Raw genomic sequence first — 62708 nt, 5'->3', positions numbered from 1 at the left:
TTAAAATGCCCAGGTCTTGGCATAACGCCTGGCTTGGAGTACAGGAGAGAAATGAAAGGAGAAAGGAGAGAAGAGAAAGGAAGAGGGTAGAGAGTGGGAAGGATGGGAATGGGGAGGGAAGAAATAAGAAAACAGCCTCACCATCCCAACATTTCCATAAACCAAGGACAGGCCCTGGCAGTGCCCAGGGAACCCGGGTAGGCAGAGAGAGAACAGCTGATCAGCAATTCCTACTCAATTCAGGCAGCAGCTCACACGTCTGAGTAAAAGCCTCTCCCAACCATGGGGCTTCCTGGGAGAGGGTTCTGAACCCTTCCTGCTGCTCTGTCATGGAAGCACCTTGAGAACTACTTTGTCATCCCCCTGGCCAGCTGCCTCCATTTTGCCCTATCTCTCTAATCTCAACTTTTGCCCTATCTCTCTCATCTCAATTCTCATCTTGACTTAACTGTTAACCTCCCCTGCCTCAGGGAATGGGCATCCAAAGTGAGCAGACGAGATAGCAAAGGAGACTGCACCAGGCAGGTACACTCTTGTGTGCAAGCGGGTTGCTCATGCTCCAGGGTTTGCCACATACTTTACCCAGTGCCAGACTCAAGGGAGGAAGCAGAGCCTCCACCCAGCAACTCCCTGTCCCCAAAAGCCAAAGGCCTCTGCAGGTGCCCCCCAGGCCATCAACAAAGACCAGAGTGGATGAGTTCCCTGGTATTCCCATTCCAGGTATGTCTGCCCACCAACTTGTTGCTCAATGCTTTCGACCAACCATTTGTTCTTCCCAAACATCAAAACTGGCTTCCTTGCCAGGTGCAGTGGTACACTATTATAATCCCAGGGACTTGGGAGGTCAAGGCAGGAGGCTTCAAAAGTTCAAGGCCAGCCTCAGCAATTTAGTGAGACCTTAAGCAACTTAGTGAGTCCTTGTCCCAGAATAAAATAAAGTCAAGAAAAAAACTGAGAAGCTGGGTGCTGTGGTGCATTCCTGGAATCCAAGTGCTCAGAGGCTGAAACAAGAGAATTGAAAGTTCAAAGCCAGCTTTGGCAACTTAGTGAAACACTGTATCAAAATAAAAAAATTAAAAAGGGCTGGGGATCTGGCTCAGTGGTTAAGTGCCCCTAGGTTCAATTCCTGATTTAAAAAAAAAAAAAAAAGGACTAGAGATGTAGCTCGGTGGTAAAGCAGCCCTAGGCTTAATTCCCAGTGCAAAAACTAAATAAATAAATGAAAATTTGCTTCCTCAAACCTACGAGACCATCAACCTCCCCACAAAATAACCTGGAGTCCAACGTTACACAATAAACCCTAAACACAGAATTGTATGTCAACACTCTATTTTGTTTGGAAAGAGAACTTCCACATGAATGTTTCATTTATTAAAATAATTTCTGTAAACTCTTTCAGAATAATAAAATTCATTTTCCTTGCTTAAGTAGCATTTCAAGGCACCATAAAATGATGGTCTCTCAAGGAACACCCCTCCCTCCATGTGTGAAATTAAAAAAAAAAAAAAGTTCTACACGGTGATTTCAGCTGTGACTCTGATGAATGTGACTGTTCAACTGGACACAAGGGACAGGGCCTGATGCCCCATGATAATTGACAACCTTGGAACAGATCCTACTGTTGATGTCTGGAAAAGACAGAGAGGTGAACTCAACACTTGCAATTAAAAAGTGCCAGTGGAAGTCGAGCACTGTGGTACTCGCCTATTATCCCAGAGACTCAGGAGTCTGAGGCAGGAGGATCCCAAGTTCAAGTCCAACCTGGGCAACTTGGCTGCATCACAATCTTATAATAAAATAAAAAGGGATGAGGGTGTAGCTCAGTGATAAAGAGCAGCTGGGTTAAATCCCCAGTACTAAAAAAAAAAAAAAAAAGCCAGTTGGATGAAGGGAGGGTATGACAGCCTCCAAACCAAAAGTCCCAATAAACATGGCGGCACTAGCATTTCTCTTTCCCTTCCTCATCCTCCTCATTTCTTCTCCTCTTCCTCACTCAGGAGGGTATTTTCCTGGTGTGGGGACATCAGCTTGCTCTGCAAAAGGGCTGCCAACTTTTTGGATGTCTTTTTGAGAAACGTGCTGCCCGGGTGGGCACTGTTCACGTGGAGGTACAGGTCCTCCTGCGTGGGGCCTGTGTAGCCACAATCCTCACAGACGTAGAGTTTGTCCCGACGTTGCTTGTAGGCATATTGCTGCTGTACCCCGTGGATTTTCTTCAGGTGGGACTCCAGGGAGCAGCGCTGGGTGAAGGCTTTGTTGCAGATGTCACATTTGTAGGGGCGGATGCCTGCAAAGAGGAGGGACAGATACATCATTGTCAGGTCACAGCCAATCCAGAGCCTCTCAATTATGAAGCCACTAGAAATCACCAAGACCAAGATTTATGGCAACATGAGAAAAATGGTTAAAGCGAAACACAAAACCATCTGCAAAAGATCATAGCATCCACACAAGCAAACCTGACACAAAAATGGCAACAGAGCAAAACTGACACCTTCCTCCGGGGAGGGATTCTTGTTTTTCCCACATGTATGCCTTAATGTTTTCATTTTACTGTGGGCAAAGTCAACTTTGTTTTTTCTTTTCTTTCTTTGCTTTTTTTGGGGGGTAGGTGGGGTAAGGGCGGGGAGCACTGGAGATTTAACCCAGGGGTGCTTTACCACTGAGCTACAACCCCAGCCTTTTTTATTTTTATTTTGAGACAGGGTCTCACTTCTAGTTCTAAGGGCCTGCTAAGTTACCCAGGCAGACCTCATATTGCAATCCTCCTGTCTCAGCCTCCCAAATTGCCACCATACCCAGCTTTGGTTTTCTTTTATGTAGTTTGGGTTTTCTTGGAAACACACACTGAATCAAAGATTTCAGTTCAACTAGTTTGAGAGGCCATCCTGGGAAGCACCAATTGGGTATTGAAGAAGTGAAACAGGGAAGGGAAGGAGCCAGGACAGGGTGAATTACCAAGCCAGTCTCTGCAGTGGGCAGCCAGGGTCCAATTCTGCTGGGCAATGTAGTAGGCAGTGTAGTGCACACACCCATACTGTTCAAACATTGCAACCACATAAATGAAATTAAGTGATAACCATAGCAGGCCAGGGGTATGGCTCAGTCATGGCACACCTGCCTGGTATGCACAAGACCCTGGGTTTGGTCCTCAGAACGTCCATTAAAAAAAAAATACCCAAATCAGAGTAAGATCCAATTTAGGCTCTAGAGGGAATGATCGTGGCTATAAGAGGGATGGGAAGCATGATAGCCTGGAGAGGTGAATATGGTACTAGGGCTACACGAAGCAGGAAGGAGCTGCCGCCATGGCCCTTGAACCATCTTGGAGCCTAGGAGACAGGAGGGCTGCCACCTGGAGGAATCCCATACAGATTTCTGGGCTTGCCTTGACCCTAGGAACTAGGTGTGGGGGCTAGGAAACTGTATTTTAGTTTTTACATTTAAATAAAAGCAGTTGCCTACCACAGTGGCACATGCTCATATTCCCAACAATTTAGGAGGCTAAGAAAGGAGGAGCCCAAGTTTAAGGTCAGCCTGGGCAACTTAGACCCTGTCTCAAAATAAAAAAATAAAAAGGGATAGGGATGTAGCTCAATGGCAGGGTGCCCCTGGGTTCCATTCCTAGTACCATAAAGGATCAAGAGCGGGTGCAGTGTTGCACACCTGTAATCCCAGCAGCTCAGGAGGCTGAGGCAGGAGAACTGTCAGTTCAAAGGCAGCCTCAGCAACTTAGTGAGGTCCTAAGCAACTCGGCAAGACACTGTCTCTAAATAAAATACAAAAATGGGGGTATGGCTCAGTGGTTAAGCACCTCAAGTTAAATTCTGGGTACAAAAAAACAAAAACAAACAAAAAAACAGCCACTTAGCCACTTCTGTTCATTATTATTATTTTTGTTTAACTACACAGATGACAAGTTCAAAATGGAAAAAAAAAAAAAAAAGGATTTCTCCTCCACTCCATCCCACTACTTCAAAAAAAATCAAATCGTTTCCATATTTCTTCCAGTCTACATCCAGAAGCACAATTTCCTACAACACCCACACAAGAAAAATGTGTTGGAGCAATGTCCTGGTAAGATGTTATTCCAGCTAATCAGGTAAAATGCAGGCCTTTATTATATTCTACACATTCTAGAAAGCTGCCAAAGAAGCTCCCTTTATAATCTTCAGTGCTTAGCACATAATGGGTACTCAGTAAATTAGTTTTTACTTTTATTTTGGTACTGGAGATTGAACTCAGGGGCGTATAACCACTGAGCCACATCCCCAGACCTTTTTTGTATTTTATTTAGAGAGAGGGTCTCGCTGAGTTGCTCACCTCCTTGCTAAGTTGCTGAGGCTGGCTTTGAACTCACGATCCTCCTGCCTCAGCCTCCTGAGCTGCTGGGATTACAGGCATGTGCCACCACACCTGGCTCAGTGAATAGTGTTTAAATGAATAAATGAATGAACCCTACTAACCTTGGAAAAGAGAGGTCACATCTTTGGGACAAAGTTTTTACAAAGTAAGGGCTATTGATGTGTCTCCTAAGGAATACACCTACTTTATCTTTCATTTTTGCATTGTGATGCAAACTTTGTGTATTAATGGGTCTTTGGGGCTGGTATGGCAGGCTGGGAGCTGGCTCCCACCATCCCTGGCTGGTCAAACTGCAAACCTAATTTCAAATCTACAGGTCATCAAAACAAATTTACCTAGAGACCAGTTGCCTTTTTCTGTAGTTATGGGAAATGATCTGCTGCTGTTTTAAAATGTCCAGACTAAAAACAGAAGAAAACACACTGACATCAGGCTTCAACATGGATCAAGAAATTTCTATTTCCCACGGTGTGTGATGATTTGCTAAAAGAGGCTATGATGTATGTGAAGTCCCTGCCCTCTCCAAAGAATGTATAAAAATGCTGCAAACCCTGGGTTTGGGGCCTCTCAGCGTCACCAGTTGCTGTATGTGTGCGCGGAGGACCAAGCTAGTTCGCAATAAACACCTCTTTGCTGCTTACACTGGAAAAAAAAAAGAAACTTCTAGATGCCCAGAAATGGATGTTTCCCATGGTACTCATGGAAGTTCCTACCCCACGGGTGATCTGTCTCTGGGAGAAGGCAGTGGTACCCCCACCTAAGCCCAGTGTGCTTAGGGCCATGTCTCCTTTTCCTCTTCATTCAATACATCTTCTCTGTCTTCTATTTGCAGAGTACCCAGAAAGGCCAAATAGCAAAGGATAGAATTCAAAGTCTGGCACCACATGGACCATGGAGAATGGAGATGACTGTTGCATCTCCACTGGGGGTGGGGGTGGGATTTGAGCCTGGTTTGGAAGTTGGGTGACTCATAGACACAAACATGAGCTCTGGAAGCTCTAGTTAGGGTGTTTCTGACTTGTAAACCTGACGCCCCCCCACTCCCACCCCTAGACAGACAGACACTGGTCAACACCAAAGCTCCCTGGTATCTGTCTCTGGGCCTGGGAACAAGCTCTCCCCACGCCGTGCATTCAGGGGATGAAGGTGGTGGACAGACAGGAGCCCTGGACAAGGGGGACTGAGGCTGAGCCCTGCCCCCATCACTGAATCTTCACCAATCTTAGTGCTGTGGAGCAAAGGCCAATCTTCTCCACTTCTAAAGTGCGGAACTAGGAACTGAAATGCATCATCCATGCCAGATATCATTAACCTACTGACACCTACGTGAGTACCAAAGTCCAAGGCCAATGAAAAGCCAGGCTTCACACATCTGCCACTCATTAACTGGGTCCATGGTGAGACTGCTTAACCCCTCCAAGGCTCAGTTGCCTGGCCTGTAAAGTGGGGATAACACTCACACTCCCATGGATGGCTGCTCTGAGGGTTAACTGCGACATCACACGCAAAGCACCCGGCAAAACTAAGGACTCAACAAGATACAAGGTCAGTGCTCACAATCCCTCTTGACATAATGCAAACACGCCCCATCCACAAGCTGTCCGGTGCCTATATACATATTTCTTTTTACACTGTCAACTTTTCTATCCATGGGCACTTTTGTATGTATCATTTGTTTCACAACAAAAATGTCTGTTTTTAGAATATTTTCAAAATAATTTTTAAATTTTTAAAAATAATTTTAAACATGGTCACTAGATGGCTGGTGGAAAGATTTCTCTTACTTTCTGCCCTTGGGAATGCTGTACCACAGGCCTGTATTACCTACCTCCTCCCAAAATATTCTTTTTCATTATGAAAACAGAGTTTCTCAGGCTGGGGTTGTGGCTCAGTGGTAGAGCACCTGCCTAGCATGCATGAGGCACTGGGTTCGATCTCCAGCACCACACAAAATATTAAAAAAAAAACAACAGGGTTTCTCAGGTCAGGAGTGGTAGTGCATGCCTGTTAATACCAGTGACTCAGGAAGCTAAGGCAGGAGGCTCACCAGTTCGAGGTCAGCCTCAGCAACTTTGCAGGAACCTGTCTCAAAATAAGAAGGGCTAGGGATGCAGCTCAGTGGTAGAGTTGCCCTGGGTTCAATACCCAGCACTACATAAAAAAGTATGTGTGTGTGGGAGTGGCTTCCTTTTCAAGTTTTTTATTCCTAACATCAAATTAAGCTTCACAGCACAGATCCTCAAGAAAATTCTCTGCTACTAGAATTCTCTGCTTGCGTTCCTTGCTACAGCTCATGTGTCCCTTTTTGAACTTGATCCAAACATGAACTTCAACAAGAAGTTTTTATAGGCCTCCTCGTGGGAGCAGACACTGAGGGCAATTTTCTGGGAAGGAAATTTGGTAAAGCCTATTAAAAAAAAAAAAAAAATCATAATATCCTTACCCTTTGGCCCAGCAGTTCCACTTGAGGGAAATTATACTATAGAAAGACTTGCACAAGTAGACAAAGGATATATGAGAATATTCATTCACTCATGGCATTATTGCCAGAAATTAAAAACGAACCTGAACATGGAAACAAGTGTCCACTGGGGAACTAGAAAAGGACTGTGTCTCCATGTTGGAAATTTTGCTATGATTTCATATTAAGAAATGCTCCAAAGAGTGTGGTGGCTCACACTGTAATTCCAGTAACTTAGGAGGCTAAGGCAGGAGGATCAAAGCCAGCCTCAGCAACTTAGTGCACCTGGGTTCAATCTCCAGACCAAAAAAAAAAAAAAAACTTCAACAACTAAGAAAAAGAGTAAGATGTGCTTACTATGCAGATATAAGGGAAGCTCATATCTATCTCTATATATTTTCATACATATATATAACATAAAAAGGCAATATGCATTTAAAAACTTCTGGAAAATAATTAAATGACCACGTGCTTTCATGAGTGCAAATGGGCTTGGGCCAGTAGAAAGAGGTTTACTCTTTTTTTTCCTCTTAATTTTCCTCATATGAATATTTATTTATTTATTTATTTTAGCTAAAAATATAAGTTCAAATAAAAAAAAGTAAAACAGCAGGGAGAGACAGTTTGCTAACTTCCACAAGATAGCCCTCTTGCTGGCTACAGAGTATACTTGATTCTTTTTCCCCTGGTTGCCCTGCTCCAAACTTCTCCCAATCTGCATTTTTCCCAATCCAGTCAATCCTTCCCATCAGCTCCCAACAAAGACACCATTGTTTTCTCTTCTTTAATCAAGATGGGATTTGTTTGCCTTCTCATCCCTTTCAATGTAGCCCCTGATGGAAGATAAGGCAAGAGGGCTCCTGTCCTGTCTCCTGGGGTGGAGCCACACTGCAGCTTTGGCCAAGGCCCCCTTCCCCACCCGCTGACCTCAAATGGGAATTCTTCAGCTTCTCTCTATGGAATTCACAAGCTTCCACCGAAATGGCATGTGCTTTAAATGGCCTCCTTTATTCTAGCTTGAGTTGTGAGTATATTAACCAATGTGAATTTATTATCTCCCTGGGCCCCATCTCCCCACCAAGACTGAGCCAGGAATCCCACTTTCTATTGTGGACGATGACTTTCTTCTCTACAGCTTTATTTATTTATTTGTTTGTTTTGCAGTACTAGGACCTGAACCCAAGGCCTCATGAAAGTGCTAAGTAAGTGCTCTACATCCCCAGCACTTTTTTTTTTTTTTTTTTTTAATATTTGTTTTTTAGTTTTCGGCAGACACAACATCTTTGTTTGTATGTGGTGCTGAGGATCGAACCCGGGCCGCATGCATGCCAGGCGAGCGCGCTACCGCTTGAGCCACATCCCCAGCCCCACTTTTTTTTTTTTTTTTTTTTTTTTTAATATTTTTTAGTTGTAGATGGACACAACACCTTTATTAATTTATCTTTATGTGATGCTGAGGATTGAACCCAGTGCCTCATCCATGCTAGGCGAGTGCTCTACCACTAAGCCACAATCCCAGTTCGCCCGGCACTTCTTATTTTAAGACTGCGACTTGCGAGGTTGCCAAGACTGGCCTTGAACTTTCAATCCTCATGCCCCAACCTCCTCATTGATGGGCATGAACCACCTTGCCTAGCATAAAAAAGCTGATACACTGGGGAAGCTGATACACTGAGGCACTCAGGGTGAGTCTGCACTTCCAACATGTTCCCAGGTTCTACACTTTGAGTAGCAAGAATGTGGACACAAAAGGCAAAGTCCAGCATATGCTAGTGTTCAGTTCTTATTTTTTTCTCTAAAATACAGATCTCCCCTCTACCAAAAGCAAATCAATTACATCAACAGAGAGCCCTTCTTAGGAAGTATCCCAGGTGGTTCAACCTAAAACAAATAAATCCAAAGAATATTCTATTTAAAAAAAATCCATGATGATTTTCACAGGCTGTGAACCGCATACACAATCATTTCTTTGATGTTTATATGCCCTTTCTCTATTTTGACTTGGGGTGGGTCAACAGCCATAGTTTCTGGCCTCAGCAATCCTGTCCACTCCTCTGGAACAGAGCATTTTTTCCCCTATGATGTGTGTTGTAGGTGATGCTGGTTCCCTCTCCAGACCCTCTTTCTGGGCCAGTGCACATCATCAGCTGCGGTGTGTTTGGCAGCTAATTGCTCTTGGCTAATCAATTCTCCAAGGGAACTGACCTCCCAGAAGCTCAGGGAGATTTGACCATCTGCCATATCTGACTGAAAAGGGCACAGAAAGGTTTCCTGTAGTCAGAACAATTCCAGGGTATCACTCACTCCAGAGCACCCCCTGGGATGAGACTAGACTCTGACCACACCTCTTCCCAGCCCCTTTCTCCAACCCAATTCACTTCCCTCAGTCCCTGACAAGTTCCTTCCAAGAGCTTTTTCTTCATAATTCATTTGATAAGAAGCTGCATCCAGGAGCAAGACTTATGACAATTTGGATTAAAAACAGCCATTCATTTGCTGATATATTTTAACAAAATGTTACCACAGTTTTTTCTGTAGCAATTGGTTTCTCTTCTCCCATCTTCAATCAGATGTCATTTAACTCACACCCCACCCCCCCTGATCACACTCATTCTCCACCCCACCCCCATTCACTCTTTTCTTGATGAAGTCATATTCCAAAAAGGAGACCTAATCTTTTCTTTCATCTGTTTGAATATTAATATAAGATGTTTTCAAGCTCTGGTTTCCCTGGATCTTTTCCAAGAAGTTCCCTGTGTTTTGAGTCTTGCCTTAGTTGCCCTGTTCTAAGGATCACAAATTGGAGGCCAGTCTGAGCAACTCAGCAAGATCCTAACCCTAAGTAATTTAGCAAGATCCTGTCTCAAAATAAAAAAAAGTTTAAAAGACTGAGGATGTAGCTCAGTGGTAAAGCACCCCTGGGTTCAATTCCTAGTACAAAAAGGGGTGGTGGCCAGGAGAACAGGTCCAAGTCGTTTCCATAATGCTATTGGGTTGACCACTTTAAGAGTGAAAATTAACATTTTTTAAATGATTGTCTATGGATTCCAATTATCTTAGTGCTTTCCCATAGAAATTAAAATGAAGGCCACTTTGTAATTTAAAATTTTCCAGCAGCCTCATCAAAACCAATAGAAAGAAATAGCTGAAATTAGTTTTAATGATATATTTTGTTTTTATTGGTGGTGGTTTTGTTTGTTTGTTTTGTTTTGTTTTTAATTTTGAGATAGGGTCTCACTAAACTGCTAAGGCTGGCCTCAAACTTGCCATCCTCCTGCCTCAGCCTCTCAAGTCAGTAGGATAACAGGCATTGGCCATCTCACCCAGTTTAACAATATATTTTAATCCAATATATCCAAAATATTATCATTCCAATGTGAAAGCCACATTAAAAATTGAGATTTGGGGATGGGGTTGTGGCTCAGTGGTGGAGTATTTGCCTCGCACCAGTGAGGCACTGGGTTTAATCCCCAGCACCACATAAAATAAATAAATAAAATAAACATATTGTGTCCATCTACAACTTAAAAAATGTATTAAAAGGGCTGGGATTGTAGTTCAGTAGAGTGTTTGCCTAGTGTGTGTGAGGCACTGGGCTCAATCCTCTGCACCAACAAAAATAAATAAATAAAACAAAGGTATTGTGTCTGTCTACAACTAAAAAAATATTTTGTAAAAATGTATTAAAAAATATCACCACAAAGCCTTTAAAACAAAATTTGAGATTTTATCCCCTACACACCTTTTTTTTTTTTGCAGCAAGTCTTCAAAATCCAGTGTTTGTTTTATGCTTAAACCACGTCTCAATGCAGCTCAGCCCCATTGCAGGGTCTCAGCAGACAATGCAGACAGTGGCTGCTGTCCTGGCTAACACAGCTCCACATTCTCCATGGCTAGACATTGCCTAGGCCTTTCCCCAATGGACAAACTGGATGAAGAAGACCTTTACAAAAGCATTTGCTGGAAAGTGTATTTATGCACCAACTTACGTGATTTTCAGCACTACTCGAAATCACTAGAAGTTTCACCTTTGAGGAGCAGAAGCTGGGAGCCTGGGCATTACAGGCCTCCCCTTTTCCTGCTCTGTCCCTTTCGTGGACAGAGGACATCTTGGCATACTGAACACATACACTCACAGACTTCTCTAGAACCTACTAACTCCTATCCTGGAGTGCCCAGTTCATGCCAGGTCTGAATTTCCCTTTATCTCACCTTCCTCCAGAATTAATAAAGCTTCTAGAAACTGAATGGGGCAGGCTGGTAAGATTCCTGCCTCAAGAAGAATACCAGAAGGCCCTGGAATACAAAGAGGGAGACAGGGATACTGTAGAAGATAAATGACCTTCAACTTCAGGACCAGACTGTCTTGGTTCCCAACTCTGCCACATATGGATCATGTGAGCTCTCCAAGCCTGGTTTCCTCATCTGTAAAATGGGGCTAATAAAAAATAGTAATGGCTCCTTGGAGTTGTTTGAGATAATGGGATCAACGTTGAAGACCTGGCATGCAGGACAGTGATCATGTGTAGCTTGCTGCCATCTGAAGGAGTCTCCCAGTCACCAATGAGCCACCACCTCACCTGCTAATTCTTCTGCCTCCCTGATGAAGACACTGTCAACACCCTATTCAGGTTAACTCAGCAGACCACCAGGGCACCTCAGATGGTTCCAGCACCTTTCTACCTGCAGCTAGTTCCCCAGGAAACATGACAGGCTTGCAAAGGGCTAGGGGCGGGAATACTGCCGGGGCATTGAAGGTCCCAGGATGGATCCCCAAACAAGGTGGAATGGGGGTAGACAGAACAATATCCCAGCTTCCCTACCCCTGGAGTGACCTGCGGCACATTCTCATCCCTAGACCTTTATTTTGAGACAGGGTCTCCCTAAATTGCCCAGGCTGGACTCAGATTTGCAATCCTCCTGCCTCAGTCTCTGGAGTCCCTGGGAATACAGGCAAGTACCACAGCACCCAGCACCTGGGGTGCATTGTATGTGGTTCCTCAAAGGGTCCCTAGAGGGACTGTTCCCCAGTTGCTCTCAGTGGTAACCTGCTCATTATTAATGCACTCATATTAGCTGTCTTCTCCTCCCTATCTCCCCTTCCCACCCCCTCACCATGCATCCTGGGATTACCTTTAAATAAACTGCACACCCAAATCCTTGGGGTACTCTTCTGGGGTAATTCAAACCAAGGGCACTTCCTATTTGCAATGCCTTCCCGTTCCTTCCATACATAACGGAAATCTCACTATCCTTCAAGATCAGCCTAAAGGCCACCTCCTCTGAGAAGCCTTCCTGGTATGACATCAGGAAAAATGCACCTGCCAGGATGCTTCAGTGACATGTGGCCACTTTTTCTTCTCACTGGCACCTCTGATACTTCACTTGTGCTCAGGAGGATGTCTGGGGTATTTCTCACTGTTGGCTGAGCCCTCCTGATTATAGAGCTGAGTGTGCACAGAGGGCCTGCCACATCTTGGGTTCTCAGGAATCCTGTCAATTGCTGAAACTTTTACTACTAATAATAATTAAAATCTACTAAGCAATTGCTTTTTTGGGGGGGATACTGGGGATTGAAACCACTAGCTTTACTACTGACCTACATCCCTAGCCTTTTTCATTTTGGGAAAAGGTCTCACTAAGTTGCCGAGGTGGCCTTAACCTTGCAATCCTCCTTCCTCAGCCTCATGAGTTGCTGGTGATTATAGATGTATCTTCAATCTCCAGTACCAAAATGCAAAATATAAGAAAAAGAAAAGAAGAGCTAAAATGAAAGGATACGTGATGTAGACATGCTCATGGTCAGCTAACATAGACACGAGTTTTTGTTATTATTTTATTTTTTGGTACCAGAGATTGAACTCAGGGGCGCTTAACCACCGAGCCACATCCTCAGCCCTTCATTATATTTTACTTAGAGACGGGGTCTCAATAAGTTGCTTAAGGCTTCACTGCTGAGTCTGGGCTTGAACTTGCAATCCTCCTGCCTCAGCCACCTGAACTGCTGGGATTACAAGCCTGTACTACAGCACCCAGCTCTTGGTTTTTGTTTTAATCATAGTACTGGAGATTGATCCCAGGGCCTCACATGTGTTAAGTAAGTGCTCTACCACTGAGCTACATCCCCAACTTTTTTTATTTTATTTTTTCAATGTTCATCACAAGTGAAGGTACCAGTAGCCCTCCATGTTGCCTGAGCCCCCTTCACTTTGTCCTAGAGAGTATGGGTAGGGGAGTGACTTTAGAATCTACCAGGTGAGGAGCAGAATAAACAGGACAGGTCCTCAGGGGTATCCTCAGATAGGGATGAAGAAGCTAAGAAACTTTCCTAGCAGAAATGACAATTGACCTAATAAGTAGTTCCTGATTTCCTCCTGCCCCTGGGGCCAGCTGCCCCCAGGCCCAGATTTTCAGCTACTCTATGACCCTTTGCCCTCTCCAGGATCCTACACTATTCTGCCAGATCTTCACTTATAGGACCCTCACCACTCCATAAGCACTTTGTCCCCCTAATGACTAGCCAGGCCTTTCAGAAGTTAGACTTTACTGATTCACTAGGATAAAAAAGAAGGAGGATGAGGAAGAGGAGAAGACATAGAAGGAGGAGGAAGAGAAGGAGGAGGAGGAGGAAGAAGAAGAAGAAAAAGATGATATCTTAGAGATTTAAAAAAGAAGACTATAGCCAAACAACCTCAAAGAGTATACACTATGGGGCTGGGGTTGTGGCTCAGCGGTAGAGCGCTTGCCTAGCACATGTGAGGCCCTGGGATCAATCCTCACCACTACGTAAAAATAAATAAATAAAATAAAGGTGATGTGTCCAACTACAATTAAAAACAAATTTTTAAAAAATTTGTTTTAAAATATACACTATTGGAGTCCATTATATTAAGTTCCAAAATAGGCAAGTCAATTACGCTGTTAGAAGTTATGATAGTGACTGCCCTTGGAGGCAAAGAGGTAGTGACTTGGAGGAGGCAGGAAATATTCGGATTCCTATCTTGGATGCCAGGTGCATGAGCATATTCACTTTATAAAAACTCCTAAATTCATTAATCTAGACACTTGTGATTTGTGTACTTTTCTAGATATATGTTACATTTTTCAACGAAAAGTTCACTTTAGAAAAATATTATAGCTGGGCACAGGGACTCATGCCTATAATCTCAGCACTCAGAAAACTGAGGCAAGAGGATCACAAGTTTGAGGCCAGTCTCTGAAACTTAACAAGACCCTCAATAACCTAGTGAGACCCTCTCTCAAAATAACAAAATAAAAAAAAAAGGGCTAGGGATATAGTTTAATGGTGAAGTGCCCCTGGGTTCAATCCCAGTAACAAAAGAAAAAGAAAGAAAAATATTTTAAGTGAAAAAATTAAAAGGGTATCTTTTCATATGCCAGTTCACTAAATTGGGAAACACTCTTCCCCTGCCAGGGAGGCAGCTCATGTCCAGTACCCTAAGAACAATAACATATGATAAAAACTATGAAAGAAAAATGGAATACAGAGGGCTTAAGAACAGCAGTAGGAGTGAGTGAGGAGCTGGGGACTCCACCTGGAGGGAAGAGTGGGGTTTCTCCTAACTTAACCAAAATGCCAGGGAAAACTCTAAATTCAGAAAGGACTTGAGTGATCAGGGTCACCACACAGAGTAAATTCTATGAGGTTGTTAGAAGGGTGAGTGGCAACCTAGATGGGGCTGAAGGGGTTGAGATGAGATGGGATAGATGAGGGGAGGGTTAGGCTGGAATAGAACAGGGATGTGACAACAGGGACCCAGATTGTGAAGGAAGCTCATCCAACAAGAAATGAGGAGTCTGGATTTCGTTCTGCCAGAAGTTGGAAATTTTTTTACCAAGGAAATGGCATCCTTAAAATTCTCCTCAAGGGATCACTGGGCAAAGGTGTGGACTATGGGCCACACCTAGTGGAGAAGCCTAGAGGCCAGATGTCCCTAAGATAAAACTAATGAGGCGTATGACCCATCAGAAGGGCTAGGAGTGAGGCCAAAGGGCATCCCCTCCCCATTCTCTATAACATGGAGCTGGTAAGGACTCGGCTCCACATTTCATAAGTCAGGAAATAGACTGGGGGTGTAGCTCAGTGGTAGAGCACTTGCCTCACATGGGTGAGGCACTGGGTTCCATCCCCAGCTCTGAAGAGGGGGGAAAAAAAGTCAGGAAACAGGAGGCCCAAACGGAAGATGCTTATCGACCAAGCTCACATAGGAGGCTCAGGTCAATTCTAAGTGAGCTGAGCATTTTCTTCTTTTGATCTCTTAGGAGGAACACAAAGCTAAATACCAAGGCAGGCTTACTTCTCAAGAAAGAGGAATAAAGTACTTATAGTAAGACCACAGAATCACATTCCAGAAGTCAGGACCAGTCAGGGCTGAATTATAATATCCCCCAGCATTTGTTTCATGCATCATAATTCTCAGAATCCTTTGCTTTGAGACTCACCAGCACTTATATCATTATTCCCATTTTATAGGGGCAAAAACGGGCCACAGGAGGCAGTTTGCTTGGCATGCTGGCAGGTAGTAGAGTCAGGAAACGAACCCAGATGGGCTGGCACCAAATACTCAGTCTACGTGACCTTTCCAGAAATAGGACCCTGCTCCACACTTCTGAGTTGGTTCTTAGAGGGGAAAGGAACAGGAACTCTTGGCCAAAAAACCTAGACTTAATAGCAAAGCTCACGGCCCCAGCCTTACCTGTGTGTGTGCGGACATGCCTCTTCAGGTCAAAGGTGTCGTTGAAGCCCTTGCCACAGAAGGTGCACAGGTGTCTCTTTACCTGGTTGTGGCACTTGAGGTGACGGTTGAGCATACGCTGCAGGCGGAAGCCCTTGCCACACAGGTCACAGCTGTGAATCACTGAATCATTGCACGTGCCTGTGGTGTACTGGGAGCAGAGAGAGGTCATGAGTGTCCAGAGAAATTACTTGGGGGACCTGCCTCCCTGTGTCTCTAGGTTTGCCTGGTAGTGGCTTCTTCCCCCTACAACTCCTCCAAAACCAAGGGAGCTTGGTTTTGGAGAAGGAGAAACAGTAACTGGCAGATCTTTCTGATGCTCATTTTCCCCTTCTCTCTTAGAAGAGACCTCTGGTTTCTAGCTGTGCATGCTATCTTACAACAGCCTTACAACAAGATGTGACCATGTGACCAGCTGGCTAATTAAATAGAAATTTCCTTAAGAGGGAAAGAGTGGCTCCAGCTGGTTAGAGACCCAACAGCCACTTTGGATCATGAGGTGAAAGTAAGGGCTAAGGATGGAGAAGCAGAAGAAAGGAATCTGGCTCCTGTTGTAGATAACCCAACCGATTATTTCCTCCTTGTACCTCTGTGTGCTCCATCCATCAAGACATGAATCTGGGTAGGACTTATGACCACTGGGACCAACAGAGTGCAGTAATAATGTGTCAGCTCCAGTTCTTAAGGGATTTTGCAGCTTCCACTGCTGCCCTCTGGGAAGCCAGAGGCCTTCTAAGAAGTTCAAGGCCACCATCTTCTGAGGAAGCCCAAGCTAGCCATGTGGAGAGCCAGAGGCCATAACACAGTGCCAGATATGGATAAAGCCTCCTTGGATCTTCTCATTTAACCCAGGGCTGCCACCAGCTCAGTGAGTGACCCCCGCTAATGCTATCCAGAATATACTGCTTAGCTGAGCTGTGTCCAGTTTCTAATCTACAAAATCAAGATCAAACAAAATGATCACTTGAGGAAGTGATTTAGTCAAGACCTCACAGCTTCATTATGTGTAAAGTCAAAATCACCAAATTCCAACCTCCATTGGAATTGCAGAGGTTTTTCAACTGCATTTGCTGCCTCTAGGAAGGAAACTGAATCTCTAGCTATATAATAAAAAAATACATATCTGATAGATTCAAAAGTTATCAGATCAGATGCTTTAGAAAATGGATTCATTGCTGTACCGAAATTCTGTTCCCCTAAGGGCATCCCCTCCCCATTCTCTGTACCATGGAGCTGGTAAGGACTCGGCTCCACATTTCATAAGTCAGGAAATAGACTAAGGGTATAGCTCAGTGGTAGGGTGCTTGTTTAGCACGTGTGAGGGCTGGGATTGATCTTTGGCACATAAATATCCCACTGCAAAGAAAAGCCTATCTTTATTTAATCATCACTAGCAGGAAGAGCTGGTCCTTTCCTGGTTCCACACTAGCTTCAAATATCTTCCACTCATCATATTAGAGGAGGTATTGCCTCCTCTAAGACCCAGCTCAACTGCTCCCTGGCTGACACTACCTTCTCTAAATATGGCTACCCATGCCCAAACTGTTCTTCACTATCCCCCTTAAACTAGTACCTCTCAGACTTGAGGGTACCCACATTCGAGGGAATACCAGGGAGATTGTTAAAATGCAGACTCTGGTTCAGGAAATCCAGTAGAGTCTGAGGTACTGCATTTCTAGCCAGTGCCCAAGAGCTGCTCCTGTAGATGGTATTTATGGCACTTGAAAAGTGGGTAGCTCAGGGCTGGGGATGTGGCTCAAGCGGTAGCATGCTCGCCTGGCATGCGTGCGGCCCGGGTTCGATCCTCAGCACCACGTACAAACAAAGATGTTGTGTCCGCCAAATACTAAAAAATAAATATTAAAATTCTCTCTCCCTCTCCCTCCTATCTCTCACTCTTTCTTTTAAAAAAAAAAAAAAAGAAAAGTGGGTAGCTCAGTTGTAGAGTGTTTGCCTAGCATATGCAAGGCCATGGATTCACTCCTTAACACTTAGAAAAGAAAAAGAAAAAAGCAAGGCTAGACTAGAATACTAGCCCTGAGTTCAGTAGTCCTCCTTTGGCATCCTTTGGGGATTGGTGCCAGGACTCTGCAGATACCAAAATTTGTAAATGCTCAGGTCCCTTATACAAAATGGTGTAGTTTTTACACATAACCAATGTACAACCTCCTATATAACTTAAACCATCTCTAAATTACTTATAATATCTAATATGATGTAAACGCTATATGAATAGTTGTTAGACATATTGTTTAGGTGACATTGGCAAGAAAAAAAGGTCTAGGGCTGGGAATATAGCTCAGTTGGTAGAGTGTTTGCTTCACATGCACAAAGCCCTGGGTTCAAACCCAACAGCGCGCGCGCACACACACACACACACAAGTCTATACATAATTCAGTACAGACACAAAGATTTTTTTTTAATAGGCAGTTGGTTGAATCCACAAATGTAGAAACTGCCGACAGAGAGGGCTGGCTGTACTCCATTCCACTTCATTCCAGAGGTTTCATTAGGCACATGAGTTCCTTTAGAGTTCACACGGTCTCCTCAACTCAGGGCCTTGAGGACAGTCACTAGTGTCCACTCACATTCCTACCTCCCTCCTCCCTTCCCAGCGCCCCAAGGCTAGCCCCGGGCAGGTGCAGTCAGTAAGTGTTGACAGGCAGCTGGGAACAGATGGCAGGATGCAGGAAGTCTGGAGGGAGGCAAGAGACCCCAGAACAGGGTTTTCTAGTTTGCCTCCTCCTCCCTTTTTTTTTTTTTTTTTTTTTTTTTTGGTGGTTATGGGAATTGAACCCAGGGCCTCACACAAGCTAGGCAAGTGCTCTACCACTGAGCTACACCCTGGCCCTTCTTTCTTTTTCATTTGCTTGGAGTTTAATTTTTCTCAGTTAACACTGAAGTGGTCGGTCTGAAACAAGCCCTGTGCTCAGAGTCAGTGGTTGATCTGAAACAAGATGGCTCATTGCCACTGTCTAGCGGGAAGCAGAGAAGTCATCAGGCAACTGAGATCTGACAGGTCAGAGGCACCTCGGGCGAGCACCAACTCCAGATGTGGAGTCCTGGGGAAGATGCTTTCAGAGAAAGAGGGCCCCTCAGCCATGCAGAGATGAGGAGGAACCCAGGTAAATGGCAAAGAGGGTTCAGGGAGAGGAGAGTGGGAAACAAGGGACTATGTGCGGTTCAGTGGGGGCAGCCAGAGCCTGGAAAGTATTTAATGGAGAAAGCAACAGTAGTGGAGAGAGGTAGGATCCCCTCAGGGATCTACCTGGGCGACCCTAATGGAGCTGAGATATATACAGGAGGGCACCCCTGGAAGGATAGTCACAGGGGTCAAGTTGGATGGCCCAACTGGTTGGCCATCTTGGACCCCCTATTGCCTCACACCTCAGAAGTGCTGTTGCCCTGCCTCTGTCCTGCCTCTCCCAGAGAGGAAGAGGCTGACTCTGGCCTGAGAAGACCCAGCCATGACCAAGGTCTTCTTGGCACCAGGACACGGTCTCCTTGTCCAGCAATTCCCATCCAGATCACTGCCTCCCTTCAAGGGATTTCTCAGAGAGGAAACGTGTTCCACAAGTACTTTGAGCTTCTGACGATCTCATCCACATAAGGTAAAGGTAAAGTGAGAGATAGTGAGGGGCTAATGAAAAAGAACAGAGACAACTCACCCTCCCTCACAATTCCAATATAAAGTCTGTAAAACTCTAGGGCTGTCTTTTTTAAAAAAAAATTGTACCTCGATTGAATCTAGGGGTGTTTTACCACTGATCTTTACATCTCCAGCCCTTTTCATTTTGAGTGAAGGTCTTGCTAAGTTGCTGAAGTTCTCCCGGGTGGCCAGGGCTAACCTTGAACTTTTGATCCTCCTGCCTCACTGAGTCACTGGGATAATAGGCATATGCCACTATACGCAGCTCCAAGAACTGAACTGTCTTTTGAATGTCTTGTCAACCACAATTAAAACCTGAACACTAGTTTACTTTTTATTTACCTTAATCTTTTTGGTAAATTCCTTTTATTTTTTTCCCCTTGTGTTGCTAGGGATCAAACTCAAGTCCCCTTGCATGCTAGGCAAGTATTCTACCACCAAGCTACATACCCAGCCAATACTTTTCTCCTTTTTTTTTTTTTTTTTTTTAAAATCCCTCTAGTATAGGGACTGAATCAAGGGGTGATCTACCACTAAGCTACATCCTCTATTCTTTTTATTTTATTTTGAGGCAGGGTCTCACTAAATTGCCCAGGCTGGATTTCAACTTGTGATCCTTTAGCCTCAGCCTCCGGAGCAGTTAAGATTATAGATGTGCACCACCATGCCCAGCTTTCCTGTGGTTCTCCTACAGCAGAAGTTGAAAGTCTCCAAGTATCCTGCAGCAGAGGTTATTTTCCCATTTCTCCATCTTTTTGTAAACCCTACTTCCTGGCATTGAAAACAGCCACCACTGAGACTCCTTTAGGGAATTCACTGGGAGGTACACCCTACCATTCACTAAGCACTGCATGCCACCCTTATGACCAACACAGCCACCAGATGTTAACAAATTATATTGAAAGCCTAGAGAGAGACTTGTTCAAAGAAAATGCAAGGTTAGTTAAGTGGTAAAATATTATGGTTGATGAAGTGAGCTTCTGCCAGACTATCAGCAGGCCTGCCAGACTATTTCACTTCTCAGAGAGGAAGGGATATTTGCAATATAAATTCCTAAATAAAAAAAATTTGTTCCAAAAAGTGTATTTCACATCTTGTGCTTTGAAATTTAGTCTGTGATAATAATAGCCTGAAAACTACTTATATGTCCATCAGAAGGTACTTATTAAAAAATGATGGTAGACCCACTCAATCAAAGCAACTAGGAAAAGACTGGAGGCAGGGGCAGTTCATATCAATTGCCAATCCTCTGAGTGAGCCCTCTTGGATATCTAGTGTAGGGAAGGCCCTGGAAGACTCCAGCCCCAGCTGCCGTCTAGCTGCAATCATAAGATAAATTCCCAGGTAAATTACTGCCCAGCTGAGCCTTGGCAAGTAGAAGACACAATATAGATTATTTTTAGTTACCAAATTTGGGGTTACTTGTGTATCAAGACTGGGTAAACTGGAACAGTAATAAATGTATCACATTCTTTCCAGAATACCAGATCTGTCACATTTCATAAATATTTACTTATTTATTTGATTACTTACTGTATTCATTTTGGTGCTGGGGATGGAAGCCACAGCCTTGTACATGCTAAGCTCATTCTCTACCACTAAGCTGCACCCCCAGCCCAGATCTACCACATTTCTGGAGTTCTCTCCCAGGATGGGATGCATGACACAAAACATTTTCTGATTCCTGGAAGGACATTGCTTGAGCCAGAGGACCAATTCTCCCTCCCCAGGTCACATATTTGTTCACTGGGCACTTTTATTATGTTTACACAAGTTTGTACCAAACACTCTACCTCCTAAAAGTTCAAAGGAGAGTTTACCAGTCTTCCCTTATTACTCCATTCTACGAATACTATACCAAATTACATCTAAGATCTAAACTGAGACCTAAGTCACATTTTGGTCATATTGGTTATGATTGTGGAATAGATACAAGAAATGCTGAGGAATCGGATGAAAACCTAGCCCTGGTTATTTGTGTGATGTGAAATGTCATTTAATTTCCCTGGGTCATAGCTTCCCTAAATGTAAAAATATGAAATGGTCCTATGTGATCTCTTTAGCAGTATCAGGAGCTAACAGTAGGGTTTGTTTTCCAACTTTCTAAGCTCAATTCCTTCTCCACAGCTTACAGTCTGAGGGATATAGGCGAGTTACATAACCTCTAAACCTTAATTTCATCACTTGTAAAATATGAATCATGATATTTGCCTCTTGGAAATAAATTAAGGAATTAAGGAAGATAAGCTACTTTAAAAAGACTTGGCACTTGTTAAGACCTATTGCAGTTAAACCAGCTCCAAAAATCTGCGATCCTAAATAAAAGGTAATTGGTCAAAATCTTTAGTTTCTCAGTGTGCTTTTGAATTTTTCTCTCTGCAGTTTTAGAACAAGAGAACTAATCTTCAGTGTGAGCTACAAACCCCCCAGTCCTTCATCCACAAAGCTATAATCCCAAAAGCTCTGAAAACTAACATTTCTTTTCTATCTCCCTGGGCAGTGAAATCTGACCCGAGCTGATGTGAAAATATGCGCAGACTTTTTTCCATGTAGTGTCAACATTCATGTGTTTTGATACAGAAATTATTAATGCATTTAATTATAGGATACTGTTCCAGACCTGCCAAGGGTGGTATTTACATCTTGCTACTTTCTGAAAAAGCCTAATAGTCTCACCCTGAATCCAAAATTATCACTTTGTAAAGTCTTATTAATGAAGTGGGGAAATTATCCTAGAGGATGGGAAATGACATCAGTCTGGAAATTAATTCAGGGCAAGAAAGATGAAGAGCAAATAAGCAATTTTCCAAGTTTTTGGCTTGTCTTATTCTTCTGCTCATAGTCCTTTCTCTGCAAGATCTCTGTGTGTATGTATGTATTCATTCATTCATTTATTCATTTATTGGTACCAGGGATTGAACTCAGGGGCACTTGACCACTGAGCCACATCCCAAGCCCTATTTTGTATTTTATTTAGAGACAGGGTCTCACTGAGTTGCTTAGTGCCTCATTTTTGCTGAGGCAGGCTTTGAACTCCAGATCCTCCTGCCTCAGCCTCCCAAGCCTCTGGGATTACAGGGTACGCCACCAAACCCAACTCAGCTTTTGTTTTAACAAACAAACAAAATTCCCCTCAAGTCCTTCTAAAAAGAACAGGCTTCTGCAGCAAACCCAAAATGATTATTGTATCAGGGCTGCGGAAAATGTCAGGAGCACCCAGGGAAGCAGGGATCTCACCTGGCTCTATGACCAACTTCAAAGCTGGCTAAGATCACTTACCTGTCAAACTTCTAAAGCAAAACCAACAAAACGGGGGAACAACTCCATTTTCCATTATGATTTTTCCACTAAACCAGTTTATTAAATTAATGGTCCTAGGACTGGGGATGTGGCTCAGTGGAACAGTACTTGCCTAGCATGCATAAGGCCCTGGGTTCTATTCTCAGTACCATTAAAAAAAAAAAAAAAAAAAAATCAATGGTCCTATTTACTGTGGAAAGCTACTCTGAGTTCAAGACTACCTTCCAGTGGCCATTTGGACAAGATTTCCACTGACATGTTGCCTATGCCTGAATGCTCACAGCATGCTAAGCTAGCATATTTTCCCAACTTCTTATGAATTCAGATTTCCCTCCATTTAACATGTAGGCTGAGACTTCACAACTTCCCTAACAAGGCAGAATACAGAGCCTCAAAGGCAGAGGTGATGAAAGGAATACCTCCTTATAAGCCAGAAGATAAAACCAAGGCTCAAAGACATATAAACTATCTGTGGTCACCTGGCTTCTAAGGTACCCACATTGAGATTTTTAAAAGTGAAACTTGCGTTATACTCTCCTCAGTACAGGTCAGGGCAGGACAGGTCCATGATCTGGGATTGATGTTGGGAAGGGGGAGAAGAAATAAACCTCATAGTTCAACTTGTATCTCCATGAGGAACAAGTTCAGATTCCTTAACATCAGACTCAATAAAGGCTGAAGTGTCAAAGCTACATGTTGACCACGGCTGTCATATTGGATGGTGTAGTTGTCCCACAATGCACAAAAATGCTAAAACAAAGATTTTTGGGTTGGGCTCTGCCACTAATGACTGTGAGGAATTCAATGAAAACTTGAGATAGAATTTTTCTATCACCTCAGAAAATTCTATCCCAAGATAGAAACTTAGAGCCCATGGGTAGGGCTTTGGCTAACTGTGAAGAATTCAATGAAAACTTTCTGGGCTTTTCCTTTCTTACTCAGAAAGTAAGGAGTCTGGGCCATATAAGTTTCCAAGTTTCCAGCGGTGAACCCTATGATTTGACAATCTCAGTATCAATTCCAACTTCTTTTGTTGGGCCTTCCTGTACTATAGGGGCTGAGAGCTGCAAACTACACTTCCCAGACTCCCTGGCAGCTATAGTTTAAGAGGAGTCTTGGATTCTACCAATTGCACACATTTACTGGGGGATTTGATTTCAACCCTGAGTTAACTGAGCTTCTGCCCAATTCCAGGCAGGAGACAGTCACCTTACACTCTTCATTAACAGAAGCATCAAGCCATAGAGGCAGCAGCTTCCTGGCTGGGCAGCAGCCATAGTTCCACAAGTGACTTAGTTTCTACAGTGGGGCTCTTAGGGTCATTCCTGAGAGCCCAGTTTGGTTCATTTAGTACCATTTAACTACTCATTCTTTGTTTTAATTAGCTGCTGCGGATTCTATTATCTGCAATTAAACTCATGCCATCCCTTCCAACAATAAAAATCCACTTCACCTTTATGCAAATTTAAAAGTGGTCTGAGGGGCTGGGAATGTAGCTGTTATAGAGTGTGCTTCCCATGTGCAAGACCCAGAGTTTCATTCTCAGCACAGCAAAATAAATAAATAAAGGCTAAATTACTTTAAAAAAATGAATGAATAAATAAATTAACCTTGATAATTCATTCTTAACATTTTTCCAGATCCCCTTTTCCTCTTCTTTCCTGTGTTTTCCTTCAATGCTGTCACTCATGTCTATGGACAATTGTCTTCCTTGCCTGCATTCTTGTTCTGTGTTGATTTGTATCTTCCTATGAGTCAGGCACTACTGCCAGGTGCTGGGAAATGAGCACAGTAGGCAGTATTCTCTGGCTTTGGTGGGAACACTTTAAGGAGTCTAGTCAGAGTGCTATAAAACCTGTAATTCCAGCTACTTGGGGGAGCTGAGGCAGGAGGAGGATCACAGGTTCAAGGTCAGCCTCAGCAACTTAGTGAGATTCTATCCCTACTTTTTTTTTTTTTTTTTAAAGGGCTAGGAATGAGGTAGTAGAACAGTTGCCTAGCATGCAAGGCCCTGGATTGAATCCCTAGTACTGTTAAAAAAAAAAAAAAAAGTCTGGTTAGTCAAATATACAACAGGAAGATAGTCAGCAAGTTTCACTGGGGAGAGAGGAAGGGTATTCAATTCTGCCTTGGTAGATAGGTGACAAGAGGCAGAGTTTCGAGACAGAACTTATGCTCCCTTCTAATATCAAATCGATAGGTTTTTTAAAAACAACCAAAAACCATGTTTCAGAACAATGCTTAGAAATAACTAATTGGCCATCACTGGAGAATTTTGGTTAGCCAATTAATTATCTTCATTCATATATAACAGTAAGGATATAACATGTCAAGATCATTGTATTGTCATGTGCAACTAATAAGAAAATGAAAAAAAAATAACAAAAAAAAAGGAATCGAGCATTCTTCTGCCTTTCCTGGATGAACTGTCCCAGTAAGAAACCAAATAAGGGGCGGAGGTTGTGGCTCGGAGGTAGAGCACTCGCCTGGCATGTGTGGGGCACTGGGTTGGATTCTCAGTACCACATAAATATAAAATAAAGATATTGTGTCCACCTATAACTAAAAAATAAATATTAAAAAAAAAAGGAAACCAAATAATAGATGGGGGAAGTCTCTCTGTAAAAAAAATGGGCTTGGTTTGTAGCTCAGTGGTAGAGCGCTTGCCTGGCATACGTGAGATGTGATCCTCAGGACCACATAAAAATAAACAAAGGTATTAAATAAATAAATGAGCCAGGGGACCTGGAGATGTGCTCAGTGGTACAACATATGTTTAGCATGCATAAGACCCTGGGTTCAATCCCCAAAACCACACACATAAGAAGAAAAGAAAAAAAAAAAAAGAAAGACATATGTAAGGGCTGGGGATGTGGCTCAAGCGGTAGTGCACTCGCCTGGCATGCGTGCGGCCCAGGTTCGATCCTCAGCACCCCATACAAACAAAGATGTTGTGTCTGCCGAAAACTAAAAAATAAATATTAAAAAATTCTCTCTCTCTTTAAAAAAAAAAAAAGAAAGACATATGTAAGCTCATAAATGAAGAACAGAATTGGAATATCACTGTTTTGCAATATCTGATAATCCGAAATATTTAGCCACTGAGCATAACAGTTGCTAACAAATATTCAGTGCCTCTTGATGGAAATATACAACCCCACAGTGACATATTCTAGCCAAAATAAAATAAATCTGGTCAAGCATGTAGAACAGTACTACCCAATACAACTTTCTAACGGTGATCAAAAGATTCTATTCTGTACTGTTCAATATGGGAGCCACTAAAAAAACAGCTAGTGTGGCCAAAGAGCTTAATTTTTAATCTTACTTAACTAAAAAGCCACATGTGACAAGGGCTATCACACTGGACAGTACAGCTGCAGCGCCAAATACCCATTTAGAGAAAACAGAGAGGACTGAGGAATGTTAAAACCCCTTGGTGATACATTCAGCAAAATCCAGACTGTTGGGAACTCCACAAAACAATAACCCATTTCTTTAACAATTAACTTGTAAGGACATAAAAAGAAATGGAGGGAAAATGCATCAATTAAAAAAGACTGAAAAACGTTGCTAATCAATTACAATGTGTAGACATCATTGTAGACCTGGTTAAGCAAACTGGGGGAGGGGAGTAGGAATTTATGAGATATTTAACAATAGTTCATGTGGGTGTGATCATGTATTTACCTATTAGAGGTACATTCTGAACTATTTATACTCGCAATACAGTCAGGCATTGCTTAACGCCAGGGATATATTCTCAGAAAACCTTGTTAGGCAATTTCATCATTGCGCGGGCATCATAGAGTGTGCACTTACACAAACTAAGCTGGCTAAGAATCACCAGACATTGTAATCTCTGGGGACCATAGCTGTATATGTATATAGTCTGCAGTTACTCCGTGCATGACTTAGAGTGACGTCTGAGATTTACTTCAAAGTCATGTGTGGAAGGATAAAGGGAGGTATGTATGGCAAGACTGGTCAAGGGCAATGGTTGTTGGGGCTAGATGACAGATACATACCACTCTGCCTTTGAAATTCTCCATAATTAAAAGTGATGGGGAAGAAAAAGAGTACTCCAAGTTCATATATCTCTCACGACTGGAAAAGTCACACTAGAGAGATAGGTAAAAGATTGAGAGCACTTTCAAAGAATTCTAAACTCAGCTGTTTTGTTTTTGGATACTGGGGATTGAACCCAGGGTGCTTTACCACTGAGTTACATCTCTAGCTCTTCTAATTGTTGCTTAGAGCCTCGATAAGTTGCTGAGGCTGGCCTCAAACTTGTAGTCCTCCTGCCTCAGCCTCCCAAGTCACTGGGTTTATAGGCATGTACCACTGTGTCCACTAAACTCAATTTCTTTTACCCACAGGAGAGGCCAAAGGAAGAGAGAAAAGTACAGGATGGATAGGAGAACAATTTCACCTGCTAGACTGTATTTGATTCTAGATTTTCCTAGCCACACTGGGGAATAAATAATATCAGTCAACTGAATTAATTCCAAACTTGTTTCTGATAAGACTCTGGACAAAGGTAATCAGTATTTTCTGGGTTTCTCTAACCCACAGCTGGAGATCTACAAATGGTTCTATCACAAAAGGAATCAAAGAGACCTGGCATGAACACTGTCCTAGATATACGTTATCTCCCCTCCTCAATCTGTTTTGTAAAATTACAGAATCCTCGGTATTAAAAAGACAATTTCACAACTTGCCCTGAGGTCCCCAGTCAAAAGGCAGCTGGGATGGACCACATTTCCTAACCTGCCTCCAGGACTCCTTTTCTGATCCCCTCACCACATAAACAAGAGCAGGTTGCCAAATCCAAGTCCCTATAGCAGGCAACACAATGTTAGACCTTAGCAGACCTTGCTGTATGTCACTGTCAGCCAACTCCCTGTTAGACAGTTTGTGCATGCACAAAAGAGCTAAATATTTTGCATTTGTTATCTAACTATTTAACCAACACCATGCTTCTAAGGCCAGTTCTATTATTTCCTCATTTTACAGATCAGGGAAGAGGCTTTGAGGAAATAAACTGTCTATGAGGACAGATGGTAGGATTTGGTTTTCCTTCTCAAAAACCTTCCAGAGCTTCTTCTCCAGGAGCATCCATGCTTCTTGACTTGGCCCCCTGGACCATCTCACCCTGTCCTCCTTTTCCAACCTTATACCTCCACCTCTCCCCAACAGCTGCGTCTCCTATCCTTCAGTCACCAGAGCTCTGAGTCCTTTCCTTATTCAAGCTGTGGGGCTCAGCCCATACCACCCTAAAGCCTGCCCTGCCAGCAATTTCCACAGCCTTCAAATCCATGTCAAGCAAACTTCCCTATTTGGAAGTGATCACATCTTTGCCTATTCATTCTCCTATAACAGTTAATAGTATGTATGTTTCCCCACCAACCCAAACAGTATCTACAGTTACTGGGCACCTTTAACTTATTTATTCTCACAACTCTGTTAGGTAGCTATCATTGTTAGCCCCCATTTTACAGATAAGGAAACTGAGGCCCAGAGGATGAGCAACTTGCTCAAGGTCACAAGCTAAGAATTGACAAAGCTGGAGCTTAGATGCTTAACCACAACTGAAAGAGGATTCTAGAAGGAACACCCAGATGGGAGCATTTTCATTGCCTTGCATACTGCAGGCACTCCATAAAGTAGGATGGTTTGTTGCCTCCCTATATAGGATACAATGGCTCAAATTTGCCCTTACTCTTATCATTAAAGCCCACTGCCCAGTGAGGTATTAAAGCATGCCATCAGGCTGGGGACCCTAGCTCATGGTAGAGCACTTGCCCAGCATGAGGCCCTGGTTCCACCCTCAATACCCCTACCCCAAACAGCAATGCATCATGAATGGTCCTCATCCTTGAATGGCTTTCCTTCTCTTCCACTTAAGAAACTAATTCTTTTTTTTTTTTTAATATTTATTTTTTAGTTTTCGGTGGACACAACATGTTTGTTTGTATGTGGTGCTGAGGATCGAACCTGGGCCACACGCATGCCAGGCGAGCACACTACCGCTTGAGCCACATCCCCAGCCCAAGAAACTAACTCTTAAAGAAACTTTGAGTTTAGCATGCCTTGCAAAGAACTTTAGAATTGCACAACGTGCTAAATTGTGGACAATTTGATCAGTCATTTGAAAACCCACCAATACTATGGCTGATATTCTAAAGGATCAAAGAATACTAATACTAAGATTTTTCTCTTTGAATTAGAGGCAGAGAGAAGGAACCTGAATGCTATCAGTAAATAAAAACTCCCTGGGAAACTATGGAGAGAAGGATCCTTGTAGACAAACAGGAGCAAACTACACCACACACACCCTCCCAGCTCTCAAGAACATAGTGACTGATCTTGGAAATGATTGATTTATTCCCTTAATCCAGGGTTCCAATGGCGATATTTGCTTGGGGAAGGAAAGAAAGCCCTCAAATGTTAGATAAGGGACTAGATCTCTCTCACACCTCCCAGTTTCTCTTCAGGGGATTCTGGGCAATGTGGGGTGGGGGGACAGAGGGGCAAACTGGCTACAGTCCCTCCCAAAACAACGGTTGTGATTGTCTCTCCAGCCTGGTGATAAATATGCAAGTGGGACACTTTGTAGAATTTCCCAAAGGGCAGAGCTACCAGCCTCACGCAAACCGTTCCCACCCACTTAACCCCACCTGGCCCAGAACCACCACAGGCCAGCTGACTTTGAACCTGAGCAACACTCTTTACTGCTAAATAGCAGGCGCAGTTGACAATATCCTTTAAAGAGGTCTTTCCTCCGGATTCTAGCTCTAGCCTCAAACCACAATTCATAACCAAATGCAACCCCGCCTACCCCTGAGTCAAGCCCCAGGAGCCAGGAATGTGCATGGGGAGAGGGACTGCCTCTCTCAGGAAAGTTAACTGCTGCTCTCACAACCCCCAGCTAATGCCTGTATTCTCCACCCCAATCTCCCCCACCCCCCTCTCCGGCCATGGTGGCAGGACCGCCCTAAAGTTATCACATACTTTGCAGAGTGGCACTGTAGCCCACCACGCTAGAAACCCAGGTCAGGTGACTCATAAAACACCACCCCCTACTTCTGGCTGGCTGTGAGTCCGTAGAACGGGATTCCTTAATCCTGGGGGGTAGCGGATCCTTTGAGCAGGCGATCATGGAACGTCTACCCAAAAAAGCGCCCATGGGCACCTAAATAATGTTGCCTACAATTCTAGAATTCTTGATGGAGCGCCGAAGCACGAGAGTAAAAGGGAAACAGACGCTCCAAACCACTAGGTTAAAGGCTCTAAAGAAATTCTTATGTGAACCCTTTTATCCATCAACTTAATTCACCAAGATTTGAGAGAAACAACGAATCACAGTGCCCAGTACAGGCCTCCCGTCTAAACACTCCACAATTGGTACTAGGAATAACTATGGTTGCAGATGCCCACTGTGTGCTAAGCTGCTTCAAAACACAAAGGATATGAAACTCTAAATCACGTGGCGCAGGGGGCTTTGCCCCAGAGGATGGAATTTTTGAAAGCCCTCGTTCTTTTTTTTTTTTTTTCCTGACCCTGCAATCCCAAAACCCGGTTATGAGTCAGGCCTTGTGCATAGAATGGGCTGCTAAAGGGAGGAAGTGGTCCTTGATCCCTCTTGACAGTTCTAGAGGCCACTATCGGCGTCAGGCGGGGCCACCCCAGAGGATTGAGTCCGCTTTGGAAGCGGGTCCACTGGGCGAAGTGGCACGGGAAAGAGGACGCGCGGAGAAGCCCTGGCCGCCGCCCAGGGGCAGGTGCAGGAGCGGTGTGACCCGCCAGCTTGGGGCGCGGGTGCTGGGGTGCGCGGGCGGGCGCGGCAGGGAGGGGCGCCCGCCCCGGGAGCCCGACGCCAGGGCGTGGTGCAGGTGGCGGCGGGGGCAGAGTCGACACCGTACCTTGATTTTTGACCTGGCAACCGGGCGCTGCTTTGCTGCCAAGTGTCCATCTGGGTCCTCGGCGTCGCGGGGCTCGGGGGTTTCGCGCTCCAGGGCGCGCGGGGACAAGCTGCTCTCGGCGCCTCCAGGTTCCCCGGCGCTGCTGCTGCTGCCGCCACCGCTGCTGCTGCCGCCGTCGCTGCGGCAGTCCTCGGGGGGGTCGTGGAGCAGACAGCCCAGGACCACTGCAGAGGGAGGGAGGGGCCGCAACCGATAGACTCACACACGCGGCGTCAGGCACGGGCGCCCGCGGCAGTTTGACCTGCGGGCGGTGCCGCAGCCACCGCCCCGCCCCGGACCTGGGCACCAGGCCAAGTGGGCAATGTCGCCGGGGTATGCGAGTAAACACCCATTTCGGCCCCTCGAACTACTTTGGGGTGCTGGGGTCAGATCCTTAGCCCCAAACCGGTGCCCACGAGGAACTGAGGGTCATGCGCGGTGGAGGACCCCGCGCGCCAAGTTTCTTGTGCGCGGGGAGGCGACTCCGACCTCTTCCAATCTAGCTTTAGAGGGGTTGGCGGACCTTCATGCACCACCACCCCCCTGAGGACGTGGGATTGAATGTATCCCTTTTTGGTTTTCAACCTCCTTCCTGGGCCACCTCCGCCCGCGCGGCAGCCAACGGTCCTGCCGCCGGGCAATTAGAGGCTCCCACTAGGGGGAAGGGAGCGCAGGGTGTCCCAGGCTTCCCAGCCTCACTCCCCTCTTTTCTCCGCCTGGAAGACCCTAGCGTCCTCCGCCCGAAAGAGGGAGCTGAGGTGGGGGGAGCCCAGCCCCGACCCGTGAGTACCGAGAATTCGTCCGCCCCTTCCCCCACCCGGAGAGCCCCGCGCCCAGGCCCGGCCCCCGCGCCGCGCTCACCTGGGATGTAAGCGTCTGCCCTTTTTTCATCCGGGAGCTCATCCCAGCTGCGGACCGTGACTCCCGGGCTCCTCCTCTTCACCAGGAAGACTTTGGGCATGGTGGGGTTCCTTTGCCAGGCTGAGGCCCCCTCCTCTCGACTGTTTCCCGCTAGGGGCTGAGGTGGCGGCTGGGTCCCCAGCTCCCGGCGGTCGGAGCCCACCTTCCCGCCTCGCCTGCCCTCTTCCTCTCCCCCCCGCCGCGGCGCTGCCCGGGCCTCTCCCCCGCACTCCCGGAGACTCCCAGCCTCTGGGCTTGGCGACACCTAAGCCTTAAATCGCGGGTGAGACCACGCCGGGAAAAAAGTTTCATAAGGTGGAATAGAAAAGGCACCAGGAAACTTGGGAGTGAGCATGCGCCCTGCAACATAACGGTGTCAACAAGCTCGCTACCTGTCCGACCGGTTCCGGCGGCCGGGGCTGCCTGTTCCAGCCCTTCCTTAGGCATGAATGTTTGCAAAAGAATTTAACGTCTGATTCTTCCCCCCTCCTCTTTTTTAAAAAAGAAGGGCATTTTTTATTCAGCCCTCTGCCCCCTTCTCCCTTTACGTGCATCTCAGAACGAACTCCTCGAGGTAAACCGCAGGTCGGCTGCCTGGGACACCCCTCCCCCGAGTTAGAGCCTCCCGGGAGTTGGCCCCCACCTCCCGAGTGGATTTGTCTCAGACGAGCAAGCCAGAAAATGGCTCGATTTCTCTAGACCTGGTGGATCGCTCCAGAGGCTTGCTGAAATTTTGGTGGTCGGAAGTGGGAGGCGGTGGAGAGTCTCCTCGGGACTCTAACCTGGTAAAGGGGAACGTGAGGGTTTGAGCTTTGCGGTGGTCTACAACAGAATATACAGTAATAAAAAATAAATAAAAGGTAGCATCTTTGGCATATGTGATTTTACTAATTTGTGCCACACAATCTAAGAAAAACAAGGTTTGCTCCTTTAAAGCAATGTCCGCCTCAAGACCTTACATCCCAAGAGCCCCTTCACCCCAAATAAATACAAGGTGGAAACAAAAGCCAAGTGCAGGTTATGCAAACGCAGCTTCAAAGCCAGTCTCCAGCTCTCGCCTACTCACATTATTGCCTCCCCTAACCACCTGATCCCCAAATTCTAAGACTAGAAAATGCATTTCAGGAAGTCAGGAACTGAATGCAGTTACACCCTCTTTCTCCTCTTTACCGGGGAGGTGGCTGGAAAGTTTTGTTCTTATTTTTCTTTGCATTTTTTTCTATCTACTTTATTCCTGGAAGGGGGAGGAAAAGAAAGAAGAGGGGTTGGTAAAAGATGTTAAGTTTCTAAGGGCGGTATGCTCATTTTGGGAGCGGCGCTGCCCCTTCCATGGCCCAGTTCCGTTACGCCCAAGGCAACCTGCCCTGCCTGGTCACTGTAGGTGCCCCTCTCTGGGGTACCAGCTACTGGGGGTTGCGGAGTGGGAACATCTGGCCAGAGGTGTTCTAGCGGCCGCCGCTCACCCGGCCGGCGGCCTCACCTGTCTGTAACCTGACCTGCAGAGCGCCCAGCCCAAGGGGCGGGGGAATCAACACAGCGGTTTTCCTGGTCTTCTTCCGCCTTGGAATGGCCTTTGGGGACACCGCAGCCTGGTAACGGATTTCTCGGCTCGGCTGGCGTATTCTCAGGGCGCACGGCGAGGGGGCGCAGCTTTGCCGGGGTTGTGGAGGGGACAGGCGCGCCACGGCTCCAGACCTGCCTTCAAGTATTCGCCCTGTCTGAACTCCAGATTTTCTCCGAGAAAAAACGATCCAAGAATGAAAGGGACTTTGATCCCTGTGAGCCAGAGGAGGAGGAGGAGGAAGACATTTCTACAGCAGCACAAGAAAGGAGGTTTCTTTCTTGGCTACAAGGCTGATGGCGCAGCTTCTGGGAGACTCTGCAGATGTATTTTTATCTGCTAACGAACCGGAGATTTGCTAGAAAGAAGGCGCTGGGTTGAATGAAAGAGTAAAAAAGGGGGGGTGGGGGAGAGGGAACTATGCAATCAGAATTATCCCTCATCTTCAAAAAATTTTAAAACCTCGTTGAAAATTCCTATTTTAGAAAAAAAGGGCAGTCAACCCCATTAGTAAAGCTTAAAAAAAAAAGATTTCTAATCAATGAAAAGACCACTTTATCTATTTCTGTTACTTGTGAAGACTATAGAAAAAAAATATATGCCACAATGAAACCACTAGTCTGTATAATTATTATGCACCAATAAAAACTTTTTTAAAAAAATTATAGAACAGTGGATATATATGCCTAGAAACCTCAAAAAACACAAGTAAGTTTAAGGATTTGGAAAAGAAGAATAAGGGATATAACTATATCTATTCTAAGATTATCGAATACACACTTATAATAGCTGCCAAGTGTTTCTTTGGGAGAAAGAAATTCTAATAGTGTTTTCTTTCTTTCTCTTCTGTTTTTTTCATGCTCATATTTGGCAAGGGTGTACCAATGCTATTACCATATACAAAGAACAAACTTTTGTCTTTGTTAACATTATTGTAAGTTCAGTTTTCTAAATACTATAGGAAAATAGAGTAACCTCTCAAGTAGGATTGAATGAACCCAATTCTTTAAAAAACCTCAGGCTTGAAGTTGGAGGAGACAGAAGACATGGCAAGGTCTATACCCCACCATATTGGAGGTGAGAGTCCTGTACAGTATCTTTGAACTATGTATCCAGTTCTCTTGAATACTTTCATTTCACTACCAAACAGCGATCTATTCTCTGGTTAGATACCAATGATAGTTTTTCTTTCTACTATGTGGAAATCTGCTTCTCTCTGCTTCCATGTTACCTCTCATTTGGTTCTGGAGCTACTGCATCCCTGTGTCCCTTTCTCATCCTGATAGTTCCAAGTCCGTGGCAGCAAGCATCTGTGTTCTTACTTAAGACTTATTTTCCCCAGTAACGTAGAGTCAAGTTGAAACCTGCTCAGTGGCATCCTTAGTGTGCATAGTAATAAGAAGAGGTTAGGACTATTCCTAAATTTTTTTCTTTTTAGTTTTTATTAATGTATAGTATAGTACCATGAAAATGGATGTCAGAAGTATACAGCCTGATATATATATTTTAAGTATTTTTGAGTTGTAGATGGACACAATACCTTTATTTTATTTATTTTTATGTGGTGCTGCGGTTCAAACCCAGTGCCTTGCATATGCTATGCAAGCCCTCTACCACTAAGCTACAAACCCAGTCCCAGCCTGATATATTTCCTAAAAAACTGACTTCACATGTGGGAGCAGCCTTCAAGAAAAAGACAAGACTGCCAATTCTCATCACTCCTTTCAACATCAGATCAACGTCCTTGAAGGTACCATAAGACAAAAAAGAAGACATAAAGGTATAAGGGTTTCAAAAGAAAAAGAAAAAAAAAAAGAGTATTTGTAGTCAGTATGATTGTCTACATAGAAACTCAAAAGAATTTGCAGGTGATTATTAGAATTAAAATAATTTAGCAAAATAATCACATAGAAAACCTATTGGTGTCTATATCAATTACATTTCTAAATGCCAGCAACAATCAGGAAAATAAAAAGTCTAATGGGGAGAAAAAACTTTTGACAGGAAAAAAAATTCTAAGTACAAAGATCCCTGAAATACATTTTAAAAAATATTATCCAATTTTGTGAATAAACTTAGGAAAGTTTTTATTAGAAGACATGAAATAAGATATTAATCAATAGAAAGATTTACCATAATGATGGATTGGATGACTTAGAATTAAAAAATAGCCAAAATCCCTAAATTCTTCTGCAAATTTAATACAAACCTCCAAAATACTTGAGAAAAAAAAAAGTTCTTTATTGCAGAACTGACCAACTTGTCTTAAAATTTCTGTGAAAGAAAAGTCAAAATATTCCTGATGCATAGACTTAATCAACTTGATTCCAGTGGTAATTAGAATGGTGAGTGGGTGATGTTCCCAAGCCCCTCATTAAGGATGCACCAGAATACAAAGAATGTGCATCCAGAGCTCAGCTCAGCAGGAATCAGCCCTGAGTCCCAGCCAGGGATGTGCCTCGTGGGGACCCCTGGCCTGAGGTTTACTCCGTCTGTATACATACTCAGAATTTTCCAAGATCTCAGCAGCAACTCCACATTATCGGAGCACGTTTGTGTCTGTGAAAGGATGGGAAAGGAGGACCTTACCAACTTGAGTCTTTCTTGAGGAAGACCACCTGGTGTTTTCACATTCTCCAGCATCTCCTATCGTCCAGCAACTTCAGTCTCATTTTCTTGGGAAATTGCTCCTTTTCCACTCAGCCAGTGCAGTTCTAGACAGGCTAACTCCACCCCTCCTGTGGGAGGTGGGCATTTAACTCAGTTAGTTAGAGCTTCTGTCAACTTGGCCACAGTGATTGCTTCAAGGGCAGAATTGAGACCCTAACAGAACCAACTTTGGTTGAGATTCTCCTTCCCCTGAGCTTGAGGACAGGATGCCATATAAACCTGGGGCAGCCAACTCTGCTGCCAGCAGCCACCTGAGACTAATGACAAGAAGAAAGCAAAGCCAAGAGATAGAGTCCCCAATACAGTGCTATATCCAGCCCTGCCAGAAGCAAAATCCATCCCTGGAGTAGTCAAATTATTTTTTTTTTCTCTTCCTCTCCCCTCCCTCTCCTCCTTTTCTTTCCTCCCCTCTCTCCCTCCCTCCCACCTTCCCTTCTTCCCTCTCTCCCTCTCTTTCCAGTTAGGGTGGTACTTCTTCATTTGCTACCAAGTTTCAACTAAACTCTTATTAAAGTGATACCTGCTCTCTTTGTCCTACCAGTGACCCATGGAAAAGACTGTATCCTTTTCCAATAAACTTCAAGCTGGTTCTCCAAAGGCCACGGGAGCCCAATAACTTTCTAGCTTGCTCTTGTGAGACAGAGGATATGGCTCTGTACATTAAGGATATAGATAGATAAATAGATAGATAGATAGATAGAAACAATTTTCCATCATTTGGGGGTAACATGAAAATATAAATGTAATTAAATGGCTAGGGAGTGATTTGATTATTATTGTAAGAATTACTGTTCTAATATGCTTAGGATGCTTAGAGTCTGAATGAATCCAGATCCACAAACTCAGGTGTGTAAATAATGTCATGTGATTTTATTTTAATTTCATTCCACAGTTTCACCCCAAGTGGTAGGCTTATAAAATAGCTGCCTTCTTTTCCTTCCCCTCCACATCTTATCCCCCAAAACGGGTATATAGGTTATTCCTGCTGTCTAGATCCAGAGCCTCTCTCTCCCTGAACAACCTCCCATCTCTCCCTCCATGGGCATGTGTCTACATCTTTCTCTTCCCCAATCATGCATTATATTTTTTTAAATACTGCAAGTGTGCACGGTGCGGTGGCGCACACCTGTAATCCCAGCAGCTCAGGAGGCTGAGGCAGGAGAATCTTGAGTTCAAAACCAGCCTCCGCAATGTGCCACAGATTGAGCACAGAGGCACTTAACCACTGAGCCACATCTCCAGTCCTTTTAATTTTTTTATTTTGACCAGAATCTCACTAGGTTGCTGAGACTGGCCTTAAACTTGTGGCTGACCTCGAATTTGTGATCCTCCTGCCTCAGTCTCTTGGATTACAGGCATGTACCAATACACCCAGCTTGTGTTAAAGTGGAAGTGTCAATTGAGAAAGTTATTTTGTTTATTTGCTTTTGATCCTTCTGGTTATTCTGTTTATTTGCTTTTGATCTTTCTGATTAGGTTCAGGAAAAGTCTTCTCTTGGTGCCTATTAGAATTTTTTTCCTCTCCTGCCTAACCTCCTGAGTAGCTGGGATTACAGGCATTTGCCTCCATGCCCCACCCCCAAAAAATTGAACCCAGAGGTGCTCTACCACTGAGCTACATTCCCATCCCTTTTATTATTTATTTACTTGCTTATTGGTACTGAACCCAGGGGCATTTTGCCATTGAGCTACAAACCCAGAGTTTTTGTTTTTGTTTTTTTGAGACAGGTTCTTGCTGTTGCCTAGGCTAGCCTTAAACTTGCTATCCTCCTGCCCCAGCCTTCAGAGTAGCTGGAATTTCAGAATTACAGGTGTGCACCACTGTGTCCGGCTCTAATGAGTCTTTGATACCTTTCTAACATTAATTAAATTCCCTTTCAAGAGCAAACCATCCTCATATTTGGGTTCTCTAGCAGGCAAGCCCTAGATATCTGGCAGAAATTAAATAACATTATTTTGTTGGTGTATATTTATATATTTTCAGCTTTTCCCTGTGTTTATTAAGCATGTGACATTTTTCTAGTTTTTTTGGTCATTGTTTTATTATGTTAGTTTTTTGTGGTACTAGGGATTGAACCCAGGGGCACTTTACCACTGAGATACACCCCAGCCTGCCTTTTATTTTATTTTGAGATAGGGTATCACTAAATTGCCCAGGCTGATCTTGAACTTGTGATCCTCCTGCCTAACCTCCTGAGTAGCTGGGATTACAGGCATTTGCCTCCGTGCCCCACCCCTCCCAATGATATTGTTCTTATGCAAACAATATTGGGTTCCTATTTCCAGTAGAGATGTATGTAACATCTCTTTCCTAAATATGTCTATTTAATGATGAGTTGATGTAAAAGTAAGTATTAAGCAGGTAATAAATATTATTCTAGGTTATCTAAGGAGCAGATCCCAAGAAGGGATTAATCATGCAAGAAATTTATTGAGGGGTCATGCCTGAGAGGAATAGAGAGGGAGTTCACAGAAGGTTGGGGAACTATCAGACCAGGATTGATGGCTGCTCTGAGGTGCTATCTGAGAGTGGGAGGAAAAAGGAGGAGTCTGGTGTGAAGTGCCTTAGACTACCAGGCAGTATTTTTTTTTTTTTTTTTTTTAATGGTACTGGAGATTGAACCTCAGGGTGCTTTACCACTGAGCTACATCTCCAATCCCTTTTTATTGTATATTTTGAGACAGGATCTCATTAAGCTGCTGAGGGTCTCACTAAGATGCTGATGCTGCCCTTGAACTTGCAATCTTTCTGCCTTAGCCTCCTGAGTAACTGGGACTACAGGCATGCACCATTGAACCCAGCTGCTAGGCAATTCTAAGGCAGGTGTAGCAAGGACTTTGGGGAGTTCTTAGCTAGTCACCTATCAAAGGAGTACCCTGATGGTACTCTACTGCTACAGTTCAGATCTTCAATGTCTCCAAATTGTCCATGTGTTAAAGGCTTGGTCCTGGGACCATAGTGACCATAGGGAGGTGGTGGAACCTTTAGGAGGTAAGGCTATATGGCAAGAAGCTAGGTCACTGGAAATGTGCCCTTTAAAGGTATATTGGGACCCTATCTCTCTCCCCTCTGTCTCTTTTGCTTCCCAGCTGCCATGAAGTGAGAAGCTCCTCTACGCCACACTTCTACCATGATGTACTGTGCTGCCTGAGGCCCGAAACAATAGGACCAAGCGACCATGGACTGAAACTTCTGAAATCATGGGCCAAAATATACTTTTTACTCCTTATAATAAAATTGATTTCTCAGGTATTTTGTTACAGTAATGGAAAGCTGATCAACATACCTAAAGAGTTCTGGCACTGGTTGGAGTAGCTGAGGGGAGTATGGTTTTGCCCCCAGGGCTGTAACAGTGAGTGGACTTCAGAAAGCAGTGGCTAAAGCCCCAGATCCATCACATGCCCTAGAACCAGGCATATGAGTGGCATAGTCTCAGAACTACCATATGATAAAATCCTGCCAGTGATGTCAGAAAGAATGATTTGTGAGCAATATTGTGCTAAAGGAAGGTGACCTTTTAAATGGAAGAGACCGAACTTCAATGTCATCTCTTCTCCCTTCTTGCTCTCACTCTGGTAGGCCAAAAAATCCATTCCTTCTCTGCCTCCCCAAAAGATAACCAGGGCTTGGTGGTACAGCAACTTTGGAGGCTGAGGCAAGAGGACCACAAGTTTGAGGCCAGCCTCAGCAAATTAGTGAGACCTTATCTCAAAATAAAAAAGGGTCTGGGTGCAGTGGTGCATGCCTATAATCCCAGTGGCTTGGAAGGCTAAGGCAAGAGGATCTCGAGTTCAAAGCTAGCCTCAGCAACTTGGTGAGGCCCTAAGCAACTCAGCGAGACCCTTCAAAGGCACAACCCTTCAGCACTTTCAGGGGTCAGCTAAGTGTGTTCTTCAAACCCTGCCCTCTAGTCCTTGTCTCCTAAGCACTGAAAGATTGTCAAAAACCTCCTATTATTTTCAGAGACTTTATGCTTAGCTTCCTAATCTCTTACCTCAAACAACACCAGAATTTGGCAAATGTCTTGCAGAAAGCTGGCCATGTGTCAGGCTCCATTCCCTCTACCTCTCTTTTCACTGAAGTTTTGGCATCCTAATGGATTGCAGGTTTGATCTGTCCCTAAGAATGCCCTGTGGCAAAGCGAGGCTCAGAGTCTCAGCCTGTTCTGTTACCCTGTGCCCCAAATCAGCAAATGTCCTCAGGGAAAAAAGGCAGCTTCAGAATCTCAGCTCACCTTTTTGCATTCCCTTGCTCTCCGGAAGCTTGGGCTTTCTGTTCCTAATTGATTCTACAACTTTCCAATGCTTCTGAACAGTTTTTGTTTATAATATGGCTTTTTGAGCTGTTCTTAGTGGAGGCACTGATTTGTTAAAAAAAAAAAAATTATAATTTTCCTATTCTCTATCAATGAGCAAACAAAACAAAACAAAATGATTAGAGGGACAAAAACATATTGAGTGGTCTCTAATAATCACACGTGAAAGGATTTAGGAATACAGGTGATCCTTAATTTACGATGAGTAACATCTCAATAAATCCCTTGTAAGTTGAAAATGAATACAATGATAAACCTTGAGCTATTATTGACCCGGTTGAATGATGTGTCAGCCCCCTGAATGATGCATCTTGGTCACAGCATCGGTTCAGAGCGTCGGGCCTTTCTTCTCGTGAGCACACTGCTGACTGGGAGCGGAGGCTCACTGCCACTGCCCAGCATCACAAGAATGCCACACTGAAAATACCAAAAGTTGGGAAAAGATTAAAATTTAAAATTCAAAGGATGATTTCTATTGGATGCATATTGTTTTTCACCGACAATAAAGTCAAAAAATTGTAAGTTGAACCATTGTAAGTTGGGAACCCTCCACATGACAATTACTATCCCTGCTCATCTAGGCAAAAGATGCTGATCCTAATGGAGAAAAAAAAAATTGGTATTGGGGATTGAACCCTGGGGGCACTTAACCACTGAGCAACATCCCAATCCCTTTTTTATTCTTTATTTTTTTTATTAGTTGTTCAAAACATTACATAGCTCTTGACATATCATATTTCATACATTTGATTCAAGTGGGTTATTTTTATTCTTTATTTTGAGACAGGATCTCACTAAGTTGCTTAGAGTCTTGCTAAATTGCTGAGGCTGGCTTTGAACTTGTGATCCCTCTTCCTCAGCTTTCCAAGCTGCTGGGATTACTGGCATGAGCCACTGCACCTGGCTAATGAAGAAAATTTTTAAAGAATTAAAACACCCATATATAATTGTATATCTTTCCCACTAGCCCATAACTATAAGCCATGATGGCCTAATATCATCTCATCCTTACATCCTTACCTTTGGTCTAATAACAAGTATATATACTTGGTATTTTTCTTCTTTTTTAAATATTTATTTTTTTACTTGTAGTTGGACACAATACTTTCATTTTATTTATTTACTTATTTATTTTTATGTGGTGCTGAGGATCGAACCCAGGGTCTTGCACGTGCTAGGCGAGTGTTCTACCGCTGAGCCACAACCCCAGCCCCTATTTTTCTTCTTTTGGTACTGGGATTGAACAGAGGGGTGCTTTACCACTGAGCTACATCCCCAGCCCTTTCTTTTTTTTTTTTTTTGAGACAGGTCTCCTTAAGTTGCTGAGGCTGGCCTTGAACTTGAGATCCTTCTCCCTTGGCCTCTTGCGTCACTGGGATTACAGGCATGTCTGTGCCACCAAGACTGGGTATATATGATTGCTCTTGGCTCTGGTATTTCATGCTTTCAAGGCAGCTTACTGTCAAAAGTCCTTGCAAAGAACTTGTAGTTGACTTGTGTTTGCTGCATTCCCAGTCCCTTGAGCATCTCCTGGAAAGTCAGACCCTGTTGTGTGCAAGCTGGTGCTCAGCTGAATCCATTCACTGTGGGAGGAACCAGAGTTCAGTTCTGAAGGAAGGCGAAGCAAATGATGAACCTGGAGCTACTATTGACCCAATTTCAGGGTAGAGGCTGCTGACTCAGCAAGCTATTACTTGGGGGAAGCACAAGGAAGCCCAGAACATTCTGCAATCACTGGCTGTGGCACTAGGAGTAGGCCTACTTATGTGAAGCTGACCCAATTTGGGAAGTCACGTAGGTTGAGTCCAATATTAGCCTATTGTAAAATATAAAATTAAACCTGGGAAAGGTAAGTTGTTAACTAACATTAGATGGTGGAGGAGGGAAAGGAAGAAAAGCATGCTAACATACTCATGGTTCATAGTAAGAAACTGACGTCTGACCTAATGTCTGAAGGAAGAGAGAACTGAGCCAAAGAATATTACACAAAGTTGCATATATTCACCAGAATGAAAACATAAACTTTTCTAAATATCAGAAGTGAGAAAAGACAACTCTTCTATACAGAAGAAACGCAAAATGTTACGTAGATGCTCTGCTTACATTAGCTCTCTATAGCTGCTATACCACATTCCTACAAATGGAATGGTTTAAAACAATACAGATTTAGTATCTTACAGTCCTGGAGGTCAGAAGTCTGACATAGGTCTCACTGGACTAAAATCACGGTGTCAGCGGGGTTGTGTTCCTTTGAATGCTCTAAGGAAGAATCCGCATTCTTGTCTTGTTCTGGCTTCTAGAGGTTTCTAGCTTTCCTTGGCTCAATGCCTCCTTCTACAAATCCAGAACCAACTGGTTGAATCCTGATACTCATCACTCTGAAGGGCTTTTCTCTTCCACGTTAAGGAACCTTGTGAATACATTAGGCCCACCTGAATAATCCAGTACCATTTCCCTATTTTAAAATTAAAGCCTACATCAGGCATGTAATCCCAGCAACTCAGGAGGACTGAAAATTCAAGGTCAGGTTCAGCAACTTGGTGAGACCCTGTTCCAAAATAAAAAATAGAAAGAGCTGGGAAAAGAGACCCTGAGTTCAATCCCCAGTATCAAAAAACAAGAACAATACAAAGCCTCAGGGCCCGGTGTGGTGTGGTACTTGCCTGTAATCCCACTGCTTGGGAGGTTAAAGCAGGAGTATTACACGTTTGAGGACAGCCTCAGCAATTTAGGGAGACCCTGCCTCAAAATTAAAAAAAAAAAAAAATTAAATGTAGCTCAGTAGCTCAGTGGTAAAACATCCCTGGGTTTAATCCTTAGTAATAATAATAATAATAAGAAGAAGAAAATGAATAAAATCAGTTGATTAGCTTACTTTCTAGGAGTATGTGGTCTGTGAGATAGTATTGCCACCAGCTGAGCCATGGCAGACGAGGGGGGGAGGGGGACATATCATGAATGTGAGGCACATAGCTGGAACCAACCACACATTCTAAGACAGCAGGTATACACTGTGATCCTGATGGTGTACTCTATAGGATGTCATTATGCTTGTAATTAATTCAAAGGTTAATGATTCAAATTTACATTGGGGATTAAATTGTACCTTTAATAGGATTATAACACAGTCCCAGTATTGCTCCTCCCACACCTACCCTGCCCTGATCTTTTTTTCTTTTTTCCTTTTTTTTTTTTTTTTTTGTGCACAAGATTGAATCCAAGGGCACTCTACCACTCTACCACCAGCTACATCCCCAATCTTTTTTTTTTTTTTTTTAGAGTTCACTAAGTTGCTGAAACTGGCCTTGAACTTACCATCCTCCTTCTTCAGCCTCTTGAGTCACTGGGTGCTCTTGCCTTTTATATGTCCTTTCTTCTAATCAAGTGACTTTTAAACTTTGGATATATGTGTATATAGAATCAACTTTCCTGCAACTACTCTTACCTTTACAAACTGTGAGACATTCTGACATTTTATAGTCTACTTCATATTTTATTCTACTGGCGATTGAACCCAAGGACACTGATGATATAACCATTGAGTTATATCCTCACCACTTTTGATTATTTGGGGGGGGTACTGGGATTTAACCCAGGGGTACTCTCAACTCCTGAACCACATCCCCAGTCCTTTTTATTTTTTATTTTGAGACAGATTCTCACTAAGATACTTAGGGCCTTGCTGGCTTTGAACTCATGATCCTCCTACCTCAGCTTCCTGAGCCACTGAGATTATAGGCATGAGCCCCTGGGATTATAGGCATGAGCCACTGAGCCTGGCTAACACATATTTCTTTATTATACAGAAGGAAGTGCTTCTCAAATTTTTTCCTGAAGAAAAATAATCAGAATAGCCAGATATCAGACACAAAAGCAGTCCATAATATACTTTTTAAAATAAAACACTTAAAAAATACATAGTTAATTGTGTTAGTCAGCTTTTTGTCTTTGTGACCAAAATACCTGACAAGAACAACTTAAAGGAGGAAAAGTTTATTTTGGCTCACAATTTCAGAGGTTCTGTCCATGGTCAGTTGACTTCATTGCTTCGGGGTAGAACACGATGGTGCAACAGAATGGCAGAGGAAGCTGCTCAGTTCTTAGCAGCCAGAAATGAGAGTCCAAGCCAACACCCCTACAGTTGCCACCCAATAGTCCATTCAAATTATTCATCTGTCAAATGAATTAATTCATTCTTGAGGTTATAGCTCTCATAATCTAATCATTTCACTTCTGAACATTCCTGCATGGACTGACAGATGAGCTTTTGGGGAGATAACTCATATCTAAACCATAACATTAACAAATCAAAAGAAAAAGAAGTATGTCTTCTGCTTAAAGTTACAAAAGTGGGCCGGGCCCGATAGCATACATCTGTAATACCAGCAACTCGAGAGGCTGAGGTTGGAGGATTGGGAGTTCAAAGCCAGCCACAGCAATTTAGCAAGTCCCTAAGCAACTTAGTGAATCCCTGTCTCAAAATAAGAAGGGCTAGGGATGAGGCTCAGTGGTTGAGTGCCTCTGGGTTCAAGTCTCAGTGCTGAAGTAAATAAAAAAAAATTAAAAGTTACAAAGATAATAGCAGAATTCACTTCTGTAATTCTAGCAACTCAGAAGGCTGAGGCAGGAGAATTGCATGTTTGAGGCCAGCCTGGGCAATTTGGTGAGACCCAGAAATCTCAAAATAAAAAAATAAAAAGACCTGGGATGTTGCTCATTGTTGAAATGCTCCCAGGTTCAATAAATAAATAAGTAAGACAAAGATATAATAACTCAGTGGTAGAGTGCCAGTACCACTTAAAAAAAAAAAAAAAGGAAAAAGAGGGGAGGTGTTGATAAATGTTGATACAGTAGAGATGTTCAGTTGTCACATTTATGTTGCAGAACCCAGAGGTTTGATACAACTCATATTTTCTATGTCAGCATATAAAAGAGTTGACATTGCCGCCAACATCTATGGGGATTTGGGGTGGTACAGCTTTCATCCACCCCATTCAGTAACAACTTTAAGAGCTGTGTTTCCTAATCCTATTCCGCCTGGTTTGGGTAGAATCATCTCTAACTCAGTTTATCTGTTCTTGCCAAGTGAGTCAACCATGCAGCTCTGAGAGCTTTAGCCTGTGGCCCAAGTTTCTACCTGTAGATTTTCTTGCTTCTGCAGGGGCAGCACCTGTGAAACGGGGTATGTTTAATGATAAGGGGGGGCTCTAAGCTCTTTTATTTCTGTGTTTACATTCTCTTTCATTTATCAGGAGGGGGAATGTTGTCTTTACTCTATGAGTGGAGAAGGCTCCAATCCCTGCTGTGGAAAAAAATCTCCAGGCCAATGGAATGGGAGAGGGGTACAGGACACTTGTGTGTATCATGTGACAGGTGCTGTGGGTATGCCACACATATCCCCTCAGCATTCACCCCAGCACACTGAGGTTGTTTACTGTGCACTGCAAACACCTCTATGTCTTCTGAGGCTTTTCTTTTCTTTTTTCTTTTGACATAAGAGCTAGGTTAGCTGCCAAGCTGGTAAGTGGGACAAGCTGGACATTCCAGAAAATTAATGTCTCTGGAAGTAGCAAGCTCTAAATCAATGATACATGAAAAGTTGGTGGATAATGACCCCAACCCTCTCATCCCTCTGTTGGGATAACTCTGATGCATTTTCCACGCGGTCTCCAGAATTCTCTAGTGGAGTCAGGCTCTAATTACCCACAAAGGAAACTTGCTTGACAACGCACACTTTTTTTTTTTGGTCTGTTTTTTTTTTTTTTTTTTTGTAACTGGGGGAGCTTTGGAAATACAAGGCAGATGCTTTGCCACTGAGCTTCATCCCAGCCCAACACAACCTTTTTTTTATTCTTATTTTTTGCAGTTCTGGGATTGAACCCAGGGGCACTTTGTCACTGAGCTGCATCCTCAATCCTTTTTGTTTCTTTATTTTGAAACAGGGTCTTGCTAAATTGCCCAGACTGGCCTCAAACTTTGATCCTTCTGCCTCAGCCTCTGAAATCTCTGGGATTATAGCCATCATGCGCTGCTGTACCTAACAACTCCCCCCCACTCACCTCACCCCGGAGCTGGGGATCAACCCAGGGCCTTGTGCCTGCTAGGCAAGTGCTCTACCATGGATCTACATCCTTAGTCCCAACATTCTTTATTGATAGTGACTCTCCTCCTTTTCTTGTTTCCCTACTCCCTTGAGATCATGTCTCAAACTATTTGCATTTTAATACAATCATGCACAATATAACAGAAAGTACAACCAATATGTTCCCGTAAGATTATCATGGAGCCAGGTGCCATGGCCCACATTTGTAAACCAAGGAATCAAGGCAGGAGGATTGTAAATTGAGGCCAGCCTCAACAATTAGCAAGGACCTCAGCAACTTATGGACAGCCTATCTCAAAATAAAAAAAAAAATAAAAAATTAAAAGAGCTGGAGATGAAGTTCTGTGATAAAGCACCTCTGGGTTCAATCCCTGGTGCCAAAAATCAAATAAAACAATAACAAAAAGATTATAATGAGCTGAAAAGTCCCCAGCACCTGGTGATAGTAGCCATCACAATATCATAGCTAGTGGCACTGGTGTGAACAATTGCACTGCACTGTCAGTCATATGAAAGCATAGTAAGTACCTAATTATTTATAGTACTTAATACTTGGTAATTACGATTAACAACTATGTTATATATATTTACTGTATTTTTATGTATTTGTTATACTCTACTTTTGTCATTGGAGTGTACTTCTCTTTATTTAAAAAAAAAAAAAGTTTATGAAACTGGGTGTGGTCGTACCTGCCTGTAGTTCCAGCAACTCCAGAGGCAGGATCACTTGAACCCAGGTTACACTGGCAATATCTTATACCTCTTGTGTTTATCTCCTCTCTTAATTGCATCATTTTCTATTGTGCCTGATTTAATCTCATGTTGTTTTGTTCATCTTGGCCCTAGGAGCAATAGGCTACTGTGTGTGTGTGTGTGTGTGTGTGTGTGTGTGTGTTGTTTATATCACATAAAGCCTAAGTGCGTGGTACAATAGGCCATCTAGACTTGTGTAGCTACCCTCTATGATGTATACACAATGGCAAATTCTTCCCATTAATCAAGTAACACATAAGTGGACTTGGGGGGCTGGGGATGTGGCTTAACCCGTAGCATGCTCGCCTGGCATGCATGCGGCCCGGGTTCAATCCTCAACACCACATACAAACAAAGATGTTGTGTCCGCCAAAAACTAGAAAATAAATATTAAAAAATTCTCTCTCTCTCTCTCTCTCTCTCTCTCTCTCTTTAAAAAAAAAAAAAAAAAAAAGTGGACTTGGGGTCAGAGCCTGGGGAAACTCACATTAAGATACATCCAGACCCAGTCTTTCAATAATAGCCCCTGAGTTTTCTTGAGCATCCCCCGCCCCCACCATCACCATCACCAACACCAACACCAACACCACTCACTTTCCCTCTAGAATTCTATAATGGAGGTTGCCTTTGCTGCTGTCACTTTGCCAGCCTGTCTGAAAAGAGCCCACAGAGAGGACTTCTAGGTGCTAGGTGAGAAACCAGGCCCTGTGGTAGCATCTGAGCCCCTGGGAAAAAAAAAAAAACACAGAAAAGAGGGGGCTGGAGTTGTGGCTCAGCTGTAGAGCGTTCATCTAGCACATGCAAGGACCTGGGTTTGATCTGAAAGGGTAAAGTTTCTTTAAATTCCTCTGCTACACCCTGAGGCAGTTAAGACAATGCCCTACTGGCTATTTTGCTGATTCGTAGCCTAGGGCATACAGGGCCTGAACCAATCAGTTTGAATCTGTACCCCGCTTAGGAGTAACCAATCACCCCTGCCCCATCTGTGCCCGCCAATGAATGTACCAATCATGTCTCAGAATTGGTGTTCAATTTTCCCTCGCCTCATGATGGTTTGTTCTGATGTATGCATAGCCCCCGCCCTCCTCAAAAAGTGTACTTAAGCACTGCTTGACCTCTGTTCTGGGCTCTTTGCTGCTCTCCCTTCTGGAGTGAGTTGGGAGCCCCAGCGAGTTGGAATGGATCCTCAATAAACCCCCTTCTGCAAATTGCAAAAAAAAAGGGTAAAAGTGTCTTTTTACCTGAACTTAAACTAGACCAAACCAAAAAGTAAATTGTATGGTATTTACTAATTACTGGCCAGTCATCTTTTTTAGGACTTTTGCCTTTTCTTAGATTCTGTATTTTTTTTTTTTTTGAACTCATGATTTTAATCCTACAGGCAAGTTAATGTTTTTTTGATCAGTTCTATTTTTGGTCAACTGTGGAGTTTTTAGACAACTTGTGTTATGTGTTGTATGTCTGTATGTGTGTATGTCCATATATCCTGCAGTGATATGACAATTGACAGATGAGGAGTGCTCATAAAAAATTTAAAAATGGATCCAAATATCTTAAATTCACGTGATTCAAATGGCTCAATTTAAATTGGGTAAACAGATAAAAGTAAAAATGTCTATAAAATAATCTGCCTAAACTCAAAAATTTACAAGTATTAAACTCAAAAATTTACAAGTATTGTTTCAAAATGTGAACAGAAGGAGGTTAATAGATGAAAAGGAGAAACTAAAAGGTTCTAGGTATGGATTTAATAGAGGGAAAATGTGTGTCTAGATAAGAGAGTCTATATGATTAAGTAATTAAGAGGGTTTAAGTAAGTGATAAAAGAAGGTCTGTGTAAGTTGGTTATAAGTGTAAGTTTTTGAGCAAGCAATCTTAAAAAAATTAAACAGCTGGTTAAACAAGTGCTGTTGTTTTAGAAAATTGTGCTATGTTATTTGTTTAAAAGCTAAACTTGGTTAATATAAAATCATCAATGCAATTATGGTAATACTAATGTGTTCATATCTTCCAGGTATACAAGTCTGTAAGGTAAAAACTTCAAAAGAACATTACATCAAGCTGGTATTCTAAAGTTGTATGGTAATTTTAGGCTTAAAGGAAAAAAACATGTTAAAGATTTAATTATATCATTTGTGTAAGGTTTTCTTGTAACACACAAAAGTACTTTTGCTACTTTTCCATAAAAGGTTAAAAGCTTTCAGTCTTCCTTTAATTCATGCTTTAGATGTGATATTATGTTGTGATAGCTAATATTCATGTAAACTTGAGCAACAATTTATGTAAACTTTGTAAAATAATGTCTAAAAAGCAAAGATCAGATTCAGAACTATAGTATTTAAGATTTATAAAGAGCCCCGCCTTACTTAAGATAAGGCTCTATGTCCCACCTCATGTGAAAGAGACTATGAAAGAAGTAGGCCAGATTTCAGTATATGTAAATTTGTGTCCAAAAGTTGGTTTTTGTCACGATTACCAGGATCTCAAACAAGGGATATAATGTGTAACCCTGCCAAAAATTCAAGGTAGCTATTATATAAACTAAATATGTTTTTACCCTAGTTAGTTTTGTTTTGTAGTTTGCTTATAGATAGTCTAAAGATCGCCTGTTAATGTTTTAAAGAGGTACTGCTTTAAGAACTCACAACCTGGGTTAACATAAGATAAGGAGTTACCACCAACAGGATAGAGAGATAGACATTAAAGCCCAGTACTTTTAATATAAGGCTGTTAGCTTATTTGCTGGATGTTTAAGATTAAGTTTTAAAATTAAAGTTAAATTAAAGGGCCAAGAGAACCAATATTTGGCTCTTGCCCTCTGAGTCAGTCTGAGTCAGGGAATAGGGGACTTCTCCAAAGAGCTTTGCAACTCTGGGCCACATAACTTCCCGATCAGGGAGATTAATGAGACCAGTGGAGGACAGAAAGCCAATCAGTGCATTTGCTGTAAAGAGGAGGGTCATCAGAAAAGGGAGACATCCCTGATGCTTCCGAGGGAAGCCACATGGTCAAGCAAGGCCTGGACCCATCCTATCGCAAATGGCACTAGCAGCGCAAATGGCACTAGCGGAATTGAGAAGCTGCTGTAAGTTCCCCGAGGACTCCCAGGGAAACTCAGCTGACCGTTAACAATAGATGGGAACAAAAGTCAGTTTGACTTGCTTCATCTTAAACACTTAGCAAAGACAGTCAAAGCCAAAGCAAAGCTGTTCCTGGACATTTTAAATGATAATAGTAGTTAAATGTAACTTCCATAAATAAGTAAACTGGGGGCTACAAAAGAGATTCTCAGACAGAAATGCCTGATAACTATTAAAAGGAACTGCCAGAGTAGCTTTTAGTTTAAGGCCCACAGATATTCCTAACCTACACAGGTAGGCTTGGTGTTTGCTAGTATGATTATCCAGCCCTAAGTAACAGAATTAAAGATTTCTCTATTAGACACAGAGGTCATACTAGTAAAAGGATTTTGCAAGATCAGATGACCTTAAGGAAAAGGACATCTGTAACCCTAAAAGTTAAATGTTGTGTTTACGTCCCTGACAATTCTGACAATGTGACAAATACTTCCTGGTGGAAAACATTGTTAGTCTTTGTCTTTGTCATCATACTCATTGGCATATTTCTGTGCTGTGGCATTTATTGCTGCATCAATCTGGTTCCAGTACTAATGAATTCTTGTTTCTCTTATAGACCACCCATCACTCAAATGGCCTTCCAGTCTGTTACTTCTCAATTGGACTTTTTTTTTTTTATATAAAGAGAGAGTGGGAGAGAGAGAGAGAGAATTTTCCAATATTTATTTTTTTTTTTTTAGTTCTCGGCGGACACAACATCCTTGTTTGTATGTGGAGCTGAGGATCGAACCCGAGCTGCACGCATGCCAGGCGAGCGCGATACCGTGTGAGCCACATCCCCAGACCCATCAATTGGACTTTTATCATGGATAGACCCGATTTTTAAAGGGGGACTCCAAACTGCTTGCCCCACACTGTCCCTTTTCAGCCTGAAAAAGCCAGAAAGATCCTCTTCGCCCCCCTTCCTTACAGCAGTAAGGAGTTCCCAAATTAGATGGGGGAATAAAGCCAGATTTAAAGTTAAGTAGTCAGTGTAGTTAGATAAATCGGGGTCTAATACCGAGTGAAATCTAAAATGGAGGCCATGCTGAGAATGATTCCAGGGAACACAAAACAACTCATAAAATGTAAAACCCTTCAATAATTATGATTCATTACTTTTAAGATTAAAAGTAGTCAGAAAAAGGAGTCAGGAATGAAAGGGTAAAGTTTCTTTAAATTCCTCTGCTACACCCTGAGGTAGTTGAGACAATGCCCTACTGGCTATTTTGCTGATTCATAGCCTAGGGCATACAGGGCCCGAACCAATCAGTTTGAATGTGTACCCCCCTCCCCCCCTTAGGAGTAACCAATCACCCCTGCCCCAACTGTTCCCACCAATGAATGTACCAATCATGTCTCAGAATTGTTGTTCAATTTTCCCTCGCCTCATGATGGTTTGTTCTGATGTATGCATAGAAACCGCCCTCCTCAAAAATTGTACTTAAGCACTGCTTGACCTCTGCTCTGGGCTCTTGGCTGCTCTGCCTTCTGGAGTGAGCCGGGAGCCCCAGCGAGTTGGAATGGATCCTCAATAAATAAACCCCCTTCTGCAAATTGCATAAAGTCAGTCTCTTGGTGGTCTCTTCCTCCGACGTTTCGCCAGACCCTTACAGATCCTCAACACCACATATAAATAAAGATTTTTAAAAAATAGAAAAGAGGACATCAAAATGTGTTTCAACCTAGAAATATTCCAGGAATTTTCAGTTAAAAGACCCATGAAATTCCCTATTTAGTTTAAACCCAATTTGAGTTTAACTGAGTTTTAATCCCATTAGGGAAGCCCAATCCCTAATGGGATTAAAAAGTGAGAAAGAGTTGGGCGGGGTGGCACACACCTGTAATCCCAGCGATTTGGGAGGCTGAAGCAGGAGGATCGCAAGTTCAGATCAGCCTCAACAATTTAGCTGGGACCTAAACAACTTAGCGAGGCCCTGTCTCAAAATAAGAAATGAAAAGAGGCTGGGCATGTTGCTCAGTGGTTAAGTGCCCCTGTGTTAAATCATCATCCCACTCATCCCACTCATCCCGCCCGCCTCCCAAAAAAAAAGGGAAAGAGAAGGGGACTTTCCACTCCAGGTGTGGGGAGAGAAAGAAAAAGCCTTCCTGCCTTGGCTTTGTGCCACTGCAGGTACATAAACAGACATGATGGGAATTGATCTCTACTTGCATAGGAGGAAAACCCCAGGTGGGCTTCTTTGGCCTCAGGGGCCAAGCACTCCCATGCCCAGGGGGGAGAAGGGATGGCCAGTAAGTTTAGCTGGTCCCCTGGAATAAGAAGAGAACTGCCAGAAGTCCCCAGTGAACATTCTACAAGATAAAGCCAGGTAGCATTAAAGGGCAATAGATCTCTGCTTTTCTTCTGGGAAAAATCTGAGCCCCAAAAAGGATGAATCAGGATTTACATGAAAGCAGAGTCTGCTCCTGAAGGTGGCTTTGGGGAAACTGGAACACTTTCCCTACTCCACAAACACCAACACTCTAGGCCAATGTTGTGATATAATATTTCTCCTGTGCAATTCAGTACTGCTGCAAATCAAAATGCAAATGCCTCTGCTTGAGGTGGCAATATTAGCTATTATCAGACATCACTACCTAAATGAGAGTTGCTTATTTATTGTTTGTTTGTTTGTTTGTTTGAGAAGGAAGAGGAAGAAGAGAGGGAGGAGGAGAAAGGAGAATTGCTTATTTTAGAGTGTCACAGAGAGCATATTTTGCAGGGGGCATAAGGCAAGGAACCTGGAGGGAGGGGCTGAGACATGAACTACAATGATTTCAGAGCTAGAATCTCTATTGTACCTGGAGTAGACTTTTTTTTTTTTTTTAATAGGGATTGAACCCCGGGGGCACTTAACCACTGAGCCATAACCTCAGCCTTTTTTATTTTTTATTTGCTATAGGTTCCCTTTGAGTTGTTTAGGGCCTTGCTGATTTGGCTGGCTTTGAACTTGCCATCCTCTTGTCTCAGCATCCTTAGCCTCTGGGATTACAGTCATGCACCACTGTACTTGGCTCCTAGAGTAGATTTTAAGACTGTTAGAAGACAAATTATAATACTTCAGTTTAGAGATCCTAATTGGTTTTATTGTCCATTCTAGAACTGGGCAACACATCATTCCTTCAAATACCATGAGTGTCAATGAATGAAGCAGAGGAGGTTGGTTTTATAGACAGAAAAGTACTTAAGAAAACAGAACTAAAACTAAAAAGCTTCAAAGTTACTTTCCTTGTAAGGAAGGGACATTGAGACAGATTAGGGAAATAACTGATTCATTAGTATCAGGTTGCTTCAGGTTACCCTTTTGTGTGTGTGTGAATGGATTAAGACAGAAGGAATTTTATTGTCATGCCAATTGGAACTGGCCAGTTTGGGGAAGTAATCTGTTATCTCTCTAATCCTGATTTCTTGGAAATTTAGATTAACAGTTTAGTTTCAGTTTGGTGGTGTGGAGCTTTAGTGTGATCCCATTTTGATTCTTAACCTAGTCTATCAGCCCAGTGCAAGAGCTTAGTTCAAAACAATGACCTCTTATAATTTTTATTTAACAAAACTGGTAAGAGGGGACAGGGAGGTAAAGGAGAAATTCCCTTAAAGATAAAATCTTTTTTCCTTACATTTACCTCATAGTCAGCACCTACCTGATTCCCTCAAGCCCATTTTAGGCCGAATCCAATAATGTCCATACATTTACCCGTGTCTCTGGCTACTTTTGTAATACAACTGCAGAGCTAAGTAGTTGCCTTGGAAACTAGTTCACAAAGTCGAAAATATTTGCTATCTGGTCCTTTTCAGAAGAAGTTTGCTGACTCCTAAACCAGTGGTTCTCAAACTTGAGCATGTATTAGAGCTCCCCAGAGGGCTTACTAACACACCAAATTGCTGAGCCCCATCCCCAGGTCTCTGATTCATTTCGTCAAAGATGGGACCTACGAATAAGTTTGCTGCCATTGTTTTGGGAACCGTGCTTTGAGAAGCACGATGCCAAGCTCACAATGCCAGTATTTAATGTAATGCCATTTCTTTCAGTGCTCCATCTCATAGCTTGGGCTGCTAAGGCTCCAGACTACAAGGCGATTTTGCCTGATTTCAGCCCATGAGGCAATTCTAGAACTGCAACCACAAGTCTCAAGTCGCTGCTGCTTGGGGGTTTCTGATAGAAACTGCTTTATGAAATTTCTGGGGAAAAGAATAGGCTTTGCCATTGTTACAGAGAGACCCCCCAAATACAGCAGCTTAAATAAGAAAGAGATTTCTCATTTCAGTGTTCCAGTTGGTCCAGGATAACAGGTTATTCGGAATCACATGATTGTTCAGGGACCCCATTTCTTTTTTTTTTTTTTTTTATTGGTTATTCAAAACATTACAAAGATTGCAGAATCACATCGGTTACACATCCACATTTTTACATAATGCCATAATAGTAACTGTTGTATTCTGCTACCTTTCCTATCCTCTACTATCCCCCCTCCCCTCCCCTCCTATCTTCTCTCTCTACCCCATCTACTGTAATTCATTTCTCTCCTTATTTTTTTCCCATTCCCCTCACAACCTCTTATATGTAATTTTGTATAACAATGAGGGTCTCCTTCCATTTCCATGCAGTTTCCCTTTTCTCTCCCTTTCCCTCCAACCTCATGACTCTGTTTAATGTTAATCTTTTCCTCCTGTTCTTCCTCCCTGCTCTGTTCTTAGTTGCTCTCATTATATCAAAGAAGACATTTGGCATTTGTTTTTTAGGGATTGGCTAGCTTCACTTAGCATAATCTGCTCTAATGCCATCCATTTCCCTGCAAATTCCATGATTTTGTCATTTCTTAGTGCTGCGTAGTACTCCATTGTGTATAAATGCCACATTTTTAATCCATTCATCTACTGAGGGGCATCTGGGTTGGTTCCACAGTCTTGCTATTGTGAATTGTGCTGCTATGAACATCGATGTGGCAGTATCCCTGTAGTACACTCTTTTAAGGTCTTCAGGGAATAGTCCGAGAAGGGCAATAGCTGGGTCAAATGGTGGTTCCATTCCCAGCTTTCCCAGGAATCTCCATACTGCTTTCCATATTGGCCGCACCAGTTTGCAGTCCCACCAGCAATGTACAAGAGTACCCTTTTCCCCACATCCTTGCCAGCACTTGTTGTTTGACTTCATAATGGCTGCCAATCTTACTGGAGTGAGATGGTATCTTAGGATGGTTTTGATTTGCATTTCTCTGACTGCTAGAGATGGTGAGCATTTTTTCATGTACTTGTTGATTGATTGTATCAGGGACCCCATTTCTTTACCTTATTTTTATTTTTATTTATTTATGTGTGTGTGTGTGTGTGTGTGTGTGTGTGTGTGTGTGTATGTGTGTGTGCAGGGGATTGAACCTATTAACTTTTTACCACTGATCTACATGTCCAGTTCTTTTTATGTTATTTTGAGGTCTTGCTAAATTGCTGAAGTTGGCCTTGAACTTGCAATCCTCATGCTTCAGCTTCCTGAGTAGCTTAGATTACAGGCATGTATCACCAAACCTTGCCCTGTTTCTTTACATTTTGTGGCTCTACCATCCCCATCAGATGTAATTCTTATTTGCATAGTTACAGGCAGATCCTTGCCATCTCCACATGCAGGTACCCAAGAAAGGGTAAAAGCAGAAGTCCATGGCCAAAGTTATAGAATCAGCCTAGGCACCCACCAACCATGAATGAATAACGAAAGTATGATATGTATACATAATGGAGTATTATTCATTTGTACAGAAGGATGAAATCATATAATTTACAGGGAAATGGATGGAACTGGAGATCATCTTTTTAAGTGAAATAAGCTAGACTCTGAAAGAAAGACAATGTTTTCTCTCATATGGGGAATCTAAGGGAAAAAAAGATGACATGAAATTAGAAGAGAAACTATTAGAGAAGAAGATTGGGTGATTGGGTAAAGAGAGGAAACCTGGAAGCAGGAGGGGTTGGAAATGATCAAAATATATGCATACGCCACAATGAAACCATTATTCTGTATAATTAATATGCACTAAAAAATAGAAGGTCCATGGCAAGTGGCTCATTGTAAGTTGGAGATTGTCAGGAAGTTGCTCCTATCTTTCACTTCGGCCTACTTCTCATTGACTCAATATTAGAGGCTGGGGAATGTAGCTTCTGGTCAGGCAGCCATTTATCCAGGAAGAGGAGAATACATTAGAGAGGACAGCTAGGCCCAGAGTATGGCATTATTTTCTAGGGGCTTAAGAAAATGAAGACTTAGTTCTTTCTCTCCCATGTTGACATGTCCATCCAGGTAAGCTAGAGGTATGCTCCACGTTACTGTGGGGCTTATTTTAGGATCCAGGTGATAGATGGAAGTGCTGCATTTTAAAAATTTTTGCTTTTAAGATAATTTGTATTAAGATGCAACATGTATACATAAAAGTGCACAAATTGGAAGTGTATCACACAGTGACTTTTCACAAAGTGTTCACACCCAGGTTAACAAAGACACTACGTAGAACATGAGCATTGCACCAGAAGCCCCCTTCTCCTCCATCTAGTCACTATTCCCTTGTCCGGGGCAGTCACCCTCAAACCTAAAGCACAGGTGAGTTTAACCTACTTTTGAATTTTCTATGCCAAAGGAAATGGGGATGTGGGGCAACCAGGGCTTTTACACACTGTCTCATATGGTACGATCTTTTCTTTGAATCTTTCACTTGACATTTTGTTTTGTGTTATCTGTTGTTTCATAAAACACACATATATTTCCATTGTGAAGGGTTTTTTTTTTTTTGCATGGCTTAATATTTCATTTATGATTTATTCATCAATTTGTTATAGCTTTTTTGAAAGCATGTACATAGAGTTTTATTGATTAATCACAGAAGTTAATTTTTTTTAAAAAATTATGATAGCTTTTCATCACTATAATAAATACCTGAGAGAATAAACTTATAAAGAAAAAAAAAACAGTTTATTTGAGCTCACAGATTTGGAGATTTCAATTCACAATTAGTTTACCCTCTTGCTGTTTGACCTGTGGCTAGGCAATATGTCATGATGGAGACGTGGCAGAGAAAAACCACTCATCTCTTGACCAGGATGCAAAACAGAGACAGGGAAGGGACCAGGGCCTCATAATTTCCCTAAAGGGCGTGACCTCTGAAAACCTGAGTAACTCCTACGAGGCCCTGCTCTTTAAGATTCCACAACTTCCCATTAGTATTTCCCTAGGGACCAAGACTTTAACATGTGGGCTTTTGGGGGGTTCTTTCAGATCCGACTTATAGCACCATTCTACTTTTGATGGCCAGTATTTGTTCCCAGGATTTACCTACTACTGAAAGTGTTTCTATGAAAAAGAAATATATATATATATGTGTGTGTGTGTGTGTGTGTGTGTGTGTGTATAATTTATCAAGGATTGAAGTCAGGAGCGCTTAACCACTGAGCTAAATTCCTAGTCTTTTTTTGAGACATGGTCTCATTCGGTTGCTTAGGTCCTAGCCAAGTTGTACAGGTTGGCTTTGGACTTGCAATTCTCCTGCCTCAGCCTCTCAAGCCACTGACTGGGATTGCAACTCCTGGCTCCATGAACATTCTAATGCCTGTCTTTTGGTAAAGATACATTTGCTTTTCTCTCGGAGTAGTATTGTTGGCTAATCTTATTAGTTATTTACGAACAGTTCTCCAAAAGGATTAGAGCAGTTCACACATCCATTAGCAGGGGATGACATTACTACACATGCGCACCAACACTTAACCACTTCAAGTACTGATTCTGATCCGGTTGGACTTTGCTGTAAAGTGTTAGACTTTCCTTTTTAACAACCACACACAGTGCCTGGAGATACACAAGTGAAATGTGAAATGAGCATGACAGCTTGTCCAGTGCTCTCCGTCAATCACTAAACCAGGAAGCTCAAATGGACAGCCTAGTGGCCTAGCTATAAAACATGGAGGTTTTATTTTAAAATCTGGGTATTTGGGTTTTTTTTTGTGGGGGGGGGGAAGAAATCCATCAATAGAAATCCTATGTTTCCTATGACTATAATTGTCTGGAGTTGAAAGCTGGTGGTTCCCATTCCATTCATTTTCACGGTTCTCTTTGCCTCCCATGACTGACCAACTTTATTCATTTACCTTGGCTCCCTGATCATAGTAGACAATTGAGTTTCATGCGTTGTATACCCTGGACTCCCTCCAACCTTGGTCAAGGCATCCAATATAACCATTCAAGCATGGCAGTATGCCAGAAATACTTCTCTGCTCAATATCTGTAACTATTATAATTTTTTACTTAATGCAGAGAATTACTTTCTTCCTGCAGACATCTTAAATAGAATAAAAATGACTGGGCATGGTGAAATAGCAAATTGTTTTTCACGGTGAATAAGATAATTCATATGTCTTTTCATATATCTGTTGCTGTGTAATAAACCATCAATATCTTAATGCAAAATTTTATTTGAGGGCTGGGGCTGGATTTCAGTGGCAGAGCACTTGCCTAGCATGTGTGAGGTACTGGATTCGATGCTCAGCACCACGCTAAAAATAATTAAATAAGGGGGCTGGGGATGTGGCTCAAGTGGTAGCGCGCTCGCCTGGCATGCGTGCGGTCCGGGTTCGATCCTCAGCACCACATACAAACAAAGATGTTGTGTCCGCCGATAACTAAAAAATAAATATTAAAAAAATTTTTAAAATAAATAAATAAATAAAATAAAAGTTTAAAAGAATTGTGGGTCAGTAACTTGGTCAGAGTATGGTGTAAACAGCTCATCTATGTTCTACCACATCTGGGGCTTCAGCTAAAATAGTTCAAATAGCTGAGGTCTGGCTAAAAGAATTCAACTGGGGCCATATGTCTAGACCTCAGACCTTGCTATTTGCTTGGCTCCTCAGTTCCCTCCTTATGGCCTCTCCACAAAGTTATCTTGACTTCCTCACAGCATGCTGATCTCAATGAAGTTGGACTTCTTACAAAAGCTACCAGCCTTCTTCAAGTGTTGGTTTGGAACTGGAATATCATCACCTATGCTGCATTCTATTGACCGATGCAAGGCACAAAATCAGCAGATTCAAAGGAGTGAAAATAGCCTTCAATTTCTTCATGGGAAAAACAGCAAAGACTTAGTGGCCATCTTTAATCTATCCACTTTTCATCTGTCTCAGTCCATTTTTCTGTTGCTATAACAAAATACTGGAGGCTGGATCCTTTATAAGGAAATGAAGTTTATTTAGCTCCATGTTCTGGAGATTCAAGAGTATGGCACTCATACTCACTTGGATCTGACAGGGACTTTCTGGATATATTACAACATGGCAGGTGGCATCATGGTGAGAATACACATGGGGGAGAGAGATCACATGACAAGACAGAAAGCCAGAAACATTCAGAAGATATACACACTCTTTTTATAATAAAGTGCATTTTGGGGAGCTAGGTGGAAGCCCATGAAAATTACATTAGACCCATCACCTCCCACTAAGCCCCTCCTCTCATACCACTACACTGGGAAAAGAGCTTAGAGCTTGTGAACTTTCGGGGGTCACATGCAAACCATATCCAAACCATAGTTCTACCTTTTTCTCTCTTTCTCCCTGATCCCTCTCTGCCCTGCTGTTTTTCACAAGCATGTAGAATGTTCCAGTCTCTAAGTTAGAAGCACAGAGATAAAACATAGTTCTTGATCTCAGGAAGCTTCCGATCTAGTGGATAATACAAACAAACTGACAGTTATAATATAGAGTGGGAAATGCAATGATACATATTCACAGGTTTTTAAAAGAGGACAATGTAGGGGCTGAGGTTGTGGCTCAGTGGTAGAGTGCTCCCCTAGCACGAGCAAGGTCCTAGGTTCGATCCTCATCACCACATAAAAATAAATGAATAAAGGTATAATGTCCATATACAACTAAGGAAAAAAAGGAGGACAATGTATCCTTTATATTCAGAGCCTGGATCAGACCCCTTTATAAATGTTAATTAAACCAAAGAATGAGTGAATGCTATTAATCATTAATACCCAAGAATGAATGAGCTTATTTCAGCATTTTTTTTTTTTTTTAAGTGTTGGGGATTGAAGTTGAACTTCTTACAAAAGCTACCAGGGCTTCAGGTATGCTAGGCAAGCACTCTATTACGGAGCCATCCCCACCCCCAATCTGAGTTCTTCCTATGTGGAGAAACATCTAGAGGACAAAGTTTGATGAGATTAACTGCCCAGCTATTAACTTACGTAGAGATAACAATCTCAGAATTGAAACATTTCTATTGTTTGGCATAAAATGTTGTACGTGTTAATATCTGTGTGTGTGTGTGTGTGTGTGTGTGTGTGTGTTTTGAAGCATCCCCAGCATCATGAGCATTCTCTCAGGGTACCTATGGATAGTAACTAGAGTGGGCATTCAAACATCCCTGGGCCCCGTGGGGGGACATCAAAAGAAGGGACCATCATGGAAGGCAGGTTCCTGAAGGGCAAGGAGGAAGATGGTCAAGAGGGATTTCATTTATCTCCTGGCTCTGCTGGGAAACTTGCAAGACACTGGTGCTTGTCCCCTTGTCAAAATTGCCTGAGGAAAACCAAACACCTATGTGTTTAAGTTGCAGCTTCAGGGTAGAAAGGGAACAGGTTTTCTATTGACTGCAGTCAAGTGTTTTTCTAACTGGACAGCCCATAGACAACAGAGCTTCAGGAGAGGGGGACCGAGAAATGGATGCTGCAGAGGTACCTTGGGTCAGGTTTCCTGGCAGCTAGGCTGAACTTGGGGAGTCCTGTGCCAGTGCTTTCTTACAGGGATGGGGTGCTCACAGGAAAGATTTGTGAGGGACAGAGGAGGCAGGATGAGCCAGCAGGAAAAGCCAAACAGGATGTGGCTTATGAAGTCCTGGCACAGCCAAGTCCTGGCTCAGCCAGGTTCCCTTGGGAGCTCTGAAGTATAAAGTGCAACACTGAGTCTTTCTGCCTTGGGGCATGGGACTGGGCTTTTGTACCCCACACCAGTCAACCTTTGGTTTCAACTGCCTTACTGTGTGTGTGTGTGTGTGTGTGTGTGTGTGTGTGTGAGAGAGAGAGAGAGAGAGAGAGAGAGAGAAGAGCGGTTTGGAAACTGGCTACTCCAGTTGCCAAGGACAAGTGCAGGATAAAGTTACAGGTGTGAGGAAGCCCTTAGCAGCAGCACCTGCTGCTGCTGTGGAATAGTAAAAGGGATCCCAGGGAATCTGGGCAGGTCACCAACAGCATCTGCTGCAGATGACTAATTCTTTTCATGATTTATGACAAGCTTTAAAATCTAGTTATGTATGCACCTTCAAGAATGGCTAAAGTGCTACATACACACGGACCAGGATGCTGCTTAGATGTGAGTAAAGACAAAGCAGTTAGAATTTTCTTATACTGCTGGCTCAACCACTTGGGAAAACTCTCTGGCTGTACTGCCTGCTGACATTAAACATACGAATGCCCTATGATAAAGCAATTCCACCCCCACGAATACACCCATTAGAAAAGAGTGCTTATGTTCATCAAAAGACATGTAATAATGTCAGCAATAAAAAAAAAAAAAAAAGGAATGTACTACTGATAAATAGCCAAGGAATTATCTGAGTGAAAACTCAGTCTCCGATGGTTACCTGATACAGGTATCATTCTCAAAAGGACAAAACTGTGATGATGGAGAATAGATCTGTGATTGTAAGGGATTAGGGTTGAGGTAAGGGGTGACTACTTCAGGAAAGGGGGACCGAAATGCTTTTAAAATTTTGTTTTGTTTTGTTTTTTAAAAATTATACATGACAGTCAAATTTATTTTGACATAATATACATGCATGGAGTATAACTTCCCATTCTTGTGGTTGTACTTAATGTGGAGTTACATTGGTCATGCATTCATATATGATAACAATTTATGTCCAATTCATTCTACTGTCTTTCCCATTCCCATCCCCACTCCCTTTCCTCCATTTCCCCTTGTCCAATTCGGTGAACCTCCACCCTCCCATACCTCTACTCCCGCCTATTGTGAGTGCATACCAGAGAGAATATTCAGCCTTTGGTTTTGGAGAATTGGCTTATTTCACTTAGCATGATAGTCTTCAGTTCCATCCATTTATCAGCAAATGCCGTAATTTTATTCTTTTTTATTGCTTAGTAATATTCTATTGTGTATATATACCACATTTTCTTTACCATTCATCTGTTGAAAGGACCTAGGTTGGTTCCATAGCTTAGCTATTGTGAATTGAGCTGCTGTAAACATTGATGTGGCCTCATCATTATAGTATGCTAGTTTTAAGTCCTTTGGGTGTATGCTGAGGAGTGAGATAACTGGATCAAATGGTGGTTCTATTTCAAGTTTTCTGAGGAATCTCCATATAGCTTTCCAGAGTGGTTGCACCAATTTGCAGCCCTACCAGCAATGTAAGAATGTATCTTTTTCCTTCACATCCTCACCAACATTTATTATTACTTGTATTCTTTTTTGGGGAGGGCGGATACGGGGGATTGAACTCAGGGGTACTCAACCACAAATGGAGCCACACCCCAGCTCTATTTTGTATTTTATTTAGAGACAGGGTCTCACGGAGTTTCTTAGCACCTCGCTTTTGCTGAGGCTGGCTTTGAACTTGCAATCCTCCTGCCTCAGCTTCCCAAGCTGCTGGGATTACAGGCATATGCCACCCTGCCAAGCTATTACTTGTATTCATGATAATGGCCATTCTGACTGGATTGAGATGAAATCTCAATGTAGTTTAAATTTGCATTTCTCTAATTGCTAGTGATGTTGAACATTTTTTCATGTCTTTGTTGA

General features: G+C 42.9%; 1 protein-coding gene across 1 annotated transcript; it reads right to left on the bottom strand.

Moving 5' to 3' along the window:
* Window positions 1-1970: 1970 nt before the first annotated feature.
* Ovol2 (ovo like zinc finger 2) lies at window positions 1971-31457 on the bottom strand. Its single transcript, XM_076848930.2, has 4 exons — window positions 31358-31457; window positions 30458-30681; window positions 15544-15733; window positions 1971-2287 (listed from the first exon to the last, which is right to left on the bottom strand). The coding sequence occupies exons 1-4, from the start codon at window positions 31455-31457 to the stop codon at window positions 1971-1973; spliced, it is 831 nt and encodes a 276-aa protein (XP_076705045.2).
* Window positions 31458-62708: the final 31251 nt, after the last annotated feature.

Source organism: Callospermophilus lateralis, chromosome 3 (genome assembly GCF_048772815.1).
Source record: "Callospermophilus lateralis isolate mCalLat2 chromosome 3, mCalLat2.hap1, whole genome shotgun sequence".
Lineage (NCBI taxonomy): Eukaryota > Metazoa > Chordata > Mammalia > Rodentia > Sciuridae > Callospermophilus > Callospermophilus lateralis.
Note: the sequence above shows the minus strand (reverse complement) of the source record. Positions and strands in the feature narration are given on the sequence as shown.

Coding starts and splice junctions, on each gene's coding strand:
- Ovol2 (XM_076848930.2), bottom strand. CDS start 31,457: ATGCCCAAAGTCTTCCTGGTGAAGAGGAGGAGCCCGGGAGTCACGGTC. Junction 30,682..31,357: donor GGCAGACGCTTACATCCCAG/GTGAGCGCGGCG, acceptor CTCCCTCTGCAG/TGGTCCTGGGCTGTCTGCTC. Junction 2,288..15,543: donor GCATGTCCGCACACACACAG/GTAAGGCTGGGG, acceptor TCCTCTTTGCAG/GCATCCGCCCCTACAAATGT.